Source organism: Poromitra crassiceps (genome assembly GCF_964638095.1).
Source record: "Poromitra crassiceps genome assembly, chromosome: 3".
NCBI lineage: Eukaryota > Metazoa > Chordata > Actinopteri > Beryciformes > Melamphaidae > Poromitra > Poromitra crassiceps.
The window spans coordinates 63,581,080-63,653,168 of NC_139625.1; the positions used below are offsets into that span (position 1 = coordinate 63,581,080).

At 43.5% G+C, this 72,089-nt stretch overlaps 1 protein-coding gene across 1 annotated transcript; it reads right to left on the bottom strand.

Moving 5' to 3' along the window:
• Positions 1-32,247: 32,247 nt before the first annotated feature.
• LOC310773214 (P2Y purinoceptor 14-like) lies at positions 32,248-39,712 on the bottom strand (the record flags this gene model as incomplete). Its single annotated transcript, XM_083633106.1, has 4 exons — positions 32,248-32,669; positions 34,051-34,341; positions 37,087-37,346; positions 39,563-39,712. 4 exons carry the CDS (start codon positions 39,710-39,712, stop codon positions 32,336-32,338), a joined length of 1,035 nt encoding a protein of 344 aa, XP_083489232.1. The 3' UTR covers positions 32,248-32,335.
• Between the last annotated feature and the right edge of the window lie 32,377 nt (positions 39,713-72,089).

Sequence of the window (72,089 nt, forward strand, 5' to 3'; positions counted from 1 at the left end):
TAATAACGATTGTGAGGAATCATTAACAGTAATGTAAGGATGCACGAAAATGATCGGACCGATAAATTATCGGCCGATATGGCCATTTTTCTTTATTATTTATTATTCCGATAATGACATTTTTGCTGATAAATAAGAGATGATTATGAGGCCATGATGCTTTGTTTTTGCCTCGGAAGCGAGGATATTGTTGTTTCACGCTTGTGACGTCTGCAGCACTGCCTAGGGCAAAACATGGCTGCGCCACTGTGACTGTTTTCACTGTTTCAGATGATCACAACACTATTGCAATTTGCAATCCATGAGCTGAGCTGGCATTATGTTAAAGTCGAGCTGAACCCAAAAATGATTTTGTTTTCATTTTACTTCAAATACCTGGATATTCAGTGCACCTATTTATTAATGTATGCAAAGAAAATCACAAAAATCAAATTTCTTTAGTTTTTCACACTTTTTCACATCAAAAGTTCATTTTTCAAGATTTCATTCATAACAGTAATCTACAGTTTGCTGACGTCACATAGTATTATACAAATTTCTACCATTTCAACCAATCATATCACGACCGATCACGACATGGCAGCTGTCAATCAATCTTTATTTCATTAGAATTTTCTCCTCCAAATGAAGGAGAAAATGGCGCCTAGTGTCTGTAATCTGGCAGAATCTCTAGCCCATAAACGAACTACTAACTTGGCCAATTCATACAAAGTAAAGCAAACGGTAATGTCTAAGAATGCAAAGAAATGTAATTCAGTCAGGACCACTTTAGTCAAAACACAACACCACTTTAGATAAATTTAAAGCTTTTATTTGCATAAGTTAAATTTGGCGGTATGGCTCTGTTCTGGAGGCTCCCTGCCCTTCCATGCAGCAAACATGGAAAGCGGGCAAGTCCCACCACGAACGTCACGTACGCGTTCCGGCTCCGACGCGCTCGTCGGAGCTGCTCGCGGGCATTTTAGTCAACGTGTGTGATCCCACCAGGCGCACAACGGCGCGTATCAGAAGCGTCCCAGAAGCGGCTTGATGCCCCGCTCCGCTAAAGATACGCGGCAGTTCTATTTTTCACGGATGACGCCTGGAAGCTGCGTCAATCTGCACAGAGCAGATCGTTCAGCCCGGAAGTCAGACACAGCAACTGCACGAGAATCCGTTGGATTTTCATAATAAAACACTGTGTGCAGACCCAATACCGACTCCTTCTCCTTCCCCCCCCCTCCCCCTGTAGTCTTTCAAGTAGACGAAGAAATGCAAGAGTTCTCCTCCTGCTAACAGGCACTGTATGACAAATAAAGAAATAATTTCAGCCTACTTAACCATGGTAGAAGCACAACAATCAAGGGAAAATGACCAAATCAAAAGCAAGTCAACGACAGACTGTGTTGTTTGTGTGTTGTGCTCTTTACATCCACCCCATTGTACACACAGTATCGCGCAATCTCGTATCAGCTGCCAGGCAGCGCTCGGAAGCGCTCCGCTTCTGAAGCGCGTGCTGTGGGACATAACCGCGGCACAGACGGAACGCTGGTACAGAACAGAGCAAGCAACAATAACAACAGAATCATTGACATTGTTTAAGTCAGATATAGCATAGGGAGGAGCTGGGGAGGAGGTGGGTTGCAAACAGGACTGCAGAGGAAGCAGCAATGACAGGCAGAGTAAAGCAGGTTTAAATAGGGCGCCCCTGTATGAGTTGAGCCAATGGCATCAGCTGAGCTGATGTGGGCTGGGTTTGAGATCAGCTCCTAATCAGCTGTGGGCTGGGTTTAAGCTGGGCTTGACGTTCGTGGCCTGCCTGCAATACCGCATTGCTCAATTTGGCTCGTTAAACTCGCATTCCAGGATAACGTTAACGTAAGGGGTTGCCCCTCTGAGATTCCAGGCGGGCAGGCAGCACTCATGCATCAGATTGTCTGCTCTGCTCCACAAAGAAGCAGCTGGCTGCCTGGTACTCTGTGGATCCCACTCGCATAGCACCACAACACGCTGAATCCCACTGGATTTGGGGGCGGAACAGGCCAGGATTGGCCAAAGCCAAATCCAGTCCCCAAAATTGTCAAATCAAATCATCAACATGCTATTATGGCCCGCCTTTCAACCTGTCATCTCAGACAAGTTTTGTTTTTCAGTCTGACTCCAACCCACGCACCACCTGGGCTCCCTTCATTTTAAGTAAGACTTAAAAGAGCCACAACTACCCATAACAGAGCCGCATCTGGCTCTAGAGCCTCGGGTTGAGTATCACTGCAGTGTTTGAATCCAAAGTGAGATTTCCAAGAGATTTGCAGATGATGTGAGAGATGAGATATATTCAAAAATACACAGTGTCTTGCAAATAAACTGTAGATTCCTATTTAAATCCAGAACATCAAGAACACAATTTCTTCAGAGGGTTGAAGGAGGAGAGCAATAACACAAACTCCAAGATGGCCACCGAGAGCTTTCCTGATGAGAGCTTGAGTCATGGCTGCAGGTCCCAGTTAAGCCCTGCTTGCTTTTTGCCAGGGAAAGGTTTTAAGGAAACGAACCAAGACGATATGCGCTGATTGATTGCCCCCCTTCACCCCATTGTTACAGCAGCCTCTCCTTGAGAACTAAATCTACTTATGATTGTTTTTTATTTATTTTTCATATTTTTCCTTATCATTTTCTTTAATTCAAAGGGACAATCTGGACATCGTAATCCATCACCGATTTAACAATTTCACCATATGCCCAGCCTGCCTCACCCCTCCCACAGCAAAATAATCATAATGATTTAAGACATGGGACCTGACAGGGAAGATGGTGAGGAGGGAGATGAGAAAGAAAGAAAGAAAGAAAGAAAGAAAGAAAGAAAGAAAGAAAGAAAGAAAGAAAGAAAGAAAGAAAGAGGGAATGGGATGATAGAGAGATGAGAGGGGGAAGGACGGGTTCAAAGAAGTATCTTATTAATAAAGACGAGGAATAAAAAATAAAAATTATATTCACAAATGGGGCCCACACTGTGCAGCCACCCCCCCCCCCCCCCCCCCCCCCCCCCCCTCCCACACACACACACACACACTCCACCCCTTTGCCTTGGTAGTATTAGAAAATTGAAAACTAAATCTTTAGGTTAGAAAAATTGAATTACAGCGGTCACGCGAGGCAAACCTCCATCTGGGACGGAGCAGGAGGAGAGAGGGGGTAAGTATGATGAAAAATTAAATACACATATGGTTGGAGGATGGATGGATGAATAGTTCAGACAGTTATTTTCAATCCCAAATCCAACAATCAGTTTAAACTTCCACCAGACTGTCCAATATGGAGAGAAGGGACTTTTTGAATATAGTGAAGAAGAAGATGATGGTAGTTAACAGAGTGGGGGTGGCAGCAGGACAACATGTAAGGGGATATAATGATTTGCTGTGCAAAAAAACAAAAAAACAAAAAAAACATTTGGGATTAGATTTACTAAAGAAATATCACTCAACATGTCAAAAGACAAGGGGCCCTATCTTCCCAAAAGCGGTAATTTAGCATTTGCGCTCATTTAACGCCGTGCGCAATGCAAATTGGGGGCGGGCACAAGCGCGGTGCCGCGTCTATGTGCCGACAGGCCGCAATGCCGATAACCCACAAGCAGAACCAGCTGAGCGAGGCAGCGTGCAGCGTGTCGGTGGACCGGCTGGAGCTAAGCTCTCCCCTAAACCTAACCTCCCCCCATGCCTAAACCTAACCTCCCCCAGACCCTAACCCTAAACCTAACCTCTCCCACCCCACCCCCCACGCCTAAACCTAACCTCCCCCAGACCCTAACGCTAAACCTAACCTCTCCCACCCCCCACGCCTAAACCTAACCTCCCCCAGACCCTAACACTAAACCTAACCTCTCCCACCCCCCACGCCTAAACCTAACCTCCCCCAGACCCTAACACTAAACCTAACCTCTCCCACCCCCCACGCCTAAAGCTAAGGTCGGCATTGCGGGTGGTCGGCATAGCGGGTGGACCCCACAAGCGCATGCTTGTTATAATTGTGTGCCACATGCCAAAGCAGGCATTTTCAGCGCTAAAATGTGGGGATAGATGGCATTATCCTATTGTCAGCAGCGCGCAATTACTTTGCGCTAAGAGATTTGAAAAGGACCTCTTATCCGCTAAAACACTCGCTGCGCTTGGGCGCACCATAATCTCCGCGCAGCGCAGAAACGTCATTACGCACGGACATGCCACCCCAGGATATCAAATTCTGCTGCTAAAATTGGGTAACCAGCAGATTATTCGGTGAGGCAATCAACTATAATTCACTGAGAAACTTTTATCACATTGCAAGGAGGGGTTATGGTAAATTAATTGAGAAAACTTGTACATTGTAGCCTACTTGCAATGGGCTATTCACCTTCACCTGCTATAACCCGGAGGGTCGTTGGCATCACAGCCGATCTGGCACGAGTCGAGTTTTAATTGAGTCCACTGTAAATCCTCCAATCTTTTATTTTGTCTCCGCCGTTTACCCGCTGCAAACACGTTTCTATTGTCCCACCCAATCAACAAAATAATCCGAATTGCATCAAAACCCAGATGTTTTTAACAGGTATATGATGTGATGGTGTCGTTATGAGGTAGGGATATATACAGTCAATAGGCCTACACCTGGGGTCCACCCGCTATGCCGACCACCCGCAGTGCCGACAGCCAGCAATGCCAACGTTAGGTTTAGGCGTGGGGGGTGCGAGAGGTTAGAGTTAGGGTGTGGGGGAGGTTAGGTTTAGGAGTGGGGAGGTGGAAGATGTTAGGGTTAGGGTCTGCGGGAGGTTAGGTTTAGAGCATGGGGGGTGGGAGAGGTTAGGTTTAGGCGTGGGAGCTGGGAGAGGTTAGCTCCAGCCGGTCCCCCGACACGCTGCACACCGCCTCAGAAGGCACCCTAATAAACTCAGAAGGCACCCTAACATCTGAAAGATCCCTTGTCGCTGGCATCTTTAATAAATTATTTACAACCATTGCTAGCTCCTTGGTTAGTAAACTACCCCCACACTCTGGACGGTATGGTAAAGACCACATTGAGAGTTTTTACTCGAATTTAGGAGTACGGTCGGATGACTTCCAGTTTCAGGAGGTGTCAGAGGAGGTGGTGCTGTTGAAGCTCAGGGCCCTTAAGCCGTCTAAAGCTACAGGTATTGATAACATCCCAAGCAGGTTCATCCAAGATGCAGCTGATTTGATTTCACCTTTTATTACTCATATAATCAATCTGTCTATCAGAGAAGGTCATGTCCCCCATGATTTCAAACAAGCCAGGGTAATCCCCCTTCACAAAAAAGGAAGTAAACTAGATCCAGGAAATTATCTCAATTCTCTCTTCCATATCTAAGTTAATGGAAAGAGTCATTTTTGAACAAATGGACAGTTATTTTACATCTCGGGAGCTCCTGTTTAAATTTCAGTCTGGATTCAGAAAATCACATTCTACTGACACCTGTTTGCTTTTTCTAACCGATCACATCAGGAAGGAAGTGGACTCTGGTAAATACTGTGGTATGGTCATGCTGGACCTCCAAAAAGCTTTTGACACCGTTAACCATGACGTTCTACTGTGTAAGCTCGGGGCCCTGGGCTTCAACAGCACTTCCCTCAACTGGGTTAGGTCCTACCTGGAGGGTAGGGAGCAGGTGGTGGACATAAACGGAACGCTGTCTCGCCCCCTCCCCCTGACGTGTGGGGTCCCCCAGGGGAGTATTTTAGGGCCTCTTTTCTTTTTAATTTATATAAACGATATGCAATCGGCCTGTGACTGCAACCTGTTCCTCTTCGCGGACGACTCCGCCCTCCTGTTCTCTCACAAGGACAAGGGGGAGATAGAAAGGAAATTGAGCTGTGAGCTTCAAAATGTTAGTGTGTGGCTCTCAGACAACAAATTATCACTTCATCTGGGGAAAATGGAGTCTATTTTATTTGGGTCCAATTTTAATTTAAAAAAGTCCCCCGGGTTTAAATTTATGGTTGGTGACGTAGCTGTTAACACTAAGGAGGAGATTACTTACCTTGGCTGCATTTTAGATAACAAGCTCTCTGGAGAGAGCATGGCCTTAAAAGTAATTTCTAAAGTAAATCAAAAATCCAAATTCTTAGCCAGAATCTCATCTTTCATAGACAAGAGCGCCCTTGAAACCTTGGCAAATGCTCTGATTCAATGTCATTTTGACTATGCTTGCTCCTCCTGGTTCACGGCAATCACCACAAAACTCAAAAACAGGCTTCAGACGTCTCAAAATAAATGAATACGGGTTATCCTGAAGCTGCATCCCAGAATCCATCTCCTCCCCTCTCACTTCCTTAGCCTTAGGTGGCTCAGAGTGGAGGAGAGGGTTTCTGATCAAACTGTGCATGGTTTTTAGGATTTTTAAACGGGAGGCTCCTCGTTACCTCTCTGACTACTTCTGTAAAGTCAGCGATGTACATGGCTACTCCACAAGAGGTAGCACTGCCAACATTGTCCCGCCCAAGTTTAAATCTTTAAAGGGTAAATGTACTTTCTCTTACACAGCAGCTATTTTATGGAACAAACTCCCTGAGAGTATAAAGACCCTAAATTCCAGGTTTTCTTTTAACACGTTCACTGCCAATGACGAGTTGACTCGTCAAACACAATCCAACCGTTCACTGCCAATGACGAGTTGACTCGTCAAAAAATATATATATATATTTTTGACGGTGCTACGTGGATCAATGTCCCCCACGTCTCCTATAAAAATATTGGAAGTATTGAATGTGTATAATCTATTTTACCGACCAACTAAGTGGCGACAGTGCTCTCCCGACAGAGAGAAAGCCAACCAAAAACAGCCGCGGGAGCAAGCCATTCTCAAGGAAATGGCTTGGCGATTTTACAGTCATCAGTCACCAGACTCGCCCGAGAGCGGCCGCGCCAGCAGCAGCACACCAAGAGCGGAGAGCGGTGCTGGCGTGGGGGATTGCAAATTTGCATAATAGATTATGGGTGAAACACACTTTGAAACACCCGCAGAAAGGCCAGAATCGCACGCATTCCGAAAACCCAGAAACGAACGAGCCTCATTCTCATACTGTAGGCGAAAACGCTTTCACGCTGCTGCACACCGGCGCACAACGGTGGGGGGTTCTAAAAATAGACTGGGTGGGCAGCATAAAGCCTAGAATCGCACAAAGCTTCATCAAAGCTCTCAACCGAAAATCCAAGAAACGATTGAGTCCCATCCACAGTCCACACTCGCCGACGAGGGGCCGCCAGAGAGGGAGGCTGCTCACTGCTCAGACAGGCAGGAGAAACTGGCTTGTGACAAACGCCACCAGACACGCCCACGGAGGGAGGAGTTTAAAGGAGAGGGTGTTCAGAACTATATTGTTCAGATGTCTGATCTCTCACTGATGCCAAAAATAAATGGTTAAAGTGACTGTTCTGCCTGTTTGATTGAATTTCACAAAACTGCGATTATCTCAGCTTCCTGTCTCACACGCTGAAACCATGCTGTACTCAACGGCTAATATCTACATAACTACTAACTCTACAAACTAACTCTTTTAGACAGAGAAAGCACACATTCTATTAGTACTTTTGTGAACTTCGTGTTCACAAAGTCCAAGCAGAAAATGATCCTCGGCTCTTGTAAAATGAGCCAGAATCCTCAAAAAACGGCTTGGCAGAAGCTACCTACAGTAAAAAAAAAATGGCTGGCAGTGAATGTGTTAAGCTTGCCTTAAAAAAATGGCTGGTTGGTTCCCAAATGGGTTCCTAACCATTTTTATTTTCTTCTGTCTCCAGTATGCTCACAGTTTTTAAACCCATGGTAGGTCTTTGATTTATTATATGAGCTGGTTCTCTTTTTATTTATTGATTGGTGCACTTTGTTGTTGTTTAAATAACCATTCATTCAATGACTGATCAGTCATTGAGTGTATGACTGTGTTGTTTAATGTTTTGTTTTGTTTATGTTGCCCGCGCACACACGCGCTCACATCTGCAACACATACATTCTCTCCACTTGTCCCACACATAAGGACCACAATGGAAACAAGCCCTCAGGCTTTATTGTGTTTTATTCCTTTTGATCAATATTGTTTTGTTGTATTGTCTTGCACAATTCTACTTTTATTGAATCAATAAAGATATCAATCAATCAATCGCTCAGCTGGTTCTGCTTGTGGGCTATCGGCATTGCGGACTGTCGGCACTGCGGTCTGTCGGCACATAGACGCGGCACTCTACACCTATCCAAATTACGCATGGGAAGAAGTACAGCATGCCTCACGCAATTGTATTACATGGACTGCGAGACGGGAATCTGATTGATGTAACGCCCAGGCATTGCCAGGCCACACCTGTGAATAATTCTGGGTAACACTTTATAATAACGTTCAGTCGTAAGTCATTTATAAGCCTTTAGTTAATGATAAACTAATCACTTACAAAACATGAATATACATTTGTAGATGATTAATAAATGCTATGTTAACATATCACAAATGCGTTGTAAGTCATCTATAAACGTTTAGTAAATGAGGTGTTCCTCACCTGTTACAAATGATGTGTAAATCATTTACAATTAATTTACAAGGCTTTCTGCATCCCCTAATCTAAAGTGTAAACCATTCATCACACATAAATGTGTTACATACAAGGGGGTAGCTCTGTCAAAATTGAAGCCAATGCGGAAGTGCACTTGAACCTGCATTCTTTCGAATGGCCTGCAGGGGGCGACCCATTGGTCTGTGGACTTCTGGTTTTTGACGCCTCACGTATGGCATTTTGGCCATTACCATCTTGGATCTCGACACAAGTCCAGGGGTTTCCCACAGAGCACGGCCTGCTATTGGTCCGTGATCGGCGAGCTGTGTGATCAATGGATAAGTGACCTGTCAATCACGCCCCAAAACATAGTCTGAATATAGCGATTGAGACCATGAACGCATTAGGAAAGTGTTTACTGAGGCCATACTTGAGGCTTCAAAACAGAAGTCTACAAACCAATGGGTCGCCCCCTGCAGGCAAAGAGGACACTTCTGCATTGGCTTCAATTTTGTCAAACAGAGCTACCCTCTTGTTTGTAACACATTTATGTGTGATGAATGGTTTACACTTTAGATTAGGGGATGCAGAAAGCCTTGTAAATTAATTGTAAATTATTTACACATCATTTATAACAGGTCACTTACAACGCATTTGTGATATGTTAACATAGCATTTATTAATCATCTACAAATGTATATTCATGTTTTGTAAGTGATTTGTTCATCATTAACTAAAGGCTTATAAATGACTTACGACTGAACGTTATTATACACAGCGCGGAGATTATGGTGCGATCAAGCGCAGCGAGTGTTTTAGCGCCTGGAGTGCAGCTAAGAGGTGGTTTTCAAAGCTCTTAGCGCAAAGTAATTGCGCGCTGCTGACGATAGGATATTGCCATCTATCCCCACATTTTAGCGCTGAAACGCCTGCTTTGGCATGTGGCACGCCTATCCCCAGTACAATTATAACAGGCATGCGCTTGTGCCCGCCCCCAATTTGCATTGGCGTTAAACGAGCGCAAACGATAAATTACCGCTTTTGGGAAGATAGGGCCCAAGAAGTGTTTAATTTTTGCATCTGAACATACAATGATGAAAATAGAAAGCAACACTGCAGTGAAGATGTTTTGCCTCCAGGCTTCATCAGCTTCTCTCATCCTCCACACTCATCATCTTGACCGTTTTCACTGAGTGATTTCAGGTAATGACAGTAGCACTAATCAAATGACTGTGTGTAAATTACTTGTGTATCTGTATGCTGTTGATCTGTATGGCAAATGATACAAAGGGAAATTTATTTTCTAATGAATGATGATTCTTGAGAAACCTAAAATTGATTACCTTGCATTCCCTGTTTTGTTTTCTGCTGTCTGTGAGAGAATAATTTATTTTATTGTACTGCAATTTATTATAGTGCCTTATAGTATGCCACCTTTTTGTTTTGTCAGTTAAAAAAAATAAAAGTATGGCTTACCTAAACAAATGCAATAAACCAAAAGATAATTTGTTTAATATATCAACCAAAGATCTCGTTCCTACTATAAGATCTATGATCACATGTATAGGTCTCTTTATCAGGCCACATACCATACCAGATACCATGTCCTCTGAGGACACCACTGTTTGAAGTTTGGTTCAAAACACTTTGTGGAACTCGACTGTCTTCTTCCCCACATTTATTCACCCACCAATTCCATGCACAGGTTCAAGGAGGGCTAATCAGTGAAATCACCTGCTATAATCTCTGGTTGAAACGAGTCATTCATATTCTCCTTCAAAACGCTTCCAAATATTCTCCTCTACCATAGCCTACTCAATTCTGGCCCTCAAGGTATTGGTGTCCTGAAGATGTTTTGTTCCTCCCTGGTGGTTAACGAGCCACACCTGAGGCCATGTCTACATTAGGCCATTTTTTGCATCTATTGTCCACACTACCTCTTGTTTTAAGCATCAAACACAAAGACTCCGCTCTCCGGCGGCCGAGCCCGTCTTCGTCATCAAAATCCGGGTTGGAATGATAATGTAGACATGTGGATACCATAGTTTTGAAACAAGTTTGATGCAAGTAACCTACTTGTATAGCAGGTGGCGGTAAGCACCATTGAGATATAATATGAATGGAGGGAGTGTCCCTATCTCCTCCCTGTATGTTCTTTTGAAGCCAAAATCCGGCCAGATCACTGAACCAGAGTCTGCGCAGTAGCTCCCTTGATTGAGAACCTCTGAGAGCTCCACGCCCCTCTGAACTTTCTTATGTAGAGCTGCTGTTTCTAGAATGCGCACAGTGCGTTGGGTATTTATATACAGTCTAGCTCTGTAAATATAACACTTTAAGTTGTAATATTTTTTGTCTCGCCAAAAGTAACCAGGAAGAGTCCCACTATGAGATCAGTTTATCAAAATGACGCCTGTACGAAAATCTGATTTTGGTTGTCGGAGATTTTAGACCTCCGGGCTGCTGAGTGCTCTCAGCGCTCTCAGCCCGGGCCGGAAGTGGAGGCAGGCCACTCACTCACCTCCAGCCTCACTGTGGGGATTGATGTGTTGACTAAGCTAGCCTAACGTTTCCGTGGCATTTTGATTAACTTTATGATTACATTTCTTTTGGCGCAAATGTTGGGTTAACATATCTAACCGTGAGGCTACGTTGTTGTAGCTACCCCCCGGTACAGTGTGGGCAGCCCAACCTAACGTTAGCGTGCGTGAGCCAGGCTGCCTGGTCTATTGCCTGGTATATCGTTACTAAGAGAGGAGCTTGTGAAGAACGAACATCCCCACAGTCAAAGCATTTCCCCCAGATATGCATATAAAAACGTTTGTTGCTTTAATAGCCTACAAAAAATAAAACGTCTGTTTGTATGTCATGCTAACCCGTTAGCGATGAGCTAATGGTGGTTGTGTACTACTAGGCCGCCCTCATCTCATCTTATACCCGGGACGGGAGTTAACGTTATAAAACACATTTCCTGTCAGTTGGACAACCTGGTCAGTTCTGAAAATATGTGTCTATTATTGTGTTATTTCAGCTATCGTTATCGGTTGTTAAGTTATAGTAATATGAAAAACAGCCGACTAGCAAGCAGCTAATGCTAGCTTGCATGTTAAAACCATTGTGTATGTCATGCTAACCCGTTAGCGATGAGCTAATGGTGGTTGTGTACTACTAGGCCGCCCTCATCTCATCTTATACCCGGGACGGGAGTTAACGTTAACTTATAAAACACATTTCCTGTGAGTTGGACAACCTGGTCAGTTCTGAAAATATGTGTCTATTATTGTGTTATTCCAGCTATCGTTATCGGTTGTTAAGTTATAGTAATATGAAAAACAGCCGACATGCAAGCAGCTAATGCTAGCTTGCATGTTAAAACCATTGTGTAGCCTACTTATAACGTAGCTGGAGTAACTCATAAAACACATATTTTCTGAACTTACTTGAGTCCCCAACCAACGTTAATTCCTCGCGCACAAAACATTTGTTTTCATTCCTCAAAACAATGTTCTTTTTATTGGGGTCCATTGATGTCTGTAGCCAGCACAGCCAACATGAGCCACCGACCTCCAGGCAGCGTTAGATAACATGAAGCCGTGTGTCTTGTCTGTGACGATAGATCTATTATGTGCAGAGCCTGTCCAGCCAATGACGGCTTGAGACTGGCTGCCACAGCTGTCAATCATCCATTTTTATCCCATTTTATGTCAAATAACTACTTAAAAACAAACTGATCAGAAAAATGACCACTTGCACAGGCATTAGCATGATAATGACTATCTAAAATGATACAAACCACCTTTGGAAAAAAATTATCTGACGTATACTGTGATTATTTCGGTTGTGATTTTCCCATCCACTAACATGGGGAGGCGGGCCTTGTGACCTAATACTGGATTCAGCCGTCAGGGCGGCGATCTAACATGCAGCGGCTTCACTAAACGGGAGGTGAAGTGGCGTCCATCTTTATAAGTCGATGGTACAGTAAGCACCTTGAAGGTGTGTTTACAACCCATGGGTTGAGAGAAGTGTCAACTTGAATTGAAAAATTAAACTAATTTAAGCTGCAGTTTGGTCATAACTCATGGCACGAAGACATCTATTCAGAAAGCTGTCTCCACAATACATTAAGTTTCCATTCATTAACTCACTTGAAAAGAAACTGGCCCCGTCCTTGACCTTACATGCCCTGTTAATGTGAACCAACTCCTATTTCCAAAGCAAGGGTGCCCTCTAGAGGTAAAGTCGGGGGAAGACAGCTTCCCCTCCACTCTCTTCTCTCTATCCATATCTACTGATAAAAACATTGTCTTACTAATATGTCCTGATTTGATTATAAGAATATTTACCTTCAGCAGGATAAGCTATTAGCTGTGGCATTCATGAAAATTATGGAAAATTGTTGGAAAAGTTACATCATTTATGTATTAATGAGTATTTGTATTTGAAATGTAAATATTGATGTATAGGCTATTTTTGAGGCTGAGGATAAAAGAATGAAAGTGTTTATTTTATTCTTGATGATGATGATGATGATGATGATGATGATGATAATGATGATGATGATGATGATGATGATGATGATGATGATGTACAAGTATTTGACCACAAGATGGTGGTCTATGTCAGCTTCAACTTTTGACAAAGCGGTAACACCATCACCATGGCTTGGTTTAATTAATAAGTTAAGGATGGGAGTTTTCTTATGCAAGATAATACTGAACAAAAATATAAACAACACTTCCATTTTTCCTGAGTTGAAATAAAAGATCTAAGTACACTTTAAAGGGGGACTTACCCCCCCAGATTTCTGGCAAAACGGTATTCTACTTGATTTGAAAATTCTGCAGGCAAGATGGTCACCTATTAGTCCCTTGTACCCTGGCAGAATTCCAAGCCCATATACTAACTAATAACTTAGTATGCCAATAAGTATGTAACATACAAAATAAAACAAACGGTAATGTCTTCATTTGATGTAGAATGCAGAGGACATGTAACTGGTTTGTTAAACTCGCATTCCAGGAATATTGTATTTACCGCACTGCTCCTAAAGTTAACGTAACTGGCTCGCGCCTCAGCGAGCCTGGTTGTCCCGGCCGGAACCCACTCGCTTTGCGCTAGAACACATTCGATTTGAGGCCAGAGCACGCCAGGCTTGGCCAACGCCAACTCCAGGGCCCAGAACTGTCAAATCAAATCATCGACAGAGACGCTATGGCCCGCCTCCCAATCCCTCGTTCTTTTTTTTTGCATGACAGGCAGTTTCAGTGTATCAGAGATAGAGAACGTTATAAATATATGAAAAAAGTCAAGACACGCACATCCCAGCCTGAATAGGGCAGGTGCAGAGCTCGAGGCAGAAACTGGTAGAGGAAAAAAGAAAGCTTGCACACTGCAAGGCTCCAAGTTCAGTGTATTTATTTTACACCGGAAAAAGGTAACGTTTCGGGCAGCACCCTGCCCTTCCTCAGACAGAGTCTGTCTACTTCCCATGTAAGGGGAAGTATTTACTGTTACAGTAGAAAACTAGAAGGCTACAGATCCTATACATGCCTGGAGTTGACAACGTAAAAATCGAAAACCTAGATGTCACATTACTGTTCTGGCTGTTATATGGTTGTTATTATACCGTAGGATCTGCCCACTTTCACCAATGGTGACAAAACACATTTCTTTGACTAGTGCAGCCTTCCTGAACATGCCTACTGAATTTCATGCAATTCAGCAGCTTCCTTCCTATTCTCTCTGTCCATAGTGATAAAGAGATTATTGTCTTACAAATAATATGTCCTGGCTTGATTTGAGTGTAAGAAGATTGACCGGCAGCAGGATATGTAGGTTATAATAAGCTGTACATTGTTGGAAAAGGTACATCATTTATTTATTAATGAGTATTTGTAATGGGTAGAATTGTAGATGATGGATAAGTATATGGCCACAAGATGGTGCTCTGTCGGCTTCAACTTTTGACCTGTTGAAAGTGACATGAGTCTGCAGTAACACTGAGATGAAAGTGGTAACTCCATCACCATGGCTTGGTTTAATAAGTGGTGAAGGATGGGAGGTTTATGTGAGATGTCAATTGTATTCCATTGTGCAAAATGGTGGACCATCTGCAGTGTTGTTGTTGTTGTTGTTGGTGGTGGTGGTGTGGTGGTGTGTAACTGATGATCTCATTCACCAGTGACAAAGTACTTACTTTACTTTCATTTTTGATTTAATGATCGCATTACTCTGCAGAGAATGAAGCTAAACAGACCATTTAATTCATATCCTGAAATTGTAAAAGCATGATCATTATGGCAGCCATTATCAGGCTCTCAAACTGTGTCCATCATCTCCATGAGCTCACTATGCCTTATAGGGCTGTGAATCTTCACTGGCCTCATGATTCGATTACGATTCAGAGGGCTACGATTCGATTCGATTACGATTATCGCTGCATCTCGATGCATCTCGATGCATCTTAAATCGATGCATCACTTTTTTCCGCAATACATGATTTATTTTTTCTCACTGTGTGGCTACTTTTAAAATAAAAGTGCATTTGGAATTGCATTGTATTATGATCCATAATTAAAATAAACAACTGCATGTACTTCCATTATATTTTATTTTATTATTAATTTTTTTTTCTTTTTCTTTTTTAATAATCGATTTTTGACATTTGTGAATCGATGCAGAATCATGCACGTCTGCATCGCGATGCATCTTATAATCGATTATTTTTGACACCCCTAATGCCTTATCTGTTCAGACACTTCCATCTACTCTGGTTATCTTATTTTCCAGAAATTTAAACAGATTACAGTTACCATTCTTTGTAATCAGATTATGAGAGACAGGGAGAGAGAGAGAGAGAGAGAGACAGAGAGGCCATTTACACCTGGCGTTAACATGCGTTTTCTGCCATCAGATTTCAATCAGATTGTATTTTATCACTTCAGCCTGATTCCATTTACACCTGGCATTAATATGCGTTTTCTGCAATCTGATTGCAGAAATGGTTGTCCTCTCAATCCGCATAAAGTTGCTGTATCCAGATTGAGAGGACACATTGCATTTACACTTGTGTTCAATGTGTACACAATGCATCCCTGACCACCTCCGGAGGTGGTTTGGCCGATCAGAGTGCAATCCTTCTTCAATGCATTTTGGTGGTGTTTACACCTGGCATTTCAAAGTGATAAAACACAATCTGATTGCAATCTGATCACAGAAAACGCATGTTAGCGCCAGGTGTAAATGGCCTCAGTGAGAGTGAGAAAGAGAGAGAATTCAATGGATTAATTTCTAATATCCACCACCAGGGGCCCTCAGTGATCTGTGCCGTCTCTTTAGCTGTCAGCAAACGGCTCAGTCATGTTGTGATCAGCTGGGAGCGGATGCAAAAGCTGTTTTTAGTGTGTTGTCACGCAGCCCCAGCACTGATGCTCTCAGCGGCTATTTGAAAAGCCAAAGCCACGGTTTGCAGGAGGCGTCTGCTGGTGCTAAAACCATCCGGCAGCTGATGTCATGCCTTTTGACTCTTGATTGCCGGCAAATGGAAGAAAAGAAAAGAAAAGAAAACATCACTATTGAATTTGACAGTCCTATGATGAGGCTCTCTGTGCTCATTCATTCATCCATCCATTCATTCATCCATTATTCAATCATTCATTCATTCGGTCATTCAGTCTATCATGATGACTTCCACTCTCCTGGCTCTGAGTATGCATGCATCTTGCAGGAGCCTGGTGGGTGGAATCAGTCATCATCAGAGCTAATGGAGTGCACCTGGGCCAGGTGAACTCCTAAGAAGGCCTTGGACCATCAGTTGCCACCTAATCTACTATGAATCACCTCATTCAATGGAAAGGAATCGTTTCAAAATGTCCCCATTCTCTGGGATGGAGTTGTACAATTTCTACAACCCAGTTTCCCTACTCTCTCCCTCTTCACCTACGGTATGTGTACTTTATTGTTTGTTCTTTTGGTTTGATGTAGTTTGTGTTGTCTAGTTATTTCCCCTTAGTTTTAGTTAATAAATTATTGTTGTAACTTTGGCGGGGTTTGGTTTGGTTTGAGAGAGTGACCATTTGGAAAATCTGAATCCTCATTCAGACAGATTGACAGCCTGGCTCTCAGTATCCACATCACCAATGTGGTTTCAGTCCCTGAGACCTGCATGCAGGCATTTTGCTGTAAAACAACAAGCTTAAGTAATGGACTGTACAAACACCTCCAGAGACCACATGAGCACACAGACTGATCCCAAGGTTTGGGACGAAGGATTCAAGATTCAAGATTCAAGATTTCTATTGTCACTCCATGGTACAAGTATCACGTGTGAAATTCTTGTGCTGAGGACTCCGTTTACAACATAGTACAAATGTGACAGGGCATATGAGTGCAAAAACAACAAGAGACACAACAAGCAATAAGGCAGTATAGTGATAAGACAAGTCAGAGACAGTGGCATATTCACTGCACATAGGTGCACATGTCATGTGCATACTTTAGACGTGCTTAAACATTTTAAATTCGGCGTATTTGACATACAGGTGCAAATAGCATATTCCTTATTAAACATACAATTAAACTCTGCGGTTTAAATTCGGCGTATTTGACATACAGGTGCAAATAGCATATTCCTTATTAAACATACAATTAAACATTAGACATACGTTATGGTAGCAGCTACAGTGCGGTACAGTACGGCTACTACACTATTTGTGTATGTTAAGGAGTCTCGTGGCCTGCGGGAAGAAACTGTTCCTCAAGCGATTTGTGCGTGCCTTTGGAACCCTGTATCTTCTCCCTGAGGGTAACAGGGAGAACAGGCTGTTGTGGGGGTGGTTTGTGTCTTTGATGATCTTCAGGGACCTCCTGAGGCACCACTGTTTATACAGTTCATGCAGTTCTGGCAACTCACTTCCTGTTACGTGCTGGGCCGCGCGTCTCACTCCCCATAGCGCCCTGCGGTCCATGGTGGTACAGTTCCTGTACCAGGTGGTGAAGCAGCCAGTCAGCAGGCTTTCAATGGTGCCTCTGTAGAAGTCTGTAAGGATTTCTGGCCTTAGCCCAAATTTCTTCAGGCGCCTGAGTCCGTGTATTCGCTGTTGGGCCTTTTTGACAACAGTGGCGGTGTGGCCGGCCCAAGTCAGGTCCTGGTGGATGTTGACTCCCAGGTACTTGAAGCTGTCCACCCTTTCCACCACTGTGCCGTTGATGGTGATTGGGGGGGGTGTGCCCCCCCCCCCCCCCTCCTGTAGTCTACAATGATCTCCTTGGTCTTGGAGACGTTCAGAGAGAGGTGGTTGTCCTGGCACCATTGTTCCAGGGCCCCCACCTCTTCTCTGTAGGCCGTCTCGTCGCCCCCCGAGATCAGCCCCACGACTGCTGTGTCGTCTGCAAACTTCACGATGGTGTTCGAAGTTTGAGTCGCCACGCAGTCGTGGGTGTAGAGGTCGTACCAGAAGGGGCTGGAGACGCACCCCTGGGGCGCTCCTATGCTGATAGTCAGTGGTGAGGAGGTGAGGTTGCCCACCCTCACCACCTGGCGGCGGTCTGTCAGGAAATCCAGGATCCAGTCGCACATTGCTGTGTTTAGTCCCAGATCCTTGAGCTTGCGTACCAGCCTGGAGGGTACTATGGTGTTGAATGCTGAGCTGTAGTCCACGAACAGCATTCTTACATAGGTGTCCTTCCCCTCCAGTTGGGACAGGGCGGTGTGGAGCACGTGTGCTACTTTATCCGCTGTGCTCCTGTTGGGGCGGTATGCAAATTGTAGCGGGTCGTGATCCGGGGGGAGTGTGGGGCGGATCTTTGATATGACCAGCCTTTCAAATCACTTGCTGGCTATTGGCGTGAGGGCTATTGGTGGGGGGGAGGAGAGGGGGAGAGGGGTGGGGGAGGAGGGGAGGCGCTCTGGCAGAGGGGTCGAACCTAGCGTAGAACGCGTTGAGTTCGTCCGGTAGGGTGGGTGACGTGCTGGGGTTCTGTCGTTTCACCTCTTTGAAGTCTGTGGCAGCATGGAGCCCTCTCCACAGGTGTCTGGGGTTGTTAGTGTCCAATTTTGACTCCAGCTGCCTTCCATAGTCTCTGCGTGCTTTTTTTATAGCGGTCCGGAGGGCATATTGTGCCTGCTTGTGTTGTTCTGGTGTGCCAGAACTGAAGGCGGTGGTCCTGGCGTGAAGGGCAGCCCTGACGTCGCTGTTGACCCAGGGCTTTTGATTTGGCATTATTTTGACTCTCTTTGTGGGGACTATGTCGTCGGTACACTTCTTTATGAAGCATGACACTGTCTCTGCATACTCGCCCAGGTCTCCTGCAGCTTTGAACTCCTCCCACACCACTTGGTCAAAGCAGTCCCTCAGGATGTCGTCTGATTGGTCTGACCAGCAGTGGACGGTTCGGAATGCTGGGGGCTGTTTTTTCAGTTTTTGTTGGTACCTGGGTACGAGTAGAATGGAGGCGTGGTCCGATTTGCCAAAGGGGGGGCGGGGGACGGCCTTGTAGCCATGGCGGATGTTTGAATAACACTGATCCAGTGTGTTTCTGCCTCGGGTGGGGAAGTGAATGTGCTGGTAAAGCGTGGGCATTCTCCCTCTCAGGTTTGCCCTGTTAAAGTCCCCAGTCACCACCAGCGCCATTTCTGGTTGTTTTGTCTCCTGTTCAAACCAGCAACCTGTCCTCAGAGTGCTTTGCTTTGTGAGGAGCATGACTGTAAAACGACCCTCCCTCCCCTGCAGGACATGGAAATGTAAACCCAGATTTATGGGTCATTAAACATGTACAATTTTTTATTATCCCACAAAGAGAATTATACTTCGATTTCTCCCCATTCCCCTGTGTGTGTGTGTGTGTGTGTGTGTGTGTGTGTGTGTGTGTGTGTGTGTGTGTGTGTGTGTGTGTGTGTGTGTGTGTGTGTGTGTGTGTGTGTGTGTGTGTGGGTATTTTGAATACTGTCAAGGCATTCCTTCCTATATTGACTCCAATCGAACCCCTTGGCATTACTTCTCAATGCCATTTTTTTTACGTCACTGGTTACGTTCCGCCACAGTTAATTTGACACGTTGGCTAATTTGAAAATGGCGCCACGTTGGTTATGTTTTGGGCAATTAAATGCCACTGACACCATGTTCACTGTGTGAGGGGAATGCCAATTTCAAGTGGATGAGTTCAAGTTCAAGTTCAAGTTCAGCTTTATTGTCATTAAAGCAATACACAAGGTACGGCAGAAACGAAATGACGATTGCATCTAGCCCACAAATAGTGCAATTTCAAGAGAAGTACTGACAAACCGACAATAAAGTCGTAAAGTGGTACTTCATGAAGGAGGTCTCCATAAGGCTGTACAACAACTGCAAGAATTTCCACACAAGAGACACCACCTCTATGCAGCAGGCCCCTACGTGCCAACACCCATCAAGACACCAAACATCATCTGTGGTGAGCTAGTGGGCGCCTCTGTGGCCAACAACTACTTCTGTGCTTACTGCACCCATCACCACAGTTAACACTGCGTCGCTGCCTTGCAAATGCACCAAATGTACTGTAATCAGCGGTGCAAAACAAAAATGTCATCAACCGATAACAGAAATCCGGCAAAATCCTGTTGTTGGTCCTCTGCTTCCAGCCTCACACACACAAATATCCACTGATGAAATAGAAGAGGCACTGCTGCTCCTAAGCTACATTTGCCTTCAATGATGCCATGACAAAGTAATCTCTATGACTGAGGTGGACAAGGACCCAACCGGCTTCACCCAAACCCCCAATGCTATCTCTACATCCCCCACCTGTGCCCCTGCAACCTCACAGCCCCCCCACAGACTGCTGCCCAAGCCTTGACCACAGCTACACCCTCTGACATCCAACCCAAACAGCTGTCCAAAAACACAAAGAAAACCACACCCAAAAAAGCAGCCAAAACTCACTAGCCAGCCATGCCCCCAAACCAGACCAGCGCTGCCCTTCGGCCTGCCTGACCACCTCCTGCAAAACTGGGAGGATGACATCACTGACGCCTAAACCTGCCATTGCGACAGAGCTCAACACACAATAGAAACGCTGAAATTTCACCACCAACATGTTACTTACTTGCTTATGGGCAGTCCATCGTTGTCGATGATAACCTCATAACTCCCAGGGGTATTGGGGTATTCAGCACTTGGTGCGCTCATCATTCCACCTCATGTGGCTGTAGACCTATTCGCGATCCACACACTTTTCTGCATGTGGGTAGGTGAGTGTGGTAGGCTATCTGGCTGGACTGTCCTTGTTGTTGGGTTCGTTTCTCTGCATGTCTGAATGATATGTTCTCCTCTAGGTGAGAGGTACCAGAAAGGCAGGAGGAGCGCCAGGTGGTTCGTCTGCTGCTGCCCTTTCCAGGTCTGAAGGTGGTATGTTGCACTTGTTCAGGAGCTCCTTCATGTGGTCCTTGAAGCACAGGGGAGTCCAAACCTTTTGTATGGGGGTCAGATTAGATCATGTGAAAATGCCGGGGGGCCAGCTGCTTCTCACATCATATGGGTTATAAAAAACAACATACAATTGTACTTTAAGGATTTTGTTTACATCTGCAAACATTGGTTCTGCCTGTGCTGTTCCTACTTGGTGCTTGTACAAACTGTATGATAGTGCTGTCATCATTAGGTGAACGGAAAACATGCAAATTGAACTTGCTTGATTAAGCAACACTGTGTGGAGGGACACATAATAGTTTTTGAGGGACAAGCCGAGGCCCGGCCACATAACATCGATCCACGGGCCGCAATTGGCCCCCGGGCCGGACTTTGGACATGCCTGCCTGCCTCTGCATGCACAGCACCTTTTCTGACCACCAGCAGACCTCTGGCCGAAAATAAATGTTTACAACACACATCTACATGCCTAGATGTCCTTTATGTACATATGTGGGTGGTTGACGTATGCCCCTGAAAAAAGTTATTTTCTAACTTCATTTATTTTCTAACTGTAAAGAAGAAACAAGCTAAGGCCATGTTTAGATGACAACCGTCTGCATAAAACGGCAAACTAGCGTTGCGTGCTCACCTTTTATTTCGCATTTATACATACGACAACCGTATGCAGACTGCAGACTGCAGACTGAAGCCGCAAAAGCGTCAAGTGAGAATAACATTGAAACTTCTGGTTAAAACCTTCACAATAATGGTAATTAAATAAACTAATAGTCTTATTGATGCATGTTGCAACGTTTTTTTGTGTGTGATCCGAAATACACAGAAGACATATAGAACACAGACAACTAAAGTCAATTTTAACACGTGATTTCGTAACCCTGATTTGCAGGGCCGTAGCCAGGGTTCCGAAATAGGGGAGGTCCAGCAAGGGGAGGCGGATTCGGCGGCGCCCGAAAAAAAATTGAGTTTTTTTTTCCCCCTTTTTAAGCCATATTTAGAGTAATATATCATTTTAAATCAACATTAGGATTATACTGTTGTGATGTCATTATTCAGTATATTCTCTTTCATGTCACCACCTGCTCAGCTCTCCTGTCAACATAATTGTAACTAACAAACACAAACTGTTTTAGCCAAATTCATATCAAAATGACACCTACAAACACAGGTACACAACCCAAGCCGTACACAACACACAAAGTCATCATCGATAATAAAAAAAACATACAGAGGGACATTTATTTATTCCTGATAGGAACGATTGAAAAATAAAATAAAATATATTATGTTGTTTTTAACTTTACACCACCTCTTTTTGTTACTTATTGGGTCATGAAACTGAAACCATGCATATAGCCACCTGCATACCTGACTTCGGGAGCTTGGCAATTGGCATCATGCATGATTAGCCAGTAGCATCCCAACGTGTCACACAGGTAACATTACTTAAGAGACAGACTAGACACTTACTTTCTTGGTTGTTGCTAAAAAATCTGTCAGTGTCACTCACTGTCTGTCGTTCACTCGCTCACTGTCTCGCAGCTCGCTCACCTTCAATTATCTCGCCAGGCAGACAGACAGTCATCACTCACCACCAGGGGCGGACTGGGATCATAATTCAGGCCGGGCATTAGATACCAAGCAGGCCAGGCCGATACGGGCCGAGGCGCGTGAAAAAATTTGGGGCGTTTGAAGCTCAATTTGGGCCGTTTGAAGCCCAATTTGGGCCGTTTGAAGCCAGATTTGAGCCGTTTGAAGCCCTATTTGGGTCGTTTAATGCCAGATTTGGGCCGTTTGAAGCCTGATTTGGGCCGTTTGAAGCCCAATTTGGGCCAAGTCCAATTTTACAATGAGATGCACCCACTTTAAACCTGAATAAAGTAATAAAACCACTAGTAAACCAGTAGGCGGCGCCTGGCCTGCTGTTCAGTGAGTGGCCTGGCCTGGCATGCAAAAAAAAAAAAAAAAATTTTTTTTTTTTTTTTTTGGCAGGCTGAAATATTAGGGGAGGTCCGGACCTCCCCGTCATCATAGCTAGCTACGGCCCTGCTGATTTGTATTTACCCAGTTGTAAAATACGGCTTTTATTTTGAAGGTAAAAACGCCTTCCCCTATTCTGTGTTTCTAACGGGCTTTATCTTTGTAATTCAAGTTTAAATGCATTTTCCACGCGATAGAGTGACACAGAAGTCACAATGGTAGCCTAATAAACTGCTCCAGATTGGATTACAGAATAAAAACCCAGTAAAGCAACATAAAAAAAGACCTGCGCACAATTGGGACTTCACTTGAGGAAATGCATCCAGACAGTGAGTTGTCTTCAATTATTCAATGCGAGACAGTGATTAATAGGCTATGTGCGACGTTAGCAGGCACTTTGTGAGGTAGTGAAGCAAAAGTGGCAAGGAAGGTGGCAGGCAGGCAGACGCAGAGGACATGGTTTGCAGTTCTCAGAGGTGCATTTATTTATAGTGCTCCCATAACAAAAATACTTGCAAGTTAAACAAAACAAACAAACAGAACAAAGGAAATAATGCAAAGTTACTCCATAATGAAACTTAAATAATGGCTCGTGTTTGGGCAGCACGGCCTGACCTCTCTCCTGAGGAGACGAAACCCAAATGAATTTATAGCATGACCAATTGACTCCTGGCTCTCTTCAGCCTACACCATTCCACTGGAGGTGATCTTTCTCTTTTCCCTTACACAAGGATTTGAAATAGCATGTTCAAAGTTAAACGACAGATTATTCACACAACTATATAACTAGTAACAGAATGTTTTGTAATCTCTTCATTACTTTAGAGTATCATAACTCCACAAAATTAACACTCAACAATCAGACAACCCCTCTGCTTGGTTTGCCCCAATGAAGTCAGGATGACATCACCGACTGTATAAATGCAGCAGAAGTGCTGGGCGGAGCCCTTTCCCTCCCAACCAAGCCAACATGGTGTATCTGTGTGGACGAGAACAAACAATTGGTGAGCAGCATGGCAGAACAAAGAAACACTGGTTTATATACTGCAAATCAATAAAGGTGAATGACATGAACATGGCTCTGTGTGTGCTTTAACTTATCATTGTACTTTGATGTGACTGTAACATAATGCGAACACAAACAAAACTAGTATAGTAAATGTTGCAACTGTTACAAAGAAAAGATAAATTATAGCCAACTGAACAATGTATGTGTGCATGTATGTATGATATGAACATTAAGGGGATAATGTGAATATTTATGAGACAATAGTGGTGAGGAAACAGAGAGGTCTCACCCACTTTGTCACACTCCCCCCCCCCTTAAGACAGTCACTCTTCAAAGGATCGGGACAGGAAGTCAGCCACCACGTTCTTATTTCCTGGCAGATACTGGATGCTGAAACGATAAGGCTGGAGTGACAGATACCACCGAGTAATTCTTGCATTGGAATCTTTCATCCTGTTCATCCACTGCAATGCACGATGGTCAGTCTCCAACAGAAATTCATCTCCCATCAAGTAATATTTCAAAGTGTCCAGGGCCCATTTCACCGCCAAGGCCTCCTTCTCAATGGTTGAATACCTTGTTTCTCTTGGAAAGAGCTTGCGGCTTATATACTGCACCGGCCTCTGTTCCTCTCCTGTGCCTTGCAGCAACACAGCTCCAAGTCCTACTCCCGAAGCATCTGTCTGCACAATAAATGGACGGGTGAAATCCGGACACTGCAAGACAGGTTTATTACACATACAGTTTTTCAAGTCCTCAAAAGCAGCATTACAAGATGGACTCCATTTGACCTTGTTAGGGCTGGATTTACGGGTGAGGTCACTAAGAACAGCTGACCTCGCAGAGAAATTTGGGATAAAGCGTCGATACCAACCAGCCAAACCCAGGAATGATCTTACTTTCCTCTTGGTGGTTGGAGGAGGATAGGCTGCAAGAGCTTCCACTTTACTCACTTGAGGGCGGATCACCCCACCACCGATGATGTATCCAAGGTATTCCACCTCTTCCTTAGCAATGTGGCATTTGCGTGCATTGATGATCAGCCCAGCTCTACGAATCCGCTGAAGGACATCAGAGAGGTGTTGCATGTGATCCTCCCATGTCTCACTGAACACCACGATGTCATCAATGTATGCCACGGCATAGCCATCCGCTCCTCTCAGGACCTCGTCCACCAGCCTCTGGAATGTAGCTGGAGCTCCGTGCAGTCCGAAAGGCATTGTCCTGAAACGATAAAGTCCACTAGGGACCCTAAAGGTTGTTAAGTCTTTAGAGGACTCAGTCAATGGCACCTGCCAATATCCTTTACACAAGTCCAGTGTAGACAGATATTTTGCATTTCCCAAGCGCTCAATCAATTCCTCTACTCTTGGCATTGGATAAGCATCAAAAGCAGAAACCGCATTCAGTTTAGAGAAATTTATACAAAATCTCTGTTTAGTGTCATTTTTCTTGGGCACCAGCACCACTGGACTACACCACTCACCTCTAGATGGCTCAAGCATATCCTGCACCTCCTGTTTCAGTGCCGGAATCAGCTTAGCTGGAACTCTGGAGGAGGTGTCCCTAAAGGGTTTTTGATTGGGACAACGGAGCCGAATGTCATGTTGGATGAGGTCTGTGTAGCCAGGCTTGGTGCTGAAGAGCTCACCCGGCATGATGGACTCCAGCTCCTCCTGCTGCTCTGCTCCAAGATGACTGAGATCTGGGAAGGACGGCTCTTCAAATGCAGAGGGGAAGAACTGCTCCTGTGGCTCCTCCTCTTCTACGACAGTGCGAGCCCATAACTGTAGTGATGATGAAGCAGATCTGTCAAACCATTGCTTTAACAAATTAACATGAAATACCTGATGCTTCTTGCGGCGCTCTGGCATGGACAGTTCGTAGGTGACAGGACCCACTTTCCTGTTGATCACATAGGGCCCCTGCCACTTGGCCAAGAGACCACTCTCTGAGGTTGGAAGAAGCAACAGAACTTTCTGGCCCTCTGTGAAGAACCTCCGGCGAGCCACTTTGTCATAGCTCTGTTTTTGACGCTGCTGAGCACTGACCAGATTAGTGTTTGCCAGCTCCTGGAACTGTTCAAGCTTGTCTCTCATCTTCAATACATAAGAGAGGGTACTGCATTGCTTTCCTGGTGTAGGCCCCTCCCAGGCCTCCTTCAGCACATCCAGCGGACCCCGCACAGTATGACCATACAGGAGCTGAAATGGAGAGAAACCTGTCGATGCTTGAGGCACCTCTCTGTAGGCAAAAAGTAGAAATGGGAGCCATTGGTCCCAGTCAGCCCCAGAGTCTCCCACAAACTTCCTCAGCATGGATTTTAGAGTTTTGTTGAAACGTTCAACAAGGCCGTCTGTCTGTGGGTGGTAGGGACTGGTTTTGATTCCTCGAATTCCCAACAGTTTGTAGACTTCCTTGAGGAAGTTTGAGGTGAAGTTGGACCCTTGGTCTGTTATAATTTCTTTGGGGACTCCAACTCTTGAAAACAACTGCACTAGACAGTTTGCTATCTGGCGGGCTTTGACCTTTCTTAAGGGAAATGCCTCCGGATACCTTGTCGCATAGTCACACACTACTAAAATATACCTGTGACCTCCACTGCTCTTCTCCAGTGGGCCTACGATGTCCATGGCGATGCGGGAGAAAGGGGTGTCTATTACAGGCATGGTTATAAGAGGAGCCCTGTCACCCTTTCTACCTGGAGCAGTCAACTGGCATTGTGGACATGACTTGCAAAACTGAACTGTATCAGTAAACTGCTGGGGCCAGTAAAAGCGAGGAAACATCCTGGAGAACGTTTTCTGTTGGCCTAAGTGACCTGCCCAAGGGATAGAATGAGCTAGCTGCAAGACGGTGGGCCTCAGGCTCTTGGGAACAACCAGCTGGTCTCCCACCCTACTACGGCGATACAGCTGCTCACCCTTTATGAGAAATAGCTCCCTGTCTCTCTCTGTGACCTCAGTCGACTCAGATCCACATTTTAAAAATAGGGGCGCTAGAGAGGGGTCCTGTTTTTGAAGCTGTGCAATATCACTAGGTATAACCATTAGATCTTCATGTTCTGGTTCTTGAGCTGGTTCACACATAAGTGTCCCCCTCACCTTTTCCTGCCTCCTTTGCACTTTGCTCTTTCTTGGCCGACACTTTCTGGAGCTCTCCACCTCAGGAACCTGGTTGCCTGCAAAAGGTAAATCACTCCATGGACCTGGCTCTGAGTGATGCTCACTGTCCATAGACCTGGTGATTGTAACCATACCCCCACCCGAAGCAACACTATTTTCCTTCCCCCTGGTTATTAGGTCTCGGAGGATGGGCAAATCCCTGCCTAACACCACTTGGTAAGGAAGTGTACCCATTACACCCACTGACAGAAAGTACTGCTGTCCCTCAACTTCCATATAGATGTCAGCTAAGGGGTAGTCTACATTATCACCATGAACACACCAAACTTTAACTTGACCATTGAAAGTGACGTCACTGGGGAGACAATCCTGCCTGACAAGAGTGCGGTCACTACCAGAATCTAAAAGGGCAATACACGGCTTGTCCCCTATAAAAACACAAGCAGTGCGCTCTTGAACACTAGGGGGTGCTAGATCATCCACTCCCTCTTGCTGAGAATTTAGAGACTGTGGTGAACAGGTCATATATGTTTTGCTCACGTGGTGATCGGGACATTCTGCTTTAAGATGGCCTGTGCGACCACAAGAATGACATACTGGGGGCCCTCTATACCGAAAGTCTCTAACCCGGCTGCTGGTCGTATTTGGGGAAGCTGAAGTCTTTGAAATCCTGAACCTGTGCCCATTCCCACCCTCTGTCTTACCCGAAGATGGAAGGGCCGGACTAGGTCTGGGATTTAAATAGCTCTTAAGTGGACGTCGGGCAGCAAGGAATGCCTCAGCCATTTCTGCAGCTTCCTTTGATGTAGTTGGGTTGCGCTCTTTTACCCAGGTGCGAAGCTCAGGGTTAAGAATTCTCAGAAACTGCTCCATCACAATGGCATCTCCCAGCTGCTCCTTGGTTTTCTCTTTTGGGATCATCCATTTTTCATACAGGTCTCTGAGGCGTGACTGCAACTCTTTCGGGGTCTCATCCACCTCTACCGTTGTAGAGCGAAACCTCACTCGGTATGCCTCCGCACTGATTTCATACTTCTGTAAGACAGCACACTTCACTTTAGCATAGTCCATTGTGTCATTCATGTCCATTGCCACATAAGCTGCACGTGCCTTACCATTGAGAAGTGGAGCCAGATGGAGCGCCCACTCCTCCTGTGGCCATTGGCAAGCACTGGCAATTCTTTCAAAAGTTGTTAGGTAATGTTCAATATCCTCATCATCATGAAATTGGTGCATTTTCGGGCCTTTCCACCCAGGTAACCTTACCCAATTTGAAGGCAGGTCTGTGTCTGCTGGTGATGCAGGTTGAACAACTGGCTGCTCCTCAGTGGGCCTCAGTTGTGATTCGGGGCCAGCTGCCACACCTTCCAACAGCTGCTGGCGCTCCCGACGGTCCAACACAATCTCATGCTGGAGCTGAGAAAACTGGTGCTGTACTCTATTCCAGCGATCTTCCTGGCGTTGTTTCTCCTGCTCCCAGCCTGCTTGCTGCTGCACTAGGCCCTGTAGCAGATTTGAAATGTCAGCCAGGTTTTGGACATCCTCACCCATTGCCCCCAGCTGGTCGACATCCTCTGGCTCATCATCCATTGGTGGTTGTTTTTGTCTTTTGGCTCTTCCTCTACCAGTCATCGTCGCTGCCTCCTACTGGCCTGGAGCCACCACTTCCACCATTTGTGAGGTAGTGAAGCAAAAGTGGCAAGGAAGGTGGCAGGCAGGCAGACGCAGAGGACATGGTTTGCAGTTCTCAGAGGTGCATTTATTTATAGTGCTCCCATAACAAAAATACTTGCAAGTTAAACAAAACAAACAAACAGAACAAAGGAAATAATGCAAAGTTACTCCATAATGAAACTTAAATAATGGCTCGTGTTTGGGCAGCACGGCCTGACCTCTCTCCTGAGGAGACGAAACCCAAATGAATTTATAGCATGACCAATTGACTCCTGGCTCTCTTCAGCCTACACCATTCCACTGGAGGTGATCTTTCTCTTTTCCCTTACACAAGGATTTGAAATAGCATGTTCAAAGTTAAACGACAGATTATTCACACAACTATATAACTAGTAACAGAATGTTTTGTAATCTCTTCATTACTTTAGAGTATCATAACTCCACAAAATTAACACTCAACAATCAGACAACCCCTCTGCTTGGTTTGCCCCAATGAAGTCAGGATGACATCACCGACTGTATAAATGCAGCAGAAGTGCTGGGCGGAGCCCTTTCCCTCCCAACCAAGCCAACATGGTGTATCTGTGTGGACGAGAACAAACAATTGGTGAGCAGCATGGCAGAACAAAGAAACACTGGTTTATATACTGCAAATCAATAAAGGTGAATGACATGAACATGGCTCTGTGTGTGCTTTAACTTATCATTGTACTTTGATGTGACTGTAACATAATGCGAACACAAACAAAACTAGTATAGTAAATGTTGCAACTGTTACAAAGAAAAGATAAATTATAGCCAACTGAACAATGTATGTGTGCATGTATGTATGATATGAACATTAAGGGGATAATGTGAATATTTATGAGACAATAGTGGTGAGGAAACAGAGAGGTCTCACCCACTTTGTCACACACTTAACTTATTGTGTTTTTAGCTAATTGTTATCACGTTTGTTGAATGTCAATGCGACACATTGTGCCTGTGCCATAAGGCTGTATAATATTGGGCTAGTTCAATGCTCATATTGCCTACCATTGTCTTCCATGGCGAAGGGGGGCTGTATGTGTCATCACCTGAATTGCGTTTGTCCACTTTACACGGCAACAGTAAGGGGGCAGCGTTATCAAGAATTCCACTCTGGGACCTGTTTTAATTTTTTGGCTTTTTCACCCCCCAATAACGCCATACCGTGTAAAAGGAAGGCACTAATGCTTAAAAAAATGTTTGCAGTTTTAAGAGCGTCGCCGTGTAAACAGGGCCTCAGTCTCTGTTTGTCAGCATGAGTGAAAAAACTCAACTAAAAACTAGTTCCTAGTTTGTCTTCACACATAAAGAGGACTGCTGCTGTGACAGACAGTGGTGTAACCACATTAACACCTCATGTATTTACACACAGCAGTAGCAGGTGCACCCAGTTTGTGAGGCTGTTACACAAACAAGTTTGCAATGCAAATCAATAGAGAACATAACCATTGACACAGATATTGCTAGCAATATATTTATTTATTTAAACACATATCTGGTGGTGTCAATTCATTTATGTAAGAAATTGAAGAAGTGGGCATTTACGACTCAAAGCAAACAACCAAAATGACTGAGGTGATTTGAACTACATCCTCACCATAAAAAAGAAATATGCCTACAACAGCTGGTTATAAATAGAATTCTTTGTAGACAATACTTAACATAGCCTAACCTACACATTATTGTGCAGGTTATATAAGCACTTGACAATAATTGGCCATGGTCTTATTGACCTTTATTGTAAAGTTCAAAACATGTATCCCTTAAATAACACTTTATAAACTAGCAATCTTGCATGCCACGCGTGCTCGATTCCTAGGCTCGCCCGCTGCGCCTACACGTTCTCACTCCGAGCACGTAGCATATTGACGCTTTGTCCCGTCCCTTATGCGCCACTTGTTACTTGTTAAGCCCTTTTCCCACATGCGCTTTGTACGGCAAAATGACCGGAACGTGGTCTAATGCCTGCATGTGAGAAAGGCGCCGTGCCGGTATAAGCGCGACCCCGTCGTCCCCGACATTTCACCAGTTTCGATCCAGTCAGAAGAGCGGTATGCTCTTAAGGGGACGCAAGTGGAAACGGTTCCAGTCATTTTCCACGACAGCGGTCCTTCAATCATGGGCGAGGAGTAGCCTACACACGTTGCTTAATGTTCCAGCGGGCATAATCTAATCATTCACGCACATTAAAGCAAACTGGCGAAATGATCTTGTGATAGCCTAATAAGAGCAGTATGTCAGCTTGCTGATCTAATCATTCGCGCACATCAAAGCAAACTACTTCCACATTTCGCTTGTGCATTTGCTTTCTCTACATACATACAAGCGTTGAGCAGCTTGCAAGCCTTTCTCGCTGTGTCTGTCCGTGGCTGCTGCTCTCGAGCAGAGAGGGGAGGGGGGAAATCGGCTGTGTTGATTACGCTGGCAGCTTGACGCTGCTCTTAAGTCAAACGAGTGTGATTCATTGTGTGACAACTGACAAGCGAACTTATTTCTAGTTTTGCCGACCCCCCAAATAAGCTCCCCCCTCCCCCCGCCCCCCCCAACATACAGGAAAATTCGCTGATAGATTCCCACATGCGCGAGCCGAAGTGTGAAGGGAAATGTCCGATATTGATTTTCCGGTACGCATGTGGGAAAACGGCTTAACATGGTACCCTTGAGCGACCCATGAAACGACTTGGGCTTTCCGACTAAACTCTGGTGGCAGGCGAGGCCACGCTGCAGGCAAGGCCACGCAGCAGCTGAGCTGTGTATGCAAGCTGCAGGGCCAGCTCAGCGAGCTGCAGGGTGGGCAAGGCCACGCAGCAGCCGAGCTGTGTATGCAAGCTGCAGGGCCAGCTCAGCGAGCTGCAGGGTGGGCAAGGCCACGCAGCAGCCGAGCTGTGTATGCAAGCTGCAGGGCCAGCTTAGCGCGCTGCAGGGTGGGCAAGGCCGCTCAGCAGCCGAGCTAGCGATAGGAATCGAGCGCGCAAGATGCCTCGACAACATTTTGTGTCCATGGCTACAGCCTTGTTGTGCACCCCCAGAATTTTGGCTTGCATGATGCCCCTGGCTACTGGCATTTTATCTACAGTCAATGGAATCAATCAGTAGAAATTCTATTGGATCTAAGATACAGGGCCCTATCGTCGCAAAATCGGTAATTTAGCGTTTGCGCTTGTTTTGCGCTCGTTCAACGCCACACGCAATGCAAATTGGGGGCGTGCACAAGCGCATTTGTCTTCCCCCTGCCACGCTATTACCTCTACGCCCGTTATAATTATCTAAGGGTTAATGGCAAATGAAGGTAAAAGAAAATGTGACAGACGGATAGAGGGTGAACGCTGCTGCAAGGTAAATACACGTTGAAAAAACAAGCTTGATTAGTGGACGTATGTGCAGGCTGCCAAGGCAGGAGTGGCATGTGGGAAAAACAACTGATGCAATCATGGTCAATAATGTACAGATTAAAAAAAAAAAATCTGCTCACACGACTTAGCTATACATAAACCGATATGAAAGGGTCCAGGTTGAAAAATACAGAAATTCTCCTTTAATCGAACAAAACGGCAGGTAATGGCAATGACTACTGAGTCTGATCGTCAACAGACAACAGGATACATCTAGAGACGGCGGCCTTCTTGCCTCTTGGCGCTGAACACCCTCCGCAGGCTCAGTTGGGCCCGGTACGCCTTGCAGAAGATGAAGTAGATGAGCGGGTCCATGCAGATGTTGAGAGTCGACACCATGACAGTCACCTCCTTAACGTACAAGAAGGCCTGGCTCAAGGCGCAGTGCCCCCTCAGGAAGGCATAGGGGAGACGCACCAGGTGGTACGGGACGAAACAGACGCAGAAGATGACGACCAACATCAGCATGTTCCTGCGGGCCTTGGCGAGCTTCTTGGAGCCCGAGGATGACTCTTGCCCCAGCTGCTTCTGCTGCGCCAGCCTCAGCCTGCGGGTAGGCATGGGCACCAGAGTTATAGGGTATAGGTATGAGATTTTACATTGCATTACATTACATCATTTGGTAGATGTTTTTATCCAAAGCGACTTACAATATCACATTTTGTCAACAGTAGAGAAATCCACTATGCAACACGACAGCTACACATTTTTGAATAGAGTAGCACTTGTAGAAAGTAGTTGTCGAAAGGAGTGTTGTTGTTTTAGAAAGAGAGACATGTTAGTTCAAGATGGGCCCAGATGGAGCCTGAAAAGGTGTGTTTTTAGTCTTTGCCGAAAGATGGGCAGTGATTCGGCCATCCTGACTGAAGGGGGGAGCTTATTCCACCATTGTGGTGGCAGGGACGAGAAGAGTCACGATTGGGAGTGGAGGAGGGGCAAGGCGATCTGCACTGGTGGAGGAGGGGCAAGGCGATCTGCACTGGTGGAGGAGTGGAGGGAGTGGTGTGATTATAATGTAGTTCCACTGTTACCTCTATACTAGTCTTGCTGGCCAGCCTCCCCTCCCTCCCTACCGTGAGAGGAGTCTGGCGCCGCAGGTCTCTGTAGTGGGATTGCGATGGGCGGCGCTTAGCGGCAGTGTCCTTGGAAATTATCTCCAACAATCCAACTTGCCGTTTTCAGCGTGCAGGTTTCTGCCGTTAGCTTGATAGCTAGTTAGCGTTGTTGTTTTCACTGAGGCAGTATTACTGCCTCAGTTACAGCGACACACAGGGAGGAGGGAGCGGAAGCCGCTCTGATTGACATGGTCGGAGCCAATGACAGAGCTTGTAATAAGCCGGGAGCGGACATCCGGCAGCGACTGAAACAGTCGCTCCAATGGGAGAGCAGAGTAGAGCAGGGGAGGGTTTATCCCAGTTAGGGAGACCTGCGGCGCCAGACTCCTCTCCCGGTAGGGAGGGGAGGCTGGCCAGCGACACTACCTCTATACCTACAATACTTTTAAGTGACAACTACATCTGACTTGACATACAGTTATCCTCTCAAACTCCACTATGAAACTCACAAAGCCCTGGTGCCTGTGTGGTTAAAGCTGCGTGCTTTGCAATCAGAAGTTCAGTGGTTTGAATCCACCACTAGGTTTTAGCAATCTCTGTCCCAGACCATATAATTCTTTACAGGTCCAGTACCATGTAGCTACATATGAACTAGAGTTGAATAGACTCAGTAATTACACTGGTGTTCATATGTAGTTCATATCTAGTTAGGGCCCTGTAAAATAAAGGGTTACCAAATGTTTTCCTCAAAAGTGACACAATCTACGTTTCTTTTACTTTGAAGGCAAAGGCATGGTATTACAGGGAAAGCTTACGGTATGATAACCGTGGTTGCTTGATATCACGGTATTGTGGTTATCATCACATCCCTACCTGCGGGAGGTGCTGGAGTAGAAGAAGACCAGGGCGATGAGGACAGAGAAGAAGAGGGTGATGCAGATGATCTTGGCAATCTTGTAGATCAGGCGGAGCTCGGTGCTGCGCAGGGCGTCGCAGCTCGCCATGCTGAGGTCAGAGGTCAGACGTCGCTGGGTCAGGAACAAAGGGATGATGTAGATGCACATTAAGGCAACAAGAGACACCCAGGTTACTGTGGAGATGATGTAGGCAGCCCGCACACGCTGCAGGATGTGAGTTCCTAAAGGATGGATAATCTTCAGGTACCTGGCAAGAGGAGAGAGGAGAGGACAGGAGCCAGGGGAGATTTTACGATTTGCCTTATTCCCAATAGTAAGATGAGAAGATGCCCTTCTCTTCTGTGTGAGTGCCATAGAAAGTAGTGACGCACCCCTCCTGATAGTTAGCTTAGCACAATGACTGGTAGTCCGCGGGACTGTCTAGCACAGTGGTTCTCAAAATTTTTCACATGAAGGACTGGACCACTAAACTGACAAAAATTAGACCACGGGCGCCCATTTCATAGGATTTTGTCCCATGGTTCCGTATATGATAATAAGATTGATGGTTTTAGATGTTTTATTACAGAAAGTGTATAAAACCCATGACCAAAAAAGTCATAGTTAACTTACGAAAATAAATTACTCCACTTTTGGCTGGGGACCCCCTGGAAACCCCTCAAGGACCCCTGGGGGTCCCTGGATCCCCATTTGAGAACCACTGGGCTAGCATACCCCCGTTACCCCCGAGAGCTTCCATTCTCCTCTTTCCAACAAACTCAAAATGTGTTTCGGGGTCAGTGTGACTGATTTTGTCAGAGCAGGTCACAAATACACATTCCAACAGCGCCAAAACGCTCTCATGTAGTCTTATGTCCATCTTGTGACTCGTGCATTCACCACGTTATAAAACAATGTCAAATTACGATGTCATGATCTGAGGGAGCTGGGCTGTGAGGTGTCCTCCTCTTCTCCCCCTCTCTGCTCTCACACCTGTCTCTGATCTAGGGCTGATTGAATACTTTTTTTACACATGACATTAGATTTAGCCTGATTTCATCAAGATTATTGAAATATATTCCAGAATCCAGTCTGAAATTTACAACAGAAATTGCCAGAATGACTTGAACATGAATCATTGGACACTTCCTCAGTGTTGAACAGTAATTTATACATGTGAGATTACTTTTAGCCAGATTTAATCAAGATTATTGAAAACTTTAAATGTTACAACATTAGTTGACTATTGGTGAATTATCTTAACTGATAACTTAACATGAACATCTCTCTCTGTCTCACACACACACACACACACACACACAGTAAACCTGCTTGTCTACGCAGTGTGCGGACTCTACTTTTTTCACCTGTTGCTGTTTTGTTTGTCCTGCACCTGCTACAGAAAAGTGGATGTGTATTTGGTGACTTAGCGCGGTAGGCTAGCCACTGTAGTCAGTCCCGCGGACTACCAGTCGTTATGCTAAGCTAACTAGCAGGAGGGTACATCACTACTTTCCTACTGCACGCACAGAGATGAGAAGGGCATCTATCTTCTCGTCTTACTATTGGGAATATAGCAAATAGGTGAATCTTCCAAAATGTTCCTTTAAATTTCTCACCCGATTACTTCAGTGGCCTTATCAATGGTTAATAGTCCATTTGAATCCATTCGGCAAACTGCAGAAATATTCACTCGACATCGTTACTTTTGTTTTCGCTGCTCAGCTCTAGAGACGGTTTTCACGGAATGGGCAGTCCTGCACTTGAATGTTTTTTTTTCTTTTATGTCCATAGCAAACGCTGCAACAGGAAGTGAGCGGGGGTTCAATTTAGAATGTTTTTGTTGTCAAGTTAAAACCGTCTATAGACTCGAGCTTTCCCTCATGCAGTCTGTCAATGAAGTCTCACAACCTTGAGATATTGCGGTTTGCATTCGCCGACTTTACGCATACGAGCGGGGAACATAGGACCCTTTTTCGGGAGCGGGGAACATAGGACCCGGGGAACATAGGACCCTTTTTCGGGAGCGGGGAACATAGGACCCGGGGAACATAGAACCCTTTTTAGCAGGAGCGGGGAACATAGAACCCGGGGAACGTACACTCCCAAAATGAATAGAATTTTTGGATTCCGTTCTGTTCCCCAGATTTGGTGCTTTTTGTCCTCAGCACTGTTCCTGTAAATGTCCCTGGATTTCTTCCAAACAGGTTTTTGAAGCACATGAAAACCACTTTTAGTAGTAAAGTTGTTGTCACATGACTCACATTTCAAATTGTTGCCAATCCATGTACTGTATGACTCACCCTGTTTGTCTATAGGCAACACTAAGCCATAGATTTGGCTTAATTCTGCATGTCCAAATAAATTGTCACATTAATGCCAACATCCAGAGTGAGCTTTTAGACCTTTGCAGTTCCTGGTTCCAGGTTTTTTATGTATTTATTTATTTTTGCTCCACCCAATAAGATTAGTTGTGCCTTCAGTGCAGCTCTACTTCCGAGAAATGTTATGTAGCTAAAAGTCCAATCTGCTAAATGAAGGTTTCCACAAACTGCATCTCTCTGTCAGCACTTCTGCTTCTATGAAAACATGACCAAAATAATGCCACATCCTTATTGACAAGAGATCCTCTGAATCGTCTGCGTATACGTCACTTTATAGGTACAGCAGCTGGACTATGTTGCATTAAAGCATTATAAAATAAGTAAATGCCTATTTAATGCCTATTTAACTTGGACTGTAAATTCATATTCAATGCCTACTTAACACTCCTCCTACTTGGACTGCACTATTTTCCTTTGATCTGAATATTGAGATGACCGCTATGCTGCATACTTGGACTAAGACAAATTCCCCGTATTCAGTCTTGCATATTGTGGCAATAAAAGTGATTCTGATTTAAATTCATAAACACATTTTTAGGTGATTCTCCATAGATCATGGAGGAGATTTTAATTATTTGTAGTGCATGAGATCGGCCAGTTACAGGACGGTCTGATCCATCTAATCCTACCTGTTAGCGGCGATGTATCCCATGAACAGGATACTGGCGTACATGTTGAGGTAGAAGACCGGGGAGCCGAAGTGGCAGTAGACCCGCCAGAGCGTGACAGAGCTTCTGGGGTAGTTGGCGATGCGAAGGGGGAGAGAGAAGCAGAGCAGGAAGTCTGCGGCCGCCAGGTTCTTCAGGTAGACCTTCATGCTGCTTGCTTTCTGCGGCCAGGGGCGGCAGAAGTAAACCTTCATGGTCAAGCTGTTGAGGACCAGACCCACCTGGGGAGGCAGCAGAGCAAAACTCACCAAGTTCAAGTCTTTATTGTCCTTCCAGGAGAAACGTGCAAGAGTGATCATTAAGATTATCACACCAAACATCAAGAATTTAAATATGTCACATAAAACACTAAGGGCCCTATCTTTGTACATGCGATATCCACTGCTGTTTGCGTGTGCCTTAAGGCAGGGAAAATACCCGTCGGCCTTGCGCATTTGTCCAGGTATTATGCCGAGTTTTGCACCCCAGCGCCGGCAGCATCCCCACCTCACGGGAGCATATTGTAATGATTTATACAGAAATGTAACTGTTTAAAAGTGATATAAGCGTCTGGGTAGACGTGACCTCCATGATTTCTAAGTTAAAACAGCCCCGAAATATGTTGGGGATGCAATTCTCGGCGGGGATGCGGAAACGTTCACGGCACGTGTCGCAGGTGCAAATTAGAGCTGTGCCAAAATCATCTGCGCCCCAAAATGCCTGCGCGAACGGGATTTGGGCGGTCTTAACTACCAGAATTATTCACAGGTGTGACCAGGCAATGCTGGGCATTACGTCAATCAAAACCAAGCAGATTCCCATCTCGCAATGGCTGTTGGCGCGAGGCATGCGTAATAGAGTGTACTCACTCGTGCGAAGACAGAGAGAGATGGAGAGAGCTTATTTGACAGATCGTCTGTGGTGCCAACAACCCTCCGGGTTATGAAGGTAAATAGCCTATGTCCATTGTCCAACACGTTTTCTCAATTAATTTCCCTCTTTGCGATGTGATAAAAGTTTCTCAGTGAGTTATAGTTGATGCGCTGAATTATGTTATGTGCTAACCCTCCGGGTTATGAAGGTAAATAGCCTATGTCCATTGTCCAACACGTTTTCTCAATTCATTTCCCTCTTTGCGATGTGATAAAAGTTTCTCAGTGAGTTATAGTTGATGCGCTGAATTATGTGCTAATACCCAATTTTAGCAGCAGAATTTGATGTCCTAGCGTGGCAAGGCTGTGCGTAATGACATATTCAAAAGGAATTTTACTTTGCGCTGCGCTGCACGGAGATTATGGTGTGCTCCAGCGCAGCGAGGTATTTAGCGCGTAAGAGGTCCCTTTCAAATCTCTTAGTGCAAAGTAATTGCACGCTGCTGAAGATAGGATAATGCCATCTATCCCCACATTTTAGCGCTGAAACGCCTGCTTTGGCATGTGGCACGCATATGCCCAGTACAATTATAACAGGCATGTGCTTGTGCCCGCCCCCAATTTGCATTGCACACGCGTTAAATGAGCGCAAACGCTAAATTACCGCTTTTGAGAAGATAGGGCCCTAAGACTCAATGGGTCACCACCAGATGGATGGAACGCTATGACATTGGACTTGACTTTGACTTGAAAAGGTTTCTAAAGTCTTGACATGAGATCTTGGGCGCTATCGTCGTACACGCGCTATTTGTTTTTTGCGCTTGGGGGCTGGTTTGCACACCCTATCGTCCGCCTCGTGCACGCAGCAAACAGCAGCTTTCTTCAGGCACTACTCACACAGAGTCAAGGACTTCAAGGTAAAAAGCCTTTATTTAGCTAGGGCATAACAAAAGTTTAAAAACAACAGCACAGTGTTTGCCCCAATGTGTTAATAGCTGGGCTGGGATAATAATTTTGATGACTGCATGGGAGAAATAATGTTAATTTAGTATACACATTAGATGCGCTGTGTCTGGTCACAATTGGGACCGACCATGAAACTCACCTTTTCACCAACTTTTCCATGAAAATTTCAAAAAATAATTATTTCAAAGGGTTACAAATTATTCTGATATTTTCATGTTTGGGGAAAATTTGGGATTAAATAACATGGGCTTGAATCTACATTTAGACTTGGGACTTCACTTGAAACTCACTCATGCCTCAATATTGTAAACTGACTTGGGACTTGAGCAAAGTTGACTTGGTCACAGCTCTGGCAGAACATCATGACCTTCATCCTCATCTTCAGAACAGACTTCATTTTCTTCAACAGCAAGCAGACACCACTAACTTTTATCTGATCCATTTTGATTTCAATCAGCTTTATCTGCTTTGTTCAGATCAGCTACTGTAAAATTAGATGATTTCTCAAATATTCATAGTGACGCTGACAGCTGAGCTTTGAGTTTGAGGAGTAACAAGCTTCTATCTGATCTCATATTGAAGTGAGTCTGGTGTGAAGCCTTGGAGGCGTTGAAACGCACCAGGAACACTGGGATGCAGACCAGCATGAAGAAGGGGAGAGCCGAGATGTCGACCAGACCGCAAGGAGCCAAACGGTCGCCATCCGACCAGTTGGCGCTTGACGACTGGTTGAACGATGAGGCCACGCCCTCTCCCACCAGAGCACTCATGTTTCTGAGAAATCTGACAGAGGTGAAGCAAGATCAAGTTATATAGCCTGAATATAGCTACAATTGTTAACTTCCTTGATAAAGACACATTTCAATTAAATTCATTTCAGATAAAGGGAGAATTATTTGTTCACTCTGAAAACAAGGTACAGCATTCACAACTACAGTAGAGGGCAGCCCCTTTGGCCAGTGGGTGTGGAGAGTAAATCAGTTAATCCTTGGCCCAAGACCAAACTTTCTACAAAGTTTTGTGGTGTTATGTGAATCAGTTTAGAAGTTATGCACATTTTTATTATTGGATACACCCACTGCCACACCCTCTTTTAACCAGTGGACATGGAAAGTTAATCAGTTCTAGATTGACCCATGACCTGGTTTTCTACCTAGTCTTGTGCAAATCTGTTCATATCTTTATGAGACATCCTGCTGACAAACATAACCTCCCGACCATCTCTGTTGGCACAGGTAATAGAATAGAGAGCCGCAGGAATGAGTCCGGATGTACTTCCGGGTTCTTGAGAGGAAAAATCTATGGGATTTAACATGGGGGTTTTGCTTAAATGCATAAAATAGGTCTGTGGTTAACACAAGTTTATGGGGACGCAAATCTGGGTTCAGCATGATCATCTTCACAAACGTGAATAACTTTTATGACTTTTGGAACGTAAATGCGTTTTTTTAACGTGATTTTTAGAAAACGCTTCAAAATGCATAAAAGTTATTCACGTTTGTGAAGATTATCATGCTGAACCCAAATTCGCGTTAAACTTTTGTTAACCACAGACCTTATTTTATGCATTTAAGTGAAATCCCCATTTTAAAACCCCATAGACTTTTCCACTGACGAACCAAATGGCGGCGATTCTGGATTTGTGGATAAAGCCTACAAAAACACGTCATCCCTGCGGTACTCTATTGTCAGTTAATTTAACTCAGGATTTTTCAAAGTCTGAGACTGTGGGCCTCCCCCAGACAAAGTTTGTAAAAAGGAGCCTACCCTCGTTCAATTCCTGGATGCCTATGGGATCATGATAATGTTATTTTGATCTCATAGATAGACACTCAACAATTGAGCTACTATGGCCTGATATTTGGGGCAGTGGTGGCCCAATGGTTAGAGAAGTGAGCTTGTGACCGGAAAGTCACCGGTAGGATAAATCTGGGTGGGGAAAGTGAAAAGGCAGCTTTCCCTTCCCTCATTACCACCACCGAGGTGCCCTTGAGCAAGGCCCTTAACACCAACTGCTCCAGTGGAGCTGCTCAGTGGCCAGCAGATCAGACTGTGGTTGTACTTGTCAGCTTCCAGGTGTGAATGTGTGTTTGAATGTGAACAGGGCATGCCTGAAAAAGAGAGCATTGCTCTCAGTGAGACTCCCCTGAATAAATATGAATATAAAAATAAATAATCAAATATATATAATCTAGCAATATCAGAGGGAGTGGACTGATGCTGCAGTCAGTCATAACTGAGAAGTAACTCCTGATTTTCTTCACACTATTCTTAATTTTTTGAAATACTGTTTTGGGGGTTTTCTGAAGCTGTACGCCAAAATTATGAAAAATGAAACAAAGTCTAGAAATATTTCACTTTGTGTGTAATCAATCTATAATCTATGAAAGTTTCACTTTTTGAAAGGAATTATGGAAAATAACTAACTTTTCCATGATATTCACATTTTTGGGAAAGGATCTGTGTATATATATATACATATATATATATATATATATATATATATATATATATATATATATATATATATATATATATATATATATATATATTGCCGTTTGACATATGTCAGACTAACACCAAATACATAGGTCTGTCTGAAGTCATTCATTAGGTTCTGACTCTATTACTCTACTACTGTATCTCTTTAACCAAATCACTGATCTCCTTTTAATAACTAATTAATATTTTTCCCATTCACTGAGCCTCCCCTGAAACTGCTTGGAGCCCCCCTGGGGAGGCCCGCCTCCCACTTTGTAAACCTTTGTAAACCTTAACTTAACTTTGAAAGTGTTCAAATCAATACTGTCACAGTACGTTTACATGACACACACACACACACACACACACACACACACACACACACACACACACACACACACACAAATCAAGTTATTTAGTGTTTACAACTCGAGTCCAGTCAATTATTTTGTCACTTAGAAACATTTTAAAACTTAAGAGTGAAACTAACTACTTTAAAAGCTAGCTGGTAGATGAAGCTACCCTACAAATAAATAAATAAAGGTTCATTATCATCAAATTATTATGATAGGCCTGAAACCAGTTAGTAGTAGGATCAGTGATCATCAGTTACCTGCTCACCTACTGTATCTGTCCGTTTGCCAGTCGGCTGCAGAAAGCTTCTCTACGCTCTCTATGTAATCTTCACATATAGTAAGGAAGAACTTCAGAGATCTGTGTGTGTGCGTGTGCATGTGGTGTGTGTGTGTGCGTGTGCGTGTGTGTGTGTGTGTGTGTGTGTGTGTGTGTGATAAATTTAAACATTTATGTGGTTGTGGTCGGTCGCAGCGGTGATACTTTGCATGCAGTAACTTGCTGTTACAGTGGCTGCTGTGGTGATCAGTGTTGATCTTGCAGCAGCAGACTCGCAGCAGTGAAGTGAAGATTAAATATGAGCACTTTAGTTTTGTGGTTCCTCTGAGGGAGAACATATACATATATGCATAATTATCATATGAAGCTGTGGGTTATGAGCCCCCTGAGCTCTTGGGCTCCTGGGCCCGGTAGGCCTGTTCAGTATTGCATCCCTGGGTTAAAGTTAGGGTATGTTAAGAGTGTCTGTGTCTTCTTGTTCTGTTCTCTCTCTCCCCTCTCCTCCCTCTTCACTCTCCTCTCTCTTCTCGCTCTCTCTGCTCTCTCTTCTCCTTTCTCGCTCTCCTCACTCTCCTCTCTTCTCTCTTAAGCCCCTCACACATGATCTGTGTTAAAACAGCTCCGTTGTGCCGTTGTTTTCTGGTGCCTCCCAACTATGCGGAAGCGCTACACTTGACGTCGTGCATCAGTGATGTGCACTTTAATATGTTGCACTTTAAACTTGAGCTGGAGGACTCAGATCTATCCACATGTGGACTTGTCTCATTTTATCATTTTATTTTTTTTATTCCTTTATACGGTATCTAAATGTTTTCATATGTTGTCGTGTGATTTGTTATGTATGTTTGTCGTGTGATTTGTTATGTATGTTTTTAAGCTCCTAGCACCCCAATTCCAATGTAAGTTTCTACTGCAGATGACAAATAAACTGACTCGGACTCTGACTCTCCGCAGTTCCCTTTTTCATTAGTGAAGAAATCACTCGGTTCTTCAAAATTCAGATGAGTTAAGTGTCTGCCTTGTGATCTGGGTTTCTATCAGGCTGCAAGCTCGGGGTTGGCCAGAGGAAGCCAGGGAAGTGATACTGAAAGCTGTAGTTCCTCGAATGGCCACTTGAGGCTGGCTCCAAAAGGGAGTCCTTCCCGTTCAGCCCCATTTTAAAATTCCCATATAAATGAGCATGTTTCCAGCCTGGTTCAAAACATGGTTTTGGTCTATATAGCTATTTTCACATTTTTATTTTATATATATATATTTTCTTTTACTTAATTTTTTATATAACTCACTCATGAAAGTGAAATAGATGATAGAAAAGACTGTTTTGGGTGTGATTGGTAGGTTGTCTGTCCAATGATCGCGCAGCTTGCTGATCATGGACCAATAGCAGGTGGGGCTGCACGTCTGGCCCTGGTCTCGAGCCGTAAGAAAGCCAAGATGGTGATGGCTGCACTAGTCTTCAAAACGGGAGTCCAAAAACTAATGGGTGATGTCACAGTGACTCATTTTAAGACAGTCTGTGATTTGATGCAATTCGGGTTATTTTGTTGACTGGGGTGGGACAATAGAAACGTGTTTGCAATGGGGAAACAGGGACATTTGATTGACAATAATATTGCAAGTAGGCTACAATGTTCAAGTTTTCTCAATTAATTTCCCATTAACCCGTTTGGGATGTGATAAAAGTTTCTCATTGAATTATAGTTGATTGCCTCACTAAATTATCTGCTGGTTACCCTTTTTTAGCAGCAGAATTTGATGTCCTGGCGTGGCACGTCTGTGTGTAATGATGCTTCTGCACTGCGCAGAGACCGTGGAGATTATGGTGTGCTCAAGCGCAGCGAGTATTTTAGCGCATAGGTGCTTTTCAAAGCTCTTAACGTAAAGTAATTGCGCGCTGCTGACGATAGGAGAATGGCATCTGTCAACACATTTTTGTGCCGAAACGCCTGGTTTGGCATGTGGCACGCCTACCCCATGCATGTCCAGTACAATTATAACAGGCATGCTCTTGTGCATGCCCCCAATTTGCATTGCGCAACTATTTCCTCCCTACGCTTTTTTGGAATCGAGCAGGTCAGGTTTGCCACGTAGGGGTGGTAACCATGACCTGTTACTCAAGAGAAGGGAAGCCTTCTGGATCTATTCTTTACAGACTCTGTCCCCCAAAGGTCTTAATGATGAACTACTTCTCAATGTCATGCTGTGAATTATTCTCTGATGTATATTATAGTCTATTTGTATGCAGTAGCTCTTCTAAAAACACGATTTCACGATTTCAGACGGAAGCCCGGAAGCCCGTCTTTATTGTCACACGAACACTACAACACATGCATGCGGCCACAACACACACTCATGCTGACGGTGGCCGGTGAAATATGTCCTCTGCATTTGACCCATCCAGGCTTGTCCTTTCCTCCAGGGGGCAGGCCAGGAGCAGTGGTTGCTTTTTCTTTCCAGCGCCCGGGGACCAACTTCAGATGTTGTCGTCACTGGTCGGATGACGATCTTCTGCATGTTTTTAGTGGGGGGTTATGTACGGAGGAACCCCCTGGGGGGTACGGGGAGAACATGCAAACTCCACACAGAAAGGCCCTTTCGAGGAGATAGCCCACCTGGGCAGTAGGCACTGAAGATATGGGGGGTCACAACTCCAGCGTCCCAGGCGAGAATCGAACTCAGGACCTTCTAGCTGTGAGGCGACAGCGCTACCGACTGCGCCACCGTACCCCCATTATGTACCTATTATGTATAGGTAAGACTAGGGCTGGGTATCGCCACTGACTTCCTGATACGATTCCGATACACAAGGTCCCAAGTCGATATGATTTCCGATACGATACGATAGGATTCGATATCGATATTTTTGTTACAATACCAGTTTTGCTTTGATAATGGAAGAGATTCTCAAAGAACTAATGCTGTAAATTGTACAAGGAACCCTCTAACCTGGTGCATTATTTAAAAATATTACTTTACTTTATTTCATTTGGCAGACGCCTTTATCCAAAGCGACGTACAAGTTATTTACAATAAAAAACAACAAGAATACAAAGTCAGAGACTAGCAAAAATAGAACTATATAAACAGTAAAACAAGGCAGTGACAGGATCACAAAAAAGGTCCGTTCATGAAGGAATACCGAAAAGGTGAGTTTTTAGTCTTTTTCGAAAGATGGGTAGAGATTCGGCCGTCCTGACCAAGGGAGGGAGGGAGTTCCACCATTTCGGTGCTAGGGATGAGAAAAGTCTCGAACGGGGCGAGCGATTATTGAGTACATGTAATGGTGGAGGGGCGAGGCGTCCAGCACTAGTAGAGGGGCGAAGGGAGCGGTGTGAGTGCTGGAATCTGACCATAGATTGTAAGTACGGAGGGGCTGTCTGGTGTACTGCTCTGTAGGCTAGTATAAGTGTTTTGAATTTGATACGTGAAGAAATGGGAAGCCAATGAAGGTCATGGAAGAGGGGGGTGACGTGGGAAAATTTGGGTTGATTGAACACCAGACGAGCTGCAGTATTCTGGATGAGCTGGAGTGGTTGAATAGCAGAGGTAGGTAAGCCAGCTAGAAGGGCATTGCAGTAGTCCAGCCTGGATATGACCAGTGACTGGACCAGGAGTTGTGTTGCTTCTCTTGTGAGGAATGGACAGATTTTGCGGATGTTATATAGGGAGAACCTACAGGAGCGTGCTGTTGCAGAAATGTGGGCTGAGAAGGAGAGCTGGTTGTCCATGATCACACCAAGGTTCTTAGCAGTTTTGGAGGGTAGTACAATGGTGTTGTCTATGGAAATGAAAAGGTCAGTCAGTGGGCAGTCTTTACCAGGGAGGAAGAGCAACTCGGTCTTACTTAGATTAAGTTTAAGGTGCTGAGTGGACATCCAGTTACTAATGGCTTTGAGACATGCGGAGATGTGAGTCTTGATTTGGGTGTCAGAGGGGGGGAATGAGAGGTAGACCTGTGTGTCGTCGGCATAACAGTGATATGAGAAACCGTGTGATGAGATGACATGGCCGAGATATCTGATATAGAGCAGGAACAGTCGGGGGCCCAGGACTGAGCCCTGGGGGACACCAGTGATGAGAGTGCAGGGTTTTGAGAGACCTCGCCATAGGACCTGGTAGGAGCGGTTGGAAAGATAAGAGGAAAACCAAGAAAGTGCAGAACCAGAAATGCCTAAATCGGAGGGAATGGATAGAAGAATTTGGTAATTGACTGTGTCGAATGCAGCAGATAGATCTAGTAAAATGAGAACGGATGAGAGGGATGAGGCCCTAGCAGTGTGTAGGGCCTCAGTGACGGAGAGGAGAGCAGTTTCGGTGGAGTGGGCAGATCGGAAACCAGATTGGAGGGGATCGAGTAAGTTGTTTTGTGATAGATGGAGGGAAAGTTGTTCGGAGACTGCTCTTTCAAGGGTTTTGAAATAAATGATAGGAGGGAGATAGGACGGTAATTGTTAATGTCAGTGGGGTCAAGAGAGGGTTTTTTGAGAAGTGGCTTCACTCTAGCGGTTTTTAGGGAAGGTGGCATGATGCCTGTGGACAGAGAGGAGTTGATGAGGGATGTGAGAAAAGGGGATAAATCAGAAGAGATGGACTGGAGAAGAGAGGAGGGGATGGGATCAAGAGGGCAGGAGGTAGCAGGGTTAGAATTGACCAGTTTGAGGACTTCTTCAGAGGAAAGGGTAGAGAAGGAAGGGAGCTTTGAGATGGAGGGCAGAGACTCAGGGTGGGAAACAGGAGAACTGATATTGGAGGATGGAGGGGGGAAGGAAGAGCGTATGTCGTCAATCTTTTTTGTAAAAAATGTAGAAAAGTCGTCTGCAGAGAGGGAGGAGGAGGGGGGGGGGGTTGAGGAGAGAGGAGAATGTAGAAAATAGTTTGGTCGGGTTATTGGCGGAGGACTGTATTTCAGAAATGAAAAAGGTTGATTTGGCTGATGAGACTGCATGGGTGAATTTGGAGAAAATATGTTGATAGGCTGAGAGGTCATAGGGGTGCTGTGATTTCTTCCATTTTCTTTCGGCTGCCCGAAGCTCCATCCGATAATTTCGGAGGGCTTCGGACCGCTAGGGAGCAGGGGGAGAGGAATGAGCGGGTTTGATGGTGAGTGGACAGAGGGAATCGAGTGCAGAGGAAAGAGAGGATATGAGAATGGTGGAAGCTTCCTCCGTGGAGAGGAGGGAAAACTCCTCAGCAGAGGGAAGTCGGAAAAGGGCAGCAGAGGAAAGGGATGTAGGTGAAAGTGTCCTAAGGTTGCGTCTCGTAGATATAGTGTGGGTGGGTGATGGGTGAGGGCTGGGGAGGAAGATGGGGAGAGAAAAAGAAATAAAATGGTGATCAGAAACTGGGAAGGGCGTGACAGCAAGATTAGATGTGCAGCAGGAACGGGTGAAAACCAAATCGAGTAAATTGCCAGCTTTATGAGTGGGGGGTGATGCAGAGAGGGAGAGGGGAGATAAGAAAAAATTGAGAAAGGGGGAAGATTGCAAGATAGATGTGTGAAAATTGAAATCGCCCAGGAGAATCAGGGGGGTGCCATCATCAGGGAAGAGTGAGAGGAGGGTGTCCATTTCGTCCAAGAAAACACCAAGTGGAGCAGGTGGGCAGTAAATTACAATAATGAAGAATAATTAATTAATTAATCATATTTACATTAAGAATTGACCATAAAGCAAGCAGTTACATCATGTAATTATTTTTTATTTAAACATGACCAACATAGTCAGTCATTCAACATCTAGGGCCTTATTCTCCCACTGGCCAAAATAAAATCTCGAAATCCAAATACAACCCTATGTGAAACATATATGTACCCCAGGTGGTATATATATCCCTTGCAGATACAACGTGATTTAGATGAGAGACAGCCGTAACACGGTTCTACTGTGATGTCCTGTGATGTCCGCTCCGCTCCAATAAGATTAGGCTTACTTCACATTTACTTTTACAATAAAAACACATTTATGCAATGACTTTACATAATGTAGGCTATATTTATGTGCATCATCCTACCTGTGCAGCAGGGGAGAAGAAAAGGTAGCAAAACGATATCATTCTGGTCTGGACAAACTTTCACCAATCTAATCTCATCATGACATAGGGATAGGCTATATTTTTCTAGCCAATGCGTTTAGAACATTCTTTTCCCTTTGATCTTGCTATAGTGTAGCGTATTTACATGCTTGCAGTATTTAAACTGCAGTCAGATTGGTTTGAGAAGCATAATAATATGGAATAAAATATATGAGACAGACGGGGATGAAAGGGAGGGGGGGAGATCAGAGCGCTTGGCTTTCTGACCGGACTGGATCGCTCCCTGGAATTGGAGCTTAAAAGGCAAGCTTGTGATTCGTATACTGCACTTCTCCAATGAGCAGACTGTGCATAATTTTACGCTTAAAAGGCGTGGTTGTAATGCTTAAGGCCGCCTGTAGCGCAGACACCAAAATATCGAGTGGGCTGGTCCACGCCCACTAATCTGGGCGCAGTTTATAGGCCGATGCAACGATAGAGCCCCTTATCTTTCTTTACAGTCTTCTGTCTCTTTCTTTACAGTCTTCTGTGAGAAGCCAAACAAATTTAGATTTCCACTATACAACAGAATCATTGAACAGCAGCATGTTGTAAACAGTGTTTCATAAAGTATAAATGCTTTGTAAATCAAATGAAATACAGCTCATGAACATTTCCAGTTCACAAACATTATAGTGCAAACAGATTTGGTCTGTACATCTGGCTCATGGTGCATGCACAATGCACATGTAGCCTACAGTATTTATGTTTTTGTTTAAACTATACAAACATAAACGTCAACTTGAAACTATGTTTTAACTACCACACACAGCCTATAATATTATAGCCTGTTTATTAAAAAAAAAAAAAAAAAAAAAAAATGCATTTTAAAAGATCGATACTGGGATTTATACTTGTTCCTTCACATGAATATCGATTCAATATCGATTTATCGATTTTTTTAACCCAGCCCTATTTTTCGGTAACCCTTTATTTTACAGGTACCCTAGTTACATATCGCCGCTGTCGTTCCAGGACCTTGAATTTCCAAAACAGAAACTTTTCAGAAGTAAAAAAAACCTGTTTGCTCTTAAACTACTGAACCAAATGTCATCCAAGTTGGCACATGTCTTAATTATAGTTAGTTTCCTGCTGAATGTGTCATTACTTTATAAATATCTTACCTGGATAAGCTCAAATGATGTTGTTTATATTATCAGTCTGACTTGGAAGCGCTTTCTCACGGCCAGTCAAGCAGGAGAGAGTCGCATACTCATGCACGAGCCCCCAAGCTCCAGGCCGCGGGGGCGCGCGCAGGAGCAGCAGAATTGCCCCTCGCCTCTCATGGCCGAATGGGGGCTTTGGCATGGGGTGAGAAATAGTCTGACATAACGTAACGTTAACGTTACTTTATTCTCGTCAGAAAGCACTCCGATTTGCATGTTAAAACAAGTTTGCAGCCTAGGAATAACTGGAAAACATTTGATTGATATATTAACGTCAGAGGAAGCCAGGATTAGTCAAAACGATATGAGAAATACACAGCGCGTCTGCCGTGTGTCTTTTCCGGGTTTATTGTCCTGCGTGGGGGGGTACACACGGAGGTAGGGGGGGAATTTCGAGGTTTGACTGACAGATTGAGGGCGAATGGCGTTACGAGATTTACTCACAAGCTCGTTTTAATGCTTTTCCATTGGTTGCATTTGTTAAAAACCACACAGAGACGTGAAGGGTGACCAATGGCATTGATTCATGACAAAAAATAAAAAAGTGAAAAAAGGCACATTCGAGGTCCTGGAACGACAGCGACGATATGAACTATTTGTAATTACACATGAACACCAAATGTAATTACACAGTAATTACTAATAGTTATAAATGAAGTTCATATGTAGTTACATTGTAACAGACCTGTAAAATGGAGTGAGTCTGTTCAACTGTAGTTCATATGTAGTTACATTGTAACAGACCTGTAAAATGGAGTGAGTCTATTCAACTGTAGTTCATATGTACTTACATTGTAACAGACCTGTAAAATGGAGTGAGTCTGTTCAACTGTAGTTCATACGTAGTTACATTGTAACAGACCTGTAAAATGGAGTGAGTTTATTCAACTGTAGTTCATATGTACTTACATTGTAACAGACCTGTAAAATGGAGTGAGTCTATTCAACTGTAGTTCATATGTAGTTACATTGTAACAGACCTGTAAAATGGAGTGAGTCTGTTCAACTGTAGTTCATATGTAGTTACATGGTACCGGACCTGTAAAGTGGAGTTAGTCTATTCAACTGTAGTTCATATGTAGTTACATGGTAACGGACCTGTAAAGTGGAGTGAGTCTATTTAACTGTAGTTCATATAGTTACATGGTACCGGACCTGTAAAGTGGAGTGAGTCTGTTCAACTGTAGGTCATATGTAGTTACATGGTACCGGACCTGTAAAGTGGAGTGAGTCTATTCAACTGTAGGTCATATGTAGTTACATGGTAACGGACCTGTAAAGTGGAGTGAGTCTATTTAACTGTAGGTCATATGGAGTTACATGGTAACGGACCTGTAAAGTGGAGTGAGTCTATTTAACTGTAGTTCATATGTAGTTATATGGTACCGGACCTGTAAAGTGGAGTGAGTCTATTCAACTGTAGTTCATATGTAGTTACATGGTACCGGACCTGTAAAGTGGAGTGAGTCTATTCAACTGTAGTTCATATGAAGCTCCGGGCTGGGACAGAGATTGCTAAAACCCAGTGGTGGATTCGAACCACTGAACTTCAGATTGCAAAGCAAGCGGCTTTAACCACTCAGCCACGAGGGCTTTCCAAATTTCTTAGTGGAGTTTGGAAGGATAACTGTATGTCAGCAGGGCCGATTTTACACTTCATGGGCCCCTGGGCTATTCATCTCTGCAGGGCCCCCCCCTCAAAATGTGAGTGTTTTTTTTTTACCTTTTTTAGCCATATTTAAAGGAATATCTCATTTTAAATCAACATTAGGATTATACTGTTGTGATGTCATTATTCAGTATCTTCTCCTTTTCTCACTAACTTTCATGTCACCACCTGCTCTCCTGTCAGCATTCTAACTTACAAACACAAACTGTAGGTTTAGCCATCATGTTCTTTCATAAACAGCCTGATTGGAAAGAAAACATTGCCACTGAGATGTTCCAACAAGCACTTTTATTATTATTATTTAGTATTTATTATTGCTGTTATTATTACAGTGCACACACACATTCTCACAATTATTGCACAAATCAATCAAGCAGTATTCAAGTCTGTTCGTACCTGAAATGTCTTCTTCCTGACTTTTGCCGTGGCAAAGCGTTTGACTAGAGTGGTGAAGTCCAATGTTCTAACAATGTCACTTTCCAATGACATCAATATCAAGTGGGTGAGCCTTTCTAGTCCCATTGTAGACCGTATCCTGTTCTTGACAAGCCCAAGTTTTGAAAAGGAGCGCTCTCCAGAGGCATTTGTTACAGGGAGAGTTAAGTAAATCCTGAAGGCAATATCCACATTTGGAAAAACTGATGACAGGTTCCTCTTCCTTATTATTTGAAGCAAGTGCCGCACACTTTTATTGTCTTTGTTTTTGATGAATTCTTTGAATTGCACTATTTCATCTACAAATTCGGGAACCCTCTCACAGGGTTCCATGTCGTTGTTCCGACCTCTCGCTGTTCCGACCTCCCCTCTCCCAGCCCCCATGCCTAAACCTAACCTCCCCCAGACCCTAACCCAAAACCTAACCTCTCCCACCCCCATGCCTAAACCTAACCTCCCCCAGACCCTAACCCAAAACCTAACCTCTCCCACCCCCCACGCCTAAACCTAAGGTCGGCATTGCGAGTGGTCGGCATAGCGGGTGGACACCCTCTCACAGGGGATGTTATTACTCTGCAAAAAAAATTGAATGGCGTCAGTAAAAAAAACATTTTTTGCGAAGACCCTGGACAGGGGGCCCCAAAAAAAAAACATCAAGGGTCCCCCCCAAAAAAAAAAAAAAAAAAAAAAAAATCTTTTAATTTTTTTTTTTTTTTTTTTTTTTTTGGGCCCCTTGATGTCCCGGGCCCCGGGCTTCAGCCCGGGTAAGCCCGTTCGTAAAATCGGCCCTGTATGTCAGTCAGATGTAGTTGCCACTTCATAGCTTTGTTATTATAAACAGAGACTTGGGAAAAAATGTTGATACTTTGTTAGTTGTAGCTTGAAAGACAGGCAATACACACACACACACACACACACACACACACACACACACACAAGCTGTAAATGGCTCATGTGACTATTTCCACCCCAACTCAGAAAATGATTAGAATGTATTTAAAAATATATATATATATATATATATATATATATATATATATATATATATATATATATATATATATATATATAAATAAATGTTTCTAGAGCACAGTGCATACAATTTATTTAGCAAATTGGGGGGAGTTCCCCCTTATGCTTCACATCGGGGGGGATTTATAGACTTGGGGGGAGGGGGTAGACTTTGGGGAGAGATGATCCAGGGGTCTGGTGACCACAGGGGCTTCGACTGGATCCCCAACTAATTGAGAAATTGGGAAATTGATGGGGAAAATGACTCATTTACAATAAGCTAACAATTAGAATGTAGAAGAATGGCTATTTTGATTATAGATTCACTGTTACCTCTATACCTACAATACTTTTATTTTAATTTTTGTATGGGAAGTCTGGACAAAATCATATCTACAACTAAAAATCAATATTTTCAATATTATAACAATCAATATTTTCCCCAAGTCTCTGTTTATAATAACAAAGCTATGAAGTGACAACTACATCTGACTGACATACAGTTATCCTCTCAAACTCCACCATGAAATTTGGAAAGCCCTCGTGGCTGAGTGGTGATAATAATAAAATGGCGATCTTAAACTCACACATTTTTTAACTGAATTTGGCAGCGCGCAACTCGCCCCTTCCATGCAATGGAATGAAACGAAACTTGTAGCCTATGTTGTGTAGTGAAGTAGTGAAGTGTTTTTGATTGATTTGTTCATCCATCAAACCTTTTACTGACAGACTAACTGTAGCCTAAATATCTTACTTTATTTTGAGGTGCATTACATTGCTCAGCCAGAAATTATTCCCACTTCAACTCTCTTTCTCCTGGGTGCGCCTAACGTTAAAATGCACCAGATGACAATCCATCTTATTTGTCTTCAATCTGCATTGAAAATGTGTGAAAATTCACCTTCTTGCAACAGTTGTAGCCTAAGCTAGTGGTTTTCAAAGTGGGGTCCCCAGCAAAAAGGGGGGATTAATCTATGTTCACTATAATTCCCTCCATAAGTAACACAATCACATAATGTATGACTATTTTGGTCATGGGTTTCATATAATGTCTGTGATAAAACATCTAAAAGCAAAACTCTTATCAGATGGGGGACCCTGGAACAAAATCTTATCTATATGGGGGTGCGTGGTGTAATTTGTGTGATTGAATTCAACTGAAATTAAGTTTGCTGTTGCCTGCTGTAACAGTGTGGATCTATAGACCCCTTATACAGCTTGTCAACATTGAGCTGGGCGCGCATCGTGTAGGCAAAAAGCCGTCAGGCCAGCATTCACAGACAGTGAAAAAGCCCCGCTGTCAGGACTGCTCTATGCCCATCTGCAACACACAGTTATATTTTAGTTTTAAAATGCAGTTCTCGGCTTACTACCACAGCTTATCGCCTAGTGGGGCGGCTTTAGCTCAGGAGGTAGAGCGGGTCGGCCAATGACGCAAGGGTTGGCGGTTCGATCCCCGCTCCCTCCCAGCTGCTGTCGTTGTGTCCTTGGGCAAGACACTTAACCCTCCTTGCTCCCGATGGTGTGTAGGCACCCTGCGTGGCAGCCTGCCGCCATCGGTGTATGAATGGGTGAATGTAGACTACCTACTGATTGGAAAGCGCTTTGGATAAAAGCGCTATATAAATGCAGGCCATTTACCATTTATAAGCAATGTTATGCATCGAAATTAACGTTGTTTAATGGGATATGTCTTACAGACCCATACGCACTGGCGCTGTCAATTGGCCAAGCCTAGTCATACATATTGTGCATTCCTTTATAACTGGGGATAGCGTAGATAATTATTCTGTAACTTGCAAAGATATATTGTTATGTTGATAATGCACACAACTCAATAATGACATTATGTAACGTTACTTGGTCGTTAACTAACCGAGCGATGTGGCTGAGCAGCCTACAGCTTCAGGCAGCTTACCTGATTATGAAGAGCACTACAAAGTCGGGCATTTTTAATGATGTCCTCGTTCCAATCAGTTCAACTCAATAATGACATTATTTAACGTTACTTGGTTGTTAACTAACCGAGCGATGTGGCTGTTACTAGCAGCCTACTACAGTTTACCTGATATGAAATGAGCGAGCACTGCAAAGTCGGGCATTCTTAACGATTTCCTCTTTCGGCTTGCAACCAAAGACACCTACACCTACTGCATTAAAAGCAGTATGAGTTGACGGGATTCGGTAAAACTTTAGTCCTTGCTTTTAATGCTAACCGTACAGTAGATGTCTTTGGTTGCAAGCCGAAAGAGGAAATCGTTAAAAATGCCCGACTTTGCAGTGCTCGCTCATTTCATATCAGGTAAACTGTAGTAGGCTGCTAGTAACAGCCACATCGCTCGGTTAGTTAACACAACCAAGTAACGTTAAATAATGTCATTATTGAGTTGAACTGATTGGAACGAGGACATCATTAAAAATGCCAGACTTTGTAGTGCTCTTCATAATCAGGTAAGCTGCCTGTAGCTGTAGGCTGCTCAGCCACATCGCTCGGTTAGTTAATGACCAAGTAACGTTAAATAATGTCATTATTGAGTTGAACTGATTGGAACGAGGACATCATTAAAAATGCCCGACTTTGTAGTGCTCATTTCATAATCAGGTAAGCTGCCTGAAACTGTAGGCTGCTCAGCCACATCGCTCGGTTAGTTAACGACCAAGTAACGTTACATAATGTCATTATTGAGTTGTGTGCATTATCAACATAACAATATATCTTTGCAAGTTACAGAATAATTATCTACGCTATCCCCAGTTATAAAGGAATGCACGATATGTATGACTAGGCTTGGCCAATTGACAGCGCCAGTGCGTATGGGTCTGTAAGACATATCCCATTAAACAACGTTAATTTCGATGCATAACATTGCTTATCACTAGGCGATAAGCTGTGGTAGTAAGCCGAGAACTGCATTTTAAAACTAAAATATAACTGTGTGTTGCAGATGGGCATAGAGCAGTCCTGACAGCGGGGCTTTTTCACTGTCTGTGAATGCTGGGCTGACGGCTTTCTGCCTACACGATGCGCGCGCAGCTTGCTTTGTTGTCATTGTGACGTAGGCGTATAATTGGTCTATAAAGCGGTCTGTAGCCTAATGATTTCTATTGATCTTGTTTCCTTGAAGGAGACTGGTGCTGCTATTGAGATTACATTAGGGTATAGGAGTGACATATTTGCGACCCGTTTCTGGCCTACCTTGATGAGGTTAGGGGTGGTGGGTGACTTGCTCAGCTGGTTTGTCTTGGCCCCTTGTATGGGAACCCATATGCTTTTATAAGCATGTAAGCACCCTTATATGGGTGGTAGCACCATATTATAATTGTCAGTCAATAGTATGCTTTGCTTTGTTTTCCAGCTGTGTCTGAGCTTGTTTGTTTTGTTTTGTTTGTATGTTGTTAAAATCTGTCTTCAAACTGCAAAAGAGAAGGAAAAAAAGGCCCAATTTTTTTGCATCCTCCCCTATTGCCAAGCTCACCAGCCGCCACTGATATACAGTATATATACTGTATATACACTCGTGCAGTATTAGGGTCACATAGCCTTCCATAAGGCAATGGGGGGGGAAACGCTCTCCTACCCGTCTCCGACGTCCAATTGCAAATCCGAAGATATGATAGTCCTACGGAAGCCAGTAATTTAGCCGGGGCGGTTAGCAACGTTTGTGGACCAACGTTGCTATGTTACAATTTCGGCTCTGAAATTGTAAAATGGTAACGTACGTTTCTACAGGGGTGGGCGTGGTTTGGGCATGGTTTACGGAGATTTTCTGTTTCTAACCCCTCCCCTACCCTAACCCTAACCCTAAGATCTCAGAACGTTACCATTTTACAATTTTCGAGACGAAATTGTAACATAGCAATGTTGGTCCAAAACGTTGCTATTTTATAATTTTCTGTGAGACTGTGTTGTTGCTTAAATGATACTGCTGCATGAAACAACCGTTTAAAAGCAGTCTTTCCACAGCCTGTGCTGAAGTTACAGCAGGGTGTGTTTGATCTCACTATCATGGTGCACTGCTTGCATGCAGCGAGCAAACAACACACAGTCACACGGAGACGGCGGCTCAGTGATCAAATCATCAAATCCAGCGCACCAGGGAAGCAAAACATGTCACGAAATACTCAAACTCCCAAGATTCCTGTCGGCACTAGGAAGCTTCTCCTCTCCTCAATACGGCATACATCATTCCCATCCCTTTAGTGGGACTAAAATAGTGTGTTTTATACCTGTCTTGATGTTGGGCCGCACCAGCTTGTCCCATAAGTTAGGACCTATAGACAAAGAGGGGAGGATCCTTAAAATGCTGGACTCATGCTGAGTCAGAGGCCAAACTAGGGCAGTGTTTCAGAATGGTGTTCTTAAGGATATAGGCCTGGCTGAGGGGTATATTATGTGGTAATACAGGAGACAGAATAACTTTGATGTTTTTTATTGAGTCCAATGAATTGTGTGCACTTTTCACCAGTTCTGTTGTGTATCTAACATGTAACTTTTATACGTTTTCATTTTGTTGTGCTCTCAGTATCCAACCACATATCATGACATGTCTTCTCTGGAAAGAGACAGATCTGGCTGCTAGATATTGATCTGTGATGGCAACATGGTTGAAAATGTGGCCAGGGTGTGATGTGTTTCCATGGCGATGTTCTCTTTACATCATGCTTTCGTGCCTCGCTCTTTTCACTTCCTGTGCGGTGTTAGCTTGATGTTTTCTCTAGATGTCTTTATCTATACATGTTGAATACTTTCTCTCTGTCAAACTGGGTTGCTGCTGCTGCTGCGATTGTAGAGGAGAATTGATCCACAATGGATATTGACCTCCTCTGGAATGCTTTTTGGAGCCTTGGACAGAGCCATGAAGGCCTCTGGTTCCATGTCATCATGAAGTTGTGGCTGCAAGAAAAGCTGCCAGGGGCAAAAAAGCCTCCTTACAGGCAGGGCCGCTGGAAGTCACTTTAAGCAGGGGGTGCTGGGAGAAAGGGAAAAAAAATTGACGTTTTTTTTTTACATTTTTTTGCCATATTTAGAGGAATATCTCATTTTAAATTAACATTAGGATACTGCTGTGATGTAATTATTCAGTATTTTCTCCTTTTCTCACTCATTCAGAGCAAAGAAGGAGATATATAGATGATGATAATGCTCTATATCTCCCTATTTGCTCTGAATACACCAGTTAACATGACACAGACTTAACATGATAGAAATATTATCAGCAAACTTAATGACTAGACTAATTATTCTGATCTGAATGGCATATATCAAGAAACATTGACTCCTCTCTTTGCTGTATAGTGGGAGGTGCATTTTTGAGTAGGCTATTAAAATAGCATGTCAAGTTCACATTTCTTTATTGCCAGATTAAACAATTCATATTGGTTGTTGGTTGGTTCAACACAACATGTGCGTGCATGCACGCTTCTTCTTCTTCTCTAGCCTACAAGCATGTAACTTCCTTGATTGTTATTGTTGATAATTCTATTTAAATAGGCTACATTTTCATTTCCCGAAACATTCTTAACACGTTCACTGCCAATGACGTGTTTTTACGTCAAACTAAATCCAACGGTTGACTGCCAATGACGTGTTTTTACGTCAAAAAAATGAATTTTTTTTTTTTGACCGTGGGATGTGCATCTAACCCTTTTACATCTCTTATATAATTATTGGAGCCACCGAACATGTACAACCCATTCCACCGACCCACTAAGTGGCGACAGTGCTCTCCCAGACTAGAGGAAGGCAAGCAAAAAGCATGTGTGAGGAAGCCATTCTCATGAAAATGGATGGCGAAAACGCTTTCGTTTTCGCGCTGATTGCTGGCGGTGTGGGATTGCAAATTTGCATAATAGATTACGGGTGGAACACACTTTGAAACACGCAGCATAAATAAGACCAGAATCGCAAAAGCTTCATCAAAGCTCTCAACACAAACCACAAGAAACGAGCGAGCCGATCCAGACTTGCACAGCGGCTGCCAGCAGACAGGCAGCAGCAGCAGAAGCAGTGAGCCTGGTGACGCGAGGTTACAGCAGCAACAGAAACGAGCTTGTGACATGCCCGCTGCAGCCAAGAAGAACACACACGGAGGGAGGAGTTTGAATGAGAGGGGTGTTTCCTGCTGTTATGGAGGAAATTACTGTTAAAAACTATTGTTTAGATGTCTGACGTCTTACTGATGCCAAAAATGAATGGTTAAAGTGACTGTTCTATCGAATTTCACAAAAAGCCGTTTATCTCAAAATAATTTTTCAGACGCTGAAACCATGCTGTATTCAACTGCTAATGCTTACATAACTACTAACTCTACAAACTAACTCTTTTAGACAGAGAAAGCACACATTCTATTAGTTCTTTTGAGATATTGTGTGTTCACAAAATCTTAGCAGAAAATAATCCTCGGGTCTTGAAAGATGAGCCAGAATCCTCAAAAAAACCCTCTGGCAGAACCTACCTACAGTAAAAAAAAAACGGCTGGCAGTGAATGTGTTAAACAAGAAAGGAACATAGTGCACTGCAAAATATTTTTAATTACATTTGTAAAAAAAAAAAAAAAAGGGGGGGGGGAATCTAGGGGGTGCTGCAGCACCTGCAGCACCCCTACTTCCCACGGCCCTGCTTACAGGGCTCAGCTCATGTGTCAAAGTGGAGGAGACAGTGACGGAGATAGTGAAGAATTGGTTCAACAACAAAAGTAAATCTTTGTGTTTGACACTCTTTAATCTAAGTTGCTATGTTCATGTTCACATGTTCATGTGACAATTCATGGACATACATATTATTACAGAAAATACACATAATCAACATCAGTGATGCAAAAGATGCCGTGCACAAAATCCCACGCAAGGAGTCTCAAACCTCGTCCAAGTAGGCCATTATCGGGTCCCAAATAGTTTAAAACTTCCTAAGTGAGATGGGTCTCAGGAAACTAAGTCTTTCCATACGCACAACCGAAACCATGTCCGTCAGCCACAGCTGAAAGGAAGGTGGAGAGGGGGACTTCCACTCCTTCAGAATGAGTCTCTTGGCGACAGTCGTCCCCTGCGTCAAAGACTGCTGCACAGCCGTAGGGAGGAGCAGAGAGGACTCCGAGCAGCCGAAGATGGCGAGTTCCGCCTCCGGCTGAAGGGTTGTTTTATCTGCCTTAGAATACCAATCAAATATTTTGGCCCAGAATCCAGATAGTGAAGGGCAAAACCAAAAAGCATGGGACAATGTACCCTTTAACTGACACCTGACACCTATCACATAGTGGTGAGAGAGAGGGGTAGATCTTTTGAAACCTATACATGGAATAATGAAGAAGGTGAATGACTTTACATTGGATCATTTGGTGTCTGTTGTTAATTGAGCAGAGTTGGACCACAGACAGACTCCTGTCCCATATAATTTCAGAGAAGTTAACACCAAGCTCCTCCTGCCACGCCTCTCTAATTCTCTCAGTGGGGGCCCTGACCCAGTCATCAAACAGACACACAAATCTAGAGATAAGGTGACTGCAGGCCAGGGGGGCCAAAATATCAAAAAAAGCATGTTCATTTGGTAGAACTTCAAAGTCACGAATCTTGGATCGAACATAATGTCTGACTTGTAGGTGCGCTTGTGTTTCTCCAATCACCTGCATCGGTTCGAACTTCATCCGGTCTGACGCATCCCCCCTAACCCCCCCCCCCCCCTCCTCGAACTTTCTTTGTCCGTGTTCTGTGGGCGTGAATTACAGACTGTTTAAACTGCATTCGCAGAATGAAGAAGAGACAGTCGGACTTGAGAGACTACAGGGTCAGTTGCCAGTTCTCTGTTCTCTGCTAAGAGTACTGCTGCCGAGGGGTCGGGTAAGAGCCGCGGACGTAACATAATCGGTCTTTTTGGAAGGAAAAGAGGTAGCCGGCAGCCCGGCACTACTTTCCAAACATGGCCGCCGACCTCTTTTCCTCCCAAAAAGACAGATTATGTGCATTTTGGATTAATATTTCATTGTGTGGTGAGTACCCGAAACACAACATGTATTTTGGCGCCGTGAGATGTGTGTTTTGGTGTATTATGGTTATGTGGGGGGGATGTGGCAAATGAGCTAAACTCCCCAAAAAGTGGACTATCCCTTTAAGCTACTGTAAGATCCCAGCCTATAACCTATCTTCTTTTGGTTGTGTGAATTTTTTGTGCAAGCTACTACTGAGTTGTGTTGTGTTGTGCTGTGCTGTGTTGTGTTGTGTTGTGTTGTGTTGCAAGTGTTGGCGGTGTCTGATTGGTCGGCCTCATTGGTGACGCATATTCCACAGCAGCCTAAAGTGCGGTAGCTTCCTCTCTGCCCCATGTGATCTTGAGATGTGATTTAAATGCTGACAGAGTTCAGTCTAACAGAGACAAACAACAGATGTAGGGGTGGGAATCGCTGAGTAGCTCACGATACGATATGGTCACGATACTTGGCCCTCGATAACGATATTATCACGATACAGCAATTTTGCGATAATCGATATATTGGAAGACAATACATCACGATACCTGTGTAACTGAAGAGAAAAAAATACCCCTAAAAGGCAAGAAGCAGGTATTATGTATTTATTAGCAGAATTGACATGAACTCTCTCAGAGTTCACTCACTCACTCATAACATTTTCGATACCACGGAGGAAAAGTTACACATTAAGTCTTTTTATTATTATTATTAAAACAATAAAACCTATATAACCTACCTACCTATATAATTTCTAAAAGTAGATATTAATGAGCAAACATTTCCATTCATGTAGCCTACAGTATTTATGTTTTTGTTTCAACTACAAACATAAATAAACGTCAACTTGAAACTATGTTTCAACTACCACACACAGCATAATATTTTAGCCTGTTTTTAATTAATTTTTTATTTTTATTTTATTTTTTATTTTTTTAAATAAAGATATCGATACTTGGTGCCAGTGTATCGATAACGTATCGCAAGTGGAAATATCGCGATACCGTGAGTATCGATATTTTGTCCCACCCCTAAACAGATGTAGAGATCAGAAGCAAACAGAGATGCAGGAATGGCGAGGTCTGTCCGACGAGATGAACTTGAAATAACGGAGCTCAACGAGGATCATCTCAGGAGGCCTAATTCTGTTGAGAGGCGTCAGCAGACCACCCAGGAACATGGTGAGGAAAATATGGAAAGAGAAATTGAAGATTTCAGATTTCTTGATACATTTTCTTGACACTGAAAGGCATGCACAAGCGCATTTGTATTCTCCCTGTCGCGCTATTACCTCTATGCCTGTTATAATTGTACTGGACATGCATGGGGTAGGCATGCCACATGCCAAACCAGGCGTTTCTGCGTAGAATGCGGGGCATAGATGGCATTCTCCTATCATCAGAATTACTTTGCGCTAAGAGCTTTGAAAAGCACCTCTTACGCGCTAAATACCCCGCTGCGCTTGTGCTGTACACTATAAGTACAGTGTGGTACCCCGTAATTATAGCCTAAGTACAGATCTTGTTACTCTCTAGTTACAGTCTAAATTCACTTCTTGTACCCCGTAGTTACACTATAAGTACAGTGTGGTACCCCGTAATTAGCCTATAAGTACAGATCTTGTTACCCTGTAGTTAGTCTAAATTCACTCCTTGTACCCCGTAGTTACACTATAAGTACAGTGTGGTACCCCGTAATTATAGCCTAAGTACAGATCTTGTTACTCTCTAGTTACAGTCTAAATTCACTTCTTGTACCCCGTAGTTACACTATAAGTACAGTGTGGTACCCCGTAATTAGCCTATAAGTACAGATCTTGTTACCCTGTAGTTAGTCTAAATTCACTCCTTGTACCCCGTAGTTACACTATAAGTACAGTGTGGTACCCCGTAATTATTGCCTAAGTACAGATCTTGTTACTCTCTAGTTACAGTCTAAATTCACTTCTTGTACCCCGTAGTTACACTATAAGTACAGTGTGGTACACCGTAATTAGCCTATAAGTACAGATCTTGTTACCCTGTATTTACAGTCTAAATTCACTCCTTGTACCCGTTACACTATAAGTACAGTGTGGTACCCTGTAATTAGCCTATAAGTACAGATCTTGTTACCCTCTAGTTAAAGTCTAAATTCACTCCTTGTGCCCTTGTACCCCATATAACTACAGTGTGGTACCCCGTAATTAGCCTATAAGTACAGATCTTGTTACCCTCTAGTTACAGGCTAAATTCACTCCTTGTACCCCGTAGTTACACTATAACTACAGTGTCGTACCCTGTAATTAGCCTATAAGTACAGATCTTGTTACCCTCTAGTTACAGGCTAAATTCACTCCTTGTACCCCGTAGTTACACTGTAACTACAGTGTGGTACCCCGTAATTAGCCTATAAGTACAGATCTTGTTACCCTCTAGTTACATGCTTATTTGCGGGCTGTATTCTAAAGCATTACCCAACTTTTATGTTCAGGCAAGTAAAACAACTGTGGTTATGTTTAGGCAAATAAAACAACTTTTGTTATGTTTAGGCAAGTAAAACAACTTGGTTATGTTTGTATGTATGTATATGTAAGGCATAAATTGCCTAAGTCAATGCAATATTTGCCTAAGTCACTTTTGGTTATGATGCAATCGTTTTTTTTTTTTCTTTTTGTGGAATACGTGTTCACACATCTGTGTTAAGTTACTGTTACAGTAAAAAATTAAAAGTTTTTATGTGCTTGCTGAAATAATGTGTTTTTTCTTGTTTCCCGAAAACCTTAAAAAATGACTTAGGCAATTATGCTATTAGGCTAATGATACAGTTACAGTTACGTTTCTGTATAAATCATTACAATATGCTCCTGTGAGGTGGGGATGTGTTTGGCGGTGGGGGTGCAAAACTCGGCATAACACCTGGACACTTGCGCATGGCAGACTGCTATCGTCGTGCAGAGACTATAAGGCAGGCACAACAGGTGCACAAAGCGCAAAAAGTGGATAGCGCCTGTACCAAGATAGGCCCCTTAAGGCTTTAACCTCTTGCATTGCACCGTAACACGGGTGTTACGTTTCAGATTTTTTGCTGTTCATCTGTCATTAACGTGATGAATTAGGTGGTTCATTCTGAACAATGCTGTTCATGCTACATATCAAATTAATCGTCTGAATCTTGCGCATCGAACCATGTCTTCCTTTTTCGGATCAGATCAAGACAGCGGAAGTTATAGCCATCTTTGTACAAAGACAAAGACAACATTTCAGATTATTTGGCTTTTTCAATGGCTTTTTCAAATGGCTTTTTGGAAATCCGCTTAGGTATCTCCCTACAAAAACCACTGCCAAATACTCATGTTTTGGTATTTTTTCATCTTCTTTGAGTTGAGATGTGGTAGGCCTGTGGCTATTATGTATATGTCTCCATTGGGTTTCTAGCCATAAATACAACAACCACAGGTAACTGTTTACACTCTAAAAGTGTTTTTTATTCTAGGCGAGAATCAACTACTGTGTTTGAGCTGGTGTTACTCGGGGTCAGTAAGACATAGAGTCATTCTGACACTTGGAACAGAAACTTCAAAGTCTTACCTTTCAGAAAAGGTCTGGCAGTTGTCTGTAACCCTAGCGGTTCAGCCACAGTAAGCATTTTAGTTTGGGTATGTTGTTTTCACCATTTTCTTCAGAAATAGGTGGCTTTGTATTTGAGCAGCCTACGTGAAAAAGGTATAGAGCTCAACAGTCATGTGATTCTTGCCCCAGAAGTGGGGCAATTGAGAAAATTCATTTTCTCAATAGGCATTTTGAAAACTCCTTATATATAACGAGTTTTAAAGCAGCTACGAGCAAGATTTTCGATTGTTATTAAACAGTATAATTATAATATTGATTGCATCACATCTTACCTATAATAGTAGCTGAGACCAAAGCCATGTGAATCGGAGATTGCTCTCTTGATGATTATAGAGTCTGTGTCTGTCTACTGGCGGGCCAGATAAACCCGGAAGTGAAACGAAACGGTTTACGGCAGCTGCCTAGCAACAGACCATTGTTTGTTTGGAAGTAATTTTGTTATTTTGTGGTTATGGCCGAAGTGGCTGGCGCAAACCGTTTCATTTCACTTCCTGATCTGCCCCGGCCGCAGACAGACTAAATCGTCAAGACAACACTGGCCGATTCACTCGGGGGACTACTATTAGAGGTAAGAATATTACATTTAGACTGTTTAATAACAATCGAAAATCTTGCTCGTAGCTGCTTTAAGGCTTGAACCAAGCCAACCAGTCTTCCAGAGAATCATCGTGAGTGACCATAAAACATTTCACTTTCAGCAAAAAATAAAAATAAATGCAGGAAAAAATATCGCAAATGTATTTGGCTAAAAGATCTGCTTTATCATGTGGAAAAATATCTTGAGTCAATTTTGTTGTTTTTTGGAGAAAATAGGGGGTCATATTTACAGTAACTTCCAAAAGCCCTAGAGAAGCCAAGCCAGACTGAGGTAACATCAGTTATGGTTGTTTGGTTTGGTTTGACTGCACTCTGAATGCTCTGCCCTGCAACGCCAAAAGGGGGTAACTCACCAGAATGCTCAGGTTGAGTTGAGGTATGAGTTACATTACTGGGCAGGCCTAATGTCATGATTGTGACATCGGACCAATACCACCCCCACCCACACAGACACCCACCCCACCCACATTAACTCCCAAGGTTGCCAGCTCATACGATATTAACCCCCTAACCCTTAGACAGTAACCCCCGAGGCACCAGCTCATATGACATTAACCCCAAAGGCACCGCGCATATGAAATTAACCCCCGAGGCACCAGTTCATATGACATTAACCCCAGAGGCACCGCACATATGAAATTAACCCCCGAGGCACCAGCTCATATGACATTAACCCCCGAGGCACCGCACATATGAAATTAACCCCCGAGGCGCCAGTTCATACCACATTAACCCCAAAGGCACCGCGCATATGAAATTAACCCCCGAGGCACCAGCTCATATGACATTAACCCCCGAGGCACCAGCTCATATGACATTAACCCCTGAGGTACCAGCTCATACAACATTAATCCCTGAGGTGCCGCTCATATGAAATTAACCCCAGAGGTGCCAGCTCATATGGCATTAACCCCCGAGGTGCCAGCTCATACAACATTAACCCCTGAGGTACCAGCTCATACAACATTAACCCCTGAGGTACCAGCTCATACAACAAACAAAAACAAAAACAAGGTAACCCTTTATTTTACAGGTACCCTAGTTACATATGAACTATTTGTAATTACACATGAACACCAAATGTAATTACACAGTAATTACCAATAGTTATAAATTATGTTCATATGTAGTTACATTGTAACAGACCTGTAAAATGGAGTGAGTCTGTTTAACTGTAGTTCATATGTAGTTACATTGTAATGGACCTGTAAAATGGAGTGAGTCTGTTCAACTGTAGTTCATATGTAGTTACATTGTAACGTACCTGTAAAGTGGAGTGAGTCTATTCAACTGTAGTTCATATGTAGTTACATGGTACCGGACCTGTAAAGTGGAGTGAGTCTATTTAACTGTAGTTCATATGTAGTTATGAGCTGTAAATGGCTCATGGGACTATTTACACCACAATTCAGAAAATTATTAGAATGTATTTTTTTATTTAAAATCTTTAAATATAACTAAATATAAATATGACTAAATATAAACTAAATTTCTAGAGCACAGTGCATACAATTTATTTAGCAAATAAGGGGGAGTTCCCCTCTTATGCGGATTAGGGGATTTATAGACTTGGGGGGGGGGGGGGGGTATAGACTTTGGGGAGAGATGATCCGGGGGTCTGTGACCAAAGGGGTCTTTGAGGGGCTTCGACTGGGTCCCCAACAAATTGAGAAATTGGGAAATTGATGGGGAATGACTCATTTACAATAAGCTAACAATTAGAATGTAGAAGAATGGCTATTTTGATAATAGTTTCACTGTTACCTCTATACCTACAATACTTTTATTAGAATTTTTGTATGGGAATTTTGGACAAAATCATACCTACAACTAAATAAAGTATCAATATTTTCCCCCAAGTCTCTGTGTATAATAACAAAGCTATGAAGTGACAGCAACTACATCTGACTGACATACAGTTATCCTCCCAAACTCCACCATGAAATTTGGAAAGCCCTCGTGCCTGAGTGGTTAAAGCCGCCTGCTTTGCAATCTGAAGTTCAGTGGTTCAAATCCACCACTGGGTTTTAGCAATCTCTGTCCCAGCCCGGAGCTTCTTTACAGGTCCGGTACCATGTAACTACATATGACCTACAGTTGAAAAGACTCACTCCACTTTACAGGTCCGGTACCATGTAACTACATATGAACTACAGTTGACAGACTCACTCCACTTTACAGGTCCGGTACCATGTAACTACATATGAACTACAGTTGAACAGTCTCACTCCACTTTACAGGTCCGGTACCATGTAACTACCGGTACATATGAACTACAGTTGAACGGTCTCACTCCACTTTACAGGTCTGTTACAATGTAACTTCATATGAACTACAGTTGAACAGACTCACTCCATTTTACAGGTATGTTACAATGTAACTACATATGAACTACAGTTGAACAGACTCACTCCATTTTACAGGTCTGTTACAATGTAACTACATATGAACTACAGTTGAACAGACTCACTCCATTTTACAGGTCTGTTACAATGTAACTACATATGAACGTAATTTAGAACTATTGGTAATTACTGTGTAATTAGTGGCCGGGCCAGCGAAGCGCCAGGCCACTTCTTGTATTTGCCTGTATTATTATTATTCTTCATCCTCCCGGGAAGTTCGACTTCCCATGGATGAAAACTAACCAAATTTTGCACAAAGGTCCAGTCCCATGCCAAACGTCTTTGACACAAATTTGGGGCCAATAGTCCTAACGGTGGCACGACAGCGACCGTCTAAAGTTTAAAACTTAAAAAATTCATAAAAAATCAGGCATACGTGCTACGGCTTTGCAACTTTCACCGAAATGTGCGCCTAAATGAGGGGAAACTTTTGTACAATGCAACCTATGGCCAATTATGAAGTTTAAAGACCGCAAAACTGCAAAAACTGCAAAAACGATTAAACCCTACTCCTCCCACATTTTTTCTTCAAACGACACCAAACTTCAGTATCTGCATCGTTAGACTGTTCTACACAAAAGTATCAAACCAGATTTTCGATCGGTCAAAAATTGAGCCCACAGTGCATCAAAACGTTGAATTCTGGCCCCGTGTATAGCCTAATTACCTTAATTACCTTTGGCAATTAGGTTGTATTTGTGATGTCATCAGTCAGTCAAGCAATTGTGATGCCATCACTAATGTCACTCGAGCAATTGTGATGTCATAATATTTTTTTTCCCCATTGACTTGCATGGGGTTTCGAAAAATCTTGTTACATTTGGCAATTAGGTTGTATTTGTGATGTCATCAGTCAGTCAAGCAATTGTGATGCCATCACTGATGTCACTCGAGCAATTGTGATGTCATAATATTTTTTTTCCCCATTGACTTGCATGGGGTTTCGAAAAATCTTGCAGTAAATTAGCTGTAATTCAGAAACCATAACAGCTACAGCTACGAAACTTGGTAGGGAGGTGCACAGAGGGGCCTTTTATTCTACACGAAAGAATTACACAAATTGAGCAGATGGTGGAGCTATAACAGCCCTCTTTACATTCTGGTCCATAACTTCTGAACCGTATGGTCTATCATCAAAGCCTTGAGACTTGCCCGGCCACGACCCATTGCTGCGCAGCAGCTATAATTACATTTGGTGTTCATGTGTAATTACAAATAGTTCATATGTAACTAGGGTACCTGTAAAATAAAGGGTTACCCATTTTTATATTGCCCAGGTACTGAACCCCTCCTTTTGGACCCCCCTGTGTGTATTTGTCATATTTATTGTGAAGAAACCTAAATGCTTAACATGTTATTAGTGGCCGGGCCAGCGAAGCGGCCAGGCCACTTCTTGTATTTGCCTTTATTATTATTTTTTTTTTTCTTCCTCCCGGGAAGTTCGACTTCCCATGGATGAAAACTAACCAAACTTTGCACAAAGGTCCAGTCCCATGCCAAACGTCTTTGACACAAATTTGGGGCCAATAGTCCTAACGGTGGCACGACAGCAACCGTCTAAAGTTTAAAACTTAAAAAATTCATAAAAAATCAGGCATACGTGCTACGGCTTTGCAACTTTCACCGAAATGTGCGCCTAAATGAGGGGAAACTTTTGTACAATGCAACCTATGGCCAATTATGAAGTTTAGAGACCGCAAAACTGCAAGAACTGCAAAAACGATTAAACCCTACTCCTCCCACATTTTTTCTTCAAACGACACCAAACTTCAGTATCTGCATCGTTAGACTGTTCTACACAAAAGTATCAAACCAGATTTTCGATCGGTCAAAAATTGAGCCCACAGTGCATCAAAACGTTGAATTCTGGCCCCGTGTATAGCCTAATTACTAGGGGTGTCACAATATATCGTCCCACGAAATTTCGCGATAGTAAAACGTCACGATATGTATCGTTGAGATGAAATCTCATATCGCAAAAAAAAAAAAAAAAAAAAAAAAAAAAAAATCTCCAAAAAATAGACTAAGAAACGTCTTTGTTTGTTGAAGTTCAATGTGTGGAAAGTAGTTCAGTTGAACAAGTCTCTGAAGAGACACATGAGAAGTTATACAGGAGAGAAACCATTCAATTGAGTTTCTGGCAAAACTGTTTACTTGACAGGAAAAACTGAAGATGCATAAAAAATAGATTAAGAAAAGTCTTGTTGTTTGAGTTTGAAGAAAAACTGAAGATGCATAATGAGAATTTATACTGCTGAGAAACCTTTTAGTTCAAAGTAAATCTAAGTGACGGTGTAACTCATTCTATTTCAAGATAAGCCTTATCTCCAATCTCATGTTTTTTCTAGTTGTTATTGTAATAACAATTTCCCACAACAGCATGTTTTGTATTTGTGCATTTCAAATAAAATACTACTTTTCCAGTCATATATTGTCATTATTCAAGTTTAAAAAAATATTGTTAAAATCGTATCGTATCGTATCGTATCGTTATCGTGAACCCAGTATCGTGATACGTATCGTATCGTGAACTGAGTGTATCGTGACACCCCTACTAATTACCTTAATTACCTTTGGCAATTAGGTTGTATTTGTGATGTCATCAGTCAGTCAAGCAATTGTGATGCCATCACTAATGTCACTCGAGCAATTGTGATGTCATAATATTTTTTTCCCCCATTGACTTGCATGGGGTTTCGAAAAATCTTGTTACATTTGGCAATTAGGTTGTATTTGTGATGTCATCAGTCAGTCAAGCAATTGTGATGCCATCACTGATGTCACTCGAGCAATTGTGATGTCATAATATTTTTTTTCCCCATTGACTTGCATGGGGTTTCGAAAAATCTTGCAGTAAATTAGCTGTAATTCAGAAACCATAACAGCTACAGCTACGAAACTTGGTAGGGAGGTGCACAGAGGGGCCTTTTATTCTACACGAAAGAATTACGCAAATTGAGCAGATGGTGGAGCTATAACAGCCCTCTTTACATTCTGGTCCATAACTTCTGAACCGTATGGTCTATCATCAAAGCCTTGAGACTTGCCCGGCCACGACCCATTGCTGCGCAGCAGCTATAATTAAATTTATTGTTCTAGATTTGAAAACTTTTCTATAATATTTTTCTATGATAACCTTATATTAAATGTTTTTCTACAATATTTTTCTATAATATTTTCTAGTGTTTTATTACCATTAGAATTTACTTTACTTGAATCTAGTTGCCATGTTCAATTTTACATTTTCCCTTGTATGGTGTTGTAAGGGCTGTGCCCTCTGTGATTTGCTAACCACACACACTCTGTGGCAGGGATTGCCAGCCAGCTCACCGTCCCTGATTGGGCGCATCCTGCGAGGTGTGAATATAAATACTTGCCTAATTTTGCTTGTACTCCATTTTATCTGATGAAGGTCTGAGTGACCGAAACATTGTGTAATAAGGTTTGCCAGTAACTGGATAGTGTTGCTCCAGGTTTTTTTTTTTTAAGAATCTGCCCACGGCGGGTACTACAGCGATATTTTGTTTTTAGGTCTTCGCAGGCCATTTTAGGGCATTGTGACATCATCACCATCACCCTTCCCTGTTTTTCTATTACTGACTTTGGTCATATGCACCTGGAGGTCAGTAGTCTATCTGGGTGAATCCACCTCGTGTAAAATAGTGTGGTCACCTGGAGGTCAGTAGTTGACCTGGGCTAATGCCCCTTGTGTAAAAGAGTGTAGTCACCTGGGGGCCAGTAGTTGACCTGGGCTAATGCCCCTTGTGTAAAAGAGTGTAGTCACCTGGGGGTCAGTAGTTGACCTGGGCTAATGCCCCTTGTGTAAAAGAGTGTAGTCACCTGCAGGTCAGTAGTTGACCTGGGCGAATCCATCGTGTAAAAGTGTGTAGTCACCTGGGGGTCAGTAGTTGACCTGGGCTATTAATGGGCTAATCCATCTTGTGTAGAAAAGTGTAGTCACCTGTAAGTCAGCAGTTGACCTGAGCAAATGTTATGCAATTGCTCCCTGTGATGTCATCAGCCTCCTAGGGACATTAGGGAGCAGTGATGTCAGCAGTGATGTGACATATTGATGACATGATCAGTAGTGTCACGATACTGAGTGACATCATTAGGGAGCTTTCCAAGCAGGGACATGTCAAACTGTAGCTAGATGTCACCACTGATGATGTCACAATGTATATGAACATCTAATATACCTTAATATGCTAATTAAGTCATAGAGACACCTGACCTAAAGGTGACAGGTGACTACATCATTACTACTGTACATAATTAGGGAGCAGTGATGTCATCAGTGATGTCACATATTGATGACATCATCAGTCTATGGCTTCATTAGCATAAATCATCATCAGTGCTAATGCGATGTCATCAGTGATGTCACATATAAATGACATCATCAGTCTCTAATGACTTCATTAGCATAAGGTATAATGACATCATATACATTGTGATATCATCAGCTACAATCTGAGATGTCCCTGCTTGGGAAGCCATTGCTCCCTAATGATGTCACTCAGTATTGTGACACTACTGATGATGTCATCAATATGTCACATCACTGATGACATCAAGGCTCCCTAATGTCCCTAGGAGGCTGATGACATCACAGTCAAGCAATTGCATAACATTTGCTCAGGTCAACTGCTGACCCACAGGTGACTACACTTTTTTAGAAAAGATCAATCCATCTGTCACCCAGGTCAACTGCTGACCTGGGTGACAGATACAGATAGTTATTTAAGATACAGTTATTCAAGATACAGTTATTCAAGATACAGATATTCAAGCCCCTTCGGGGGCAATCCACCTTTTTTCTAGCTGCCATGATGCCTATGGGTGCTTCTTCCGGTGTGATCCTCCCAGCCTTGTTGCTGACAGCTTGACACCCGTCTGCAAAGCTGCAGGCGAACAGAGCAAATCACTAATCAGCTTGGCAAAAATCTCGTCTATAAATATCCCTTTAAGAGCGCAATGCATCATGTGTAATCGCCTACTGTGGCTAATGTTAGCGGCTAGCTAGCTATGTTACATGGCAGTAAAACGCCACTGAATGACCAAATTGATATAACTTTTAACCATTTTGAGGAACACTGTTTCCATACGGAC